The sequence below is a fragment of the Acomys minous genome (genome assembly GCF_964271855.1).
Source record: "Acomys minous genome assembly, chromosome: 11".
Classification (NCBI taxonomy): Eukaryota; Metazoa; Chordata; class Mammalia; order Rodentia; family Muridae; genus Acomys; species Acomys minous.
The window spans coordinates 109,521,490-109,592,825 of record NC_140492.1 but is presented as its reverse complement, the minus strand read 5'-3'; the positions used below and the strand labels follow the sequence as shown (position 1 = coordinate 109,592,825).

The 71,336-nt window shown below is 40.8% G+C and overlaps 1 protein-coding gene and 2 long non-coding RNA genes across 5 annotated transcripts in view; 2 read left to right on the top strand and 1 right to left on the bottom strand.

Moving 5' to 3' along the window:
* LOC311609411 overlaps window positions 1-4,033 on the bottom strand; it is a 22,600-nt gene extending 18,567 nt beyond the window's left edge. The window contains exons 1-2 of the long non-coding RNA XR_014783379.1: window positions 4,015-4,033; window positions 3,078-3,229 (exon numbers count right to left, since the gene is read on the bottom strand). This is a non-coding gene — a long non-coding RNA (uncharacterized lncRNA). The remainder of the gene's footprint in view (window positions 1-3,077; window positions 3,230-4,014) is intronic.
* A 9,655-nt stretch (window positions 4,034-13,688) lies between these two features.
* On the top strand, window positions 13,689-68,095 carry GPBP1 (GC-rich promoter binding protein 1). Of its 3 annotated transcripts, XM_084802499.1 has the most exons (14): window positions 13,690-13,998; window positions 15,326-16,271; window positions 31,114-31,259; window positions 34,087-34,206; window positions 39,710-39,833; window positions 39,965-40,188; window positions 45,193-45,259; window positions 46,259-46,318; window positions 56,555-56,739; window positions 57,948-58,088; window positions 59,486-59,653; window positions 60,677-60,864; window positions 64,174-64,276; window positions 67,601-68,095. In XM_084802499.1, the coding sequence occupies exons 4-14, from the start codon at window positions 34,144-34,146 to the stop codon at window positions 67,757-67,759; spliced, it is 1,482 nt and encodes a 493-aa protein (XP_084658625.1). In that variant the 5' UTR covers window positions 13,690-13,998; window positions 15,326-16,271; window positions 31,114-31,259; window positions 34,087-34,143; the 3' UTR covers window positions 67,760-68,095. The 3 variants fall into 3 exon arrangements, with proteins under 3 accessions (XP_084658626.1, XP_084658625.1, XP_084658624.1); XM_084802498.1 differs by lacking the exon at window positions 31,114-31,259 and having other exon boundaries at window positions 13,691-13,998; XM_084802500.1 differs by lacking the exons at window positions 31,114-31,259; window positions 46,259-46,318 and having other exon boundaries at window positions 13,689-13,998.
* LOC311609413 lies at window positions 50,520-52,336 on the top strand. The gene is made up of 2 exons (XR_014783381.1): window positions 50,520-51,140; window positions 51,185-52,336. It is a non-coding gene; the product is annotated as an uncharacterized lncRNA (long non-coding RNA).
* Window positions 68,096-71,336: the final 3,241 nt, after the last annotated feature.

The window sequence follows — 71,336 nt, the reverse complement described above, 5'->3', positions numbered from 1 at the left end:
GGCATGCGCCACCACGCCCGGCCCCTGAGAAAGACTTTAAAATGAGCCAATGAGTAGAATTCTTTTGATGTTTCTCTATGATAGACACATACAAAGGGCGAAAAAATATATTAAAAATGAAAATGCTGAACATCAGGGAAATTAGCGCGCGTGCGCGCGCGCACACACACACACACACACACACACACACACACACATCTGTATTCCCTGCACTTAGGATGCAGAGGCAGTAGAATCACTGTGAGTTCCAGGCCCGACTGTACTATATAATGAGAAACTGTCTTAAAAATTAAGATAGAAAGCCGGGCGTGGTGGCGCACGCCTTTAATCCCAGCACTTGGGAGGCAGAGGCAGGCGGATCGCTGTGAGTTCGAGGCCAGCCTGGTCTACAAAGTGAGTCCAGGACAGCCAAGGCTACACAGAGAAACCCTGTCTCGAAAAACAAACAAACAAAAAAAAATTAATTAAGATAGATAGCTGGGCTCGGTGGCACACACCTTTAATCCCAGCACTCAGGAGACAGAGGCAGGAGGATCTCTGTGAGTTCAAGGTCAGCCTGGTCTGCAAAGTGAGTCTTGGACAGCCACTGCTATACAGAGAAACCTTGTGTTCAAAACCCAAAATAAAATAAAATAAATAAATAAAATAAAGAAAGATAGGAAGAAACAGAAAAGAAAGACAGATAATTTCACTCTGGCTAAATAGATATTATTAAAAATAAGACCCCTAGGGATGCGATGGCCTAGTGTTTTAAGAGCACTTAGGCTTTTGCAAAGGATGGGAGTTTCTGTTCCTAGCACCCACATCAGGCAACAACTCCCAGGGCACCTGCAGAAGCACATCTTACACATGTACACAACACACACACACACACACACACACACACACACACAGGATTCTAGGTGGAAGCCAAGAAAACTCATTTCAAATGCAGAAGCTTAAAATGAAAGCTTCATTTTCTGAGCTGGGGGAAGGGGCCAGCTCAGGATCTGAACCGCGTCCTTGAGGGGACATTGCATTGCATATTTAAAGGTTGAAAACCACAATAAGCTCATACAGGGGGTGGATGGTAGAACCGGGTGCTCAGCTCTGGCTCAAGTTAATTTGCTAATGAGAAGTTCTAGCTAACCTTGAAAGTGTGCCTGGCATTTGGGGACAGCTGGGCTTATGGTTGGGAAATTCTCACTTATTAATAAGGCCATAGGGTGTGTTGAGCATCAACATAGCTCTCAAGTGCTAGGATTAAAGGTGTGTGCCACCACACCCGGCTAGAGATTCTTCAGCAAAGAGCTGAGATGATGTGGCTGATGGGCCTGAAATAAAAATATCTACAGTTAAAAAATATATATTTATATTTTTGCTACCCAAAATGAACAGGCCTCAACAACAACAACAACACACACACACAATGCATTTTCTTGCTTCCTTTTTTTTTTTTTGTCTGTTTGTTTGAGACAAAGTCTCTCTGTGTTAGCCTTGGCTGTCCTGGACTCGCTTTGTACACCAGGTTGGCCTCGAACTCACAGTGATCCGCCTGCCTCTGCCTCCCTGAGTGTGATCCTATCAGTTTGGGGGCTAAGGCTTGAGGTTTATGAGTCCAAGGTTAGCCTGGGTTACAGAGTGAGAGCCTGTCTCAAAAGACAGAAACGTCTAGAAGGCCACAGGGGTGAAGGGACACCCAGACTCTGTGGCTCCATTTCCACAGTAAGTGCCCTAGAGGAGCAAACTGCAGCATACCAAAGCAGTTGAGTAACAGCCTGCGTGGATGAGGGGAAAGGAAAAGAGGAAGCCAGAAGGCTCCAGGCCCTCGGATTAGATCTTGGAGTAAGAGGGAAACCAGGCCTATTCTACTGGAACGTGAAGAAGCCGAACACAAAGTTGCCTGCAAGGGGAAAAGACCTGCGGGGCATCCAGACGTGTTTTCCGGAGTCTCTGTGAAATGAGCACAAAGGGGCGGATGTTTCTGCATGCCGATAAGATTACAGGATAGTGGACAATTCCCTGAAACCAAGGGAGAACAGGGAGAGAGCCCTTGTTTTGTGCTTATGGAGGCACTTTGCATAAGATGCTGGATACAGACCCAAGGACAGTGATTTCCCAGCTCTCTTATGTGATGGTCCTGCTGACATCCTGTGTACCAGACTCGGGACTGTGGAAGCCTCCCTCTCTGTGCACGGCGGCAATGGGTCCTGTCCCTCACGGTTAACATGGAGGCTTCTCCTCAGGCAGTTCCACACCTGCTTCACGCCTCCGGAGCCTCCAGCCTCCAACAACAGTGTGCATCCTGTTATGGTCACCCAGCATCGGTAAAACCAATATAACCCCCTGAGGTCTTCACTGAAGAACTCAGTGTGTGTGTGTGTGTGTGTGTGTGTGTGTGTGTGTGTGTGTGTAAGTGGTTTTGGCTGCATGCATGTATGCGCACTACATATGTCCTTGGCGGTCAGTAGAGGATGTCAGGTCACCTGAAACTGGTGTTAGGGGTGGTTGGACTCATTTTGTAGACCAGGCTGGCCTCAAACTCACAGCAATCCACCTGCCTCTGCCTCCCGAGTGCTGGGATTAAAGGCGTGCGCCTCCACGCCCAGCTTTTTACAAAAGGATTCTAATGGTTCCATCATAAAGAAAGGATGGCAGCTGGTGAGAGGGCTCAGTGCTGCACAGAGAAACGCTGTCTCAAAAAACAGCAACCAAAACAAACAAAAACCAAATTGCAGAGTATTATAATATATCTCAATTTTTATTAAAATATACATGGTTATGTGATGTATATGCTTGAGAAAAATCTAGAAGGATCACAACAAACTTAGACATATTTAATTCTAAAGTATATACTAAAACCTTACTTTCCTACATATATCTCTTGCATTGTTGTAGAGGAATTTTAATTCAGAACATGGCTGCTCTGGCAAGAGATCACATACAAAGACCTTCTAGGTTTGTGTGATCTGGCTGGAATGCAGACCTGCCTTTAATCCAGGAGACAGAGGCAAGCATATCTCTGAGTTCAAGGCCAGCTTGAGACAGAGCAAGTTTCAGGTAGAGAAGAGCTTAGGTCCAGTCATGGTGGTATTCACCTTTAATCCCAGCACTCTGAGACAGAAACTTGAAGAGCTCTGAGTTCAAGTCAGGCCTGTTCTGTCAGTTCGGTGAGTCACTGAGTTGAGAGGCAGTGTGTTGGAGCTCAGCTTGTGGCAGTTCTGATGCGGTTTGAATTCAGATGCAGTTTCTGTCAGGAGAGTTTTACAGAGACAGGTTGAAGAGAGAACAAACTAGACACAGGTGAAGACAGAACGAGCCAGAGAATGAGAAGGAGCCGGAAGATTAGAACAGATTGCTAGAGTTAATCTGAGGTCAAGCAGAGCAATTCTGTCAGAAGCTGAGAGAAGCCAGTTTGAACCAGCCAGCCAGGGTTCAGAAAGAACTAGAAAGAGTGAGTTTATTCTGCAATAAGTCTCAGAGGCTGAAAACATTCTAGGCCTGGATTAAATTGTACAGAGGGTAGAAGCTTCCAGGAGTAGGCCTAGGTTAGCAGGAGGCAGTTAGCCTCTGAGGGGACAGTTGCATCTGATGAACAAAAGTTGCTTTTACACAGTTTAAATTTTTGTTGCTTTGGGCCAGACTCTCATGTAGCCTGGGCTGCCCTGGAAGTTTCCTGCCTCTCCAGTGCTGGGATTATAGACATCCCTACAAGACCCACCAGATTCCTGTGCACTTTGAACAAAAGCCAGTCAGTGGGACACAAAATGGCTCAGCGTGTAAAGGGACTTAACTTAATCCAGTTCCCAAGACTCATGTGGAAGGAGGGCACACACATTATGACACGCACACACAAAATGCTTTTTTTTTTTTTTTGAGACAGGGTCTCCCTGTATTATCTTGGCCTTCAACTCCCAGTGACCTGCCTGATTAAAGACGTGTGCCACCACCCCTGGCCTAAAATGTCATGTTTTAAATCAGGGGGAAAAAAAAAGCCAGGGCTGGAGAGACAGCTCGATGGTTAAGAGCACTTACTGTTCTTCCAGAGGACCCCAGTTCTGATCCTAGCAACCCAAGTCTGGTGGCTCCCAATCCCCTGAAACCAGCTCCACGGATTGGATGCTTTTCATATAGGCTTTTGAGGGCGCCTGCGTACACGTGCTGTGGTGGGATGCCTTGAGTGGATGTAGCAGTTGTCAATAAAGCGCGGTTTAGCCAATCAGCTGGGCAGAAGGACAAGACGTGGAAGGCGGAGCTTCCGAGAGGGGGTGGAAAGCAGACAGTTGAGAGAGAGAAGCCGATAGAGGATCAGCTTGGCTAGTGATTGGGACATGTGTAGGTTTGAGGCCATAGGATTAGAGTAGTTTAGTTTAGTTTACTAGTAGATTTAGAGTAGTTTAGATTCTGCCCAGCGTAGTGCTTGCAGCTTTAAAATACAATACTCTCTGTGATGGTTATTTGCACCCTAGGCCATACTGCTAAGTTAATTGCAACAATGTGCACACTCACACATGTAAAAATAAAAACAAGAAAAGAAAAAAGAAAGGGGGATTGGGGATTTAGCTCAGCGGTAGAGCACTTGCCTAGCAAGGGAAAAGCCCTGGGTCGGTCCTCAGGTCTGAAAAAAAAAAAAAAAAGGAAGAAAAGAAAAAAAGCCAGTTAGTGTGACCATAACTCCTGTGGTCACTGTTTGAACTGACCCATGACTATGCTAATTCTAAAACACAGAGGCTGAACGCTGGGCACCAAAGGAGATATTTTTAGTTTTTCTTGTATGGTTTCTGTGATCTACTTTTGCTGTTGCTTTTTTGAGACAAAGTTTCTCTGTGTTACAGCCCTGGCTGTCCTGGACTCGCGTTGTAGACCAGATTGGCCTCAAACTCTCAGAGATCCGCCTGCCTCTGCCTCCTGGGTGCTGGGATTAAAGGCGTTGTTGTTGTTGTTTTGAAACAAGGTCTCTCTGTGTAGTAACCTTGGCTGGCCTTGAACCCACAGAAATCTGCCTGCCTCTGCCTTGGGAGTGGAGTGCTGGGATTAAAGGCTTCTGCTGCTGCCTGGCACCACCACCCTGTTGCATAACAATTATTTAGCCAAGTTTTATAGATAGAAACTTTCAGAAATGAAAATATTAAGATCCATGTAAATCTTATTTTTTCCTTAATTTTTATGTGTTTTGTCTGCATGTATGTCTGTGTGCAGTGTGTATGTGTCTGTGTATGCAGTGCCTGTGGAGGCCAGAAAAAAACCTGATTCCCAGGCCAGGCGTGGTGGTGCATGCCTTCAATTCCAGCACTCAGGAGGCAGAGGCAGGTGTATCACCTGTGAGTTCAAGGCCAGCCTGGTCTACAAAGTGAGTCCAGGACAGCCAGGGCTACACAGAGAGACCCTGTCTTGGGAAAGGTGGGGGGGGGGGGAGAAAGAAACCTGATCCCCTATAACCAGAGTTCCAGAGTTGTGAGCAGCCAGGTGGGTGCTGGGAATTGAGACTGGGTCCTCTAGACAGTCAGTCAGTGTTCTTAACCCCTGGGCCATCTCATTAGCGTCCTCACAATGATAGTTAAAAAAAAAATGTAGTCCAAGAAGAGCCCCACAAACCACTCAGATTCCGATCTCAGTCAGATATGGGTGGTTTATTGAGTGAACACACACGCCAAGACAAAGCTGATCGCACTGAGGGCCACAGAAAGGATTCTGGAGCCTAACTGTGACATAGACCTATTTCCCAGAGTCAGCCTATAAAGGCAAAGACAACTGGCTCATACTGGGGGGCGGATGGTGGAACAGGGTGGTCAGCTCTGACTCAGGTTATTTTGCTAACAAGCAGTTCTGATTGACCTTTAGTTTGATTGGCTCTAAGTGAGATAAGTGAGGCAGTGCTTAGGGTACATCCAGAATGTAGCCAACTGTGTAGATAGCAACGTATGAATTATGACTCCACTGAATCACAGATAACAAGGGAGCAACCAGAGCGTAGCTTAATATAAGGTCAGCTCGATCCCCTGGAAGGGAGCGTGTCAGCTCTGAATGACTGCTTCTGGGAAGCAGAGTTGAAAAGTTCGAACATTTTGAACGTAATTTTACCTTATAAACAAAATGGGAGCTGAATACAGAAATGGCTAAACCTATGCTGAAACCTCAAAACCACAACACCTTGTTTTTTTTTAAACAAATAATAAAGATTTTTAATTTATGTTTTCTTTTTCCTGACAAATTTATTTGTTCACTTTACATCCCAACCATACCCTGCACCCTCCTCTTCTCCTGCTCCACCCACCTTCTCTCCCCCATCTCCGTCTTCTCTTACACATCAGAAAAGGGGTGGTGCCCCCACCAACCACCCCTGCACATCCTCTCTCCCTGAGGCAAGGCAGCCCTGTCAGGGGGAAGTGATTGAAAAGTAGGCAGCATAAGCTGGGCGTGGTGTCACACGCCTGTAATCCCAGCCCTCGGGAGGCAGAGGCAGGTGGATCGCTGTGAGTTTGAGGCCAGCCTGGTCTACAAAGTGACTCTAGGACAGCCAAGGCTAACACAGAAAGACCTTGTCTCAAAAAAAAAAAAAAAAAAGAAAGAAAAGTAGGCAGCATAGTCCATGTCAGAGACAGCCCCCTCTCCCCTGTCCACTAGGGGACCTGCATGAAAACTAAGCTGCCTATTGGCTCCTGTTCCCTCCAGATCCTTCTATCCTCCCCCTCCCTTCCACAAGACTCCCAGAGCTTTACCTAGTCACCTTACTTTTGAAATTGTTTTCTTAAAAAACATATCTTGGGCTTGGGATATAAATTAGTACTAGAGTATTTGCCTAGCATGCACCAATCCCCACTGCTGCTAAACAAATAACGAGTGATAATATTAATCATTCATTCTTCCTAGACTATGGCCTACTCCAGGCCAGCTTGTGCTAGGTGCTGGGAACACTGCAGTGGACAAGGCATGAGGTCTTCCCTGTGGGGTCCTTTGAGGGAAGGGACACATCTGTGAAAGGAGCCTGGAAGGAAGAGGGCTGTGAGTACACCAAGTTAGACATTCCAGCTTAGGTTGAATTATCTGTGGAGAGGCAGAGGCTCAACAGTGAAAAGGTGGGGAGGTTTCTTTGCATTATACCTTGGCAGTGACATCAGAGACTGGTCTGATAATGGTAGAAGGGGGAGAGGGTCTGTAGGTACCAGGCTCTTCCATCACCTGACTGGTAAATACTGAGAGAGCGCCAAGCCTCAGTAAGTAGTAAAACTCAACTTATTACACAGAGGTGGGTGTTGGTGGTGTTGGTGTTGGTGTTGATAGTGATGGTGGGTGTTGTTGTTGTTGGTGATGGTGGTGGTGGTTATGATGGGGGTGATGGTGTTGGTGTTGGAGGTGTTAGTGTTGGTGTTGGTGGTGTTGGTGGTGTTGGTGTTGGAGGTGTTGGTGATGGTGTTGGTGGTGTTGGAGGTGGTGGTGGAGGTGATGGTGGTGGTGGTGTTGGAGGTGGTGTTGGAGGTGATGGTGGTGTTGGTGTTGGAGGTGGTGGTGGAGGTGCTGGTGGGGGTTATGATGGGGGTGATGGTGTTGGAGGTGGAGGTATTGGTGTTGAGGGTGGTGGATGGTTTCATGGTTATAATCCTGGCACTCAGTGGGTGGAGGCAAGGAGAGCACAAGTTTAGGGTCAGCCTGGATTGCAAAGGAAGATCATGCCTTGAAAAATTTCACTTTAAGCCGGGCGTGGTGGCGCACGCCTTTAGTCCCAGCACTTGGGAGGCAGAGTCGGAGGGGGGGGGCGGGGGGGGCGGGGCGGATCGCTGTGAGTTTGAGGCCAGCCTGGTCTACAAAGTGACTTCACTTTAATTGGGCATGGTGGTGCACGCCTTTAATCCCAGCACTTGGGAGGCAGAGGCAGGCAGATCTTGAGTTCAAGGCCAACCTGGTCTACAGAGCGAATCCAGGACAGCCAGGGATGTTACACAGAGAAACTCTGTCTTGAAAAACCAAAAAAAGAAAAAGAAAAAAAGGACAACAAACCAAAAATGGGGTGGGGGTGCGGGGCTAGGAGAGCAAGAGATTAAAAAAAAACAGCAAAAAAAGAACAGCACCCCACAGACTATCAGGAGAGGTTACAAAGGAGGACAGATAAAATGTGCATATAGTGGTGCACTGTCAGAGGACAGACTGCAGCTTCAACTGGGACTTTGAAGACAGTTAAGGATTTGAGAAGTAAAGCAGGCAAAGAAAGGAAACAATTCTTGGGTAGACCGTTCAAGTATAAAATAAACGCGGAATACAGATAGTGTGCGTTTAGCCCACAGACTGAAGGCAGTGGTGTGCATTTCAGCTGTTACCAGCGCCAGGCAGGAAGAGGGAACAATCTATTGGGGCTTGTGATCTGGTCATTGAAGAGGTTGGGCAAAGCAGCACAGCTCATCATAGTGGCTGGGAAGCAAAGTAGGGCATGGGGAAGGGCTAGGGCAAAATACAGCACGCAAGTCCCCACCTCCCAAGGATGGCGTTCGTCACGTTAACGAAAGCATCACTGGTTAATCTGTTCATTAGGTCAGAGCCCTCTTGATCTCTCTAATTGCCCTTAGAGACACCCCAGAGGTGTGCTTCATTAATCTTGTAGGCGGTCTTCAGCTCAATCAAGTTGGCAATTAACTTTAATCTTCACAGTAGGAATCCGAGCGTTCAACAAACATTCCGGAGGAACCCATAGTGTGGCTGTGGCTGACACTGTACTGGTTGCTGTGGATAAAGCTGAGAGAGGTAATCCTACTGCCTTGAAGGATCTTTTGAGTCCAGTGGTAAAGACAGGTAAAAATTCAGCAGTTAGGAGTGCGAGAGCTATGGCCTAGAGGTTAAGATCCCCTACGGCTTTTGCAGGGAGCCCCATTCCCAGAGCCCACTTTATTATTTATTATTTTTATTCGACCCTATTTATTTGTGGCTTTACAATGAGAACATAGAAGAGGAACATCAGATTTCAAGGAAGTTAAAAAATAGTTTTTTACAAAGTGAGTCCGGGACAGCCAAGGCTACCCAGAGAAACCCTGTTTTAAAAAAAGTTAAAAAAAAAAAACCCAAAAAAACAACAACAAAAAAAGGTCTTTCAGCCTGGCGTGGTAGCACATGATTCTTTAATCCCAGCACTCAGGGAGGCATAAGCAGGTGGACCTTTGTGAGTTCGAGGCCAGCGTGGTCTATAGAGCAAGTCCAGGACAGCCAAGACTACACAGAAACTCTGTCTCAAAACAAATGTTTTCCATATATTTTAGTTGTTGCACACACAAAAAAGTTTAATTTTTTGTTTCTGGAGACAGGGTTTTTTCTGTGTACCCTTAGCTGCCTTGGACTCGGTTTGCAGACTAGGCTGGCCTTGAACTCACAGAGATCCGCTTGCCTCTGTCTGCTGAGTGCTGGGATTACAGACCTGGGCCACCTCGCCTGGCCTCACCTGGTGTCTTTGAGCCTTCTTGTTCTTTCTCGATTGTTTCCTCTCCACACGTGCTTGACCTCTTTGCTGGGTTCATTCAGAGAGCATATGTCTTTTTCTTATCGGTTCTTTAACCCCTAATGAAATTGTCTCCTTTGAATAAACTTTGACGTTCAAAATTCTGCCTTTTAAATCTGTAGCTGGAGCCGGGCATGGTGGTGCACGCCTATAATCCCAGCACTTGGGAGGCAGAGGCAGGTGGATCACTGTGAGTTCGAGGCCAGCCTGGTCTACAAAGTGGGTCCAAGACAGCCAAGGCTACACAGAGAAACCCTGTCTCAAAAAACTGGAGGTAAAAAACAAACTCATTTCTGTGGCTGTAGAGTGTCAGTTCCCAGGGTTTTGCATGTGCTAGGCAAGGGCCCATGTATTTTTATTTATTTATTATTTATCTATTTTAAACCAGTTCTCAGCTGGTGGAATTTTCAGTTTCTCAGTTTTCACTCTTACCTTAAGTAGGAAAGAAAGAAAAAAAACCAAACCAAACCCTTAGCATATACAGAATTGTGTATTTGGCCTGATACAAGCTTGGGCTATATTAGTTGATATATGTGGCTATGAAGTTACTGAAAGAGCTAAATTTTCTTGTAAGCAAAAGAAAGAGATTCTCGTAGAGAGCTTTGCTGCAGAGGTCCTGGCTCGTTTCCCTCAGAAGGCATAACGTCATGTTCACGTACAACCTGTTATATGATGTGCCCTGTGGAGAATTCATTAAACAAATAAAGCAACGGGAAGTCTGGTGTAACTGGGAACAGGTCCCTGTGTTTGACTTGGTTTTTCTGTGATTGGACAGGGAACTCTTACCAGGTGTAAAGAATAATGTAAAGATCCTCTATTAGTCTGACATCTAGAAGCACTTTGTTTTTTTGTTTTTCTCAGATATTTGCAACTTTCCCAACATCTCTTGGCTTTTTGAAAAAGGCTGTTAATGGGCTGGAACTCCGGATCCTCCTACTTCCACCCCACAGTGCTGGCATTACTGGTGTGCGCCATCAAACCTGGGACTCTACAATTGTTCTCTTGTGGTTCTGTCAGCGGTGCCCGGACCAGGCGACAAGCTGGGGCCATACTGCAACAGACAGCAGCGCCAGAAGCTGCCCTGCAGAGACTGCCTTTCAAGCAATGCCGGACCTTAGACCTCACTGCCCATAGAATCTCAGGGCATGCCAACTCGAAGCATACTTACATCTCCTCCTCCTCCCCTCCTTCTTCTGGTTTGTTTATTATGTATACAGTGCTCTGCTTGCATGTACACCTGCACATCAGAAGAGGACACCAGATTTCTTTATAGATGGGTGTGAGCCACCATGTGGTTGCTAGTAACTGAACTCAAGACTTTTTTTTTTTTTTGAGACAGTCCTGGGCTCACTTTGTAGACCAGTCTGGCCTTGAACTCACAGGGATCCGCCTGCCTTTGCCTCCTGAGTGCTGGGATTAAAGGCGTGTGCCACCTCGCCCAGCTGCAGCCAGTGCTCTTAACCTCTGAGCCATTTATCTAGCCCCAGGAGCTTTTTTTTGGGGGGGGGGGATTGTTTTTGAGACAAGGTTTTCTCTGTGTAACCTTGGCTGTCCTGGACTTGATTTGTAAGCAAGGTTGGCCTCACTAACAGAGATCTGCCTGCCTCTGCTTCCCAAGTGCTGGGATTAAGGGTGTGAGCCACCACCACCCTGGGTGTGGGCTTTTTAAAGTGGTCACATTTTATTCTTTACTCACAGTGACATGCCTGCCTCTGCCTCTCAAATTCTTGGATTAAAGGTGTATGCCACCACGCCTAGCCTTCCTCTTCTTTTTTTTTTTGTTTTTTGAGACAGGGTCTCTCTGTGTTAGCCTTGGCTGTCTTTGACTCCATCTGTAGACTAGGCTTGCCTCGAACTCACAGTGATCCACCTGCCTCTGCCTCCCAAGTGCTGGGATTAAAGGTGTGTGCCACCACACCCAGTCATGTATGTATACTTTGATTGTATGTGCACACTATATGCATGTCTGGTGAGTCCAGAAGAGGGTGTCAGATACCCTGGAACTGGAGTTAGTTATAAGCCACCATGTGTTTGCTGAGAAATGAACCTGGGTTCCCTGGAAGAGCAGCCAGTGCTCTGAACAACTGAGCCCTTAGACTGGACCGGGCCTTTTGCTACACCAGTGAGAAGAGCACTTAGGCTTTCTCCCAGTGTGTGTTCTCTCTCGAGCATGGACCCATTACCCACTAACTATTCCTGAAAAACCCACTTGGATTTTGTACTGGCCTAAGGACTTGATTGCAAACAATAGGAAAAGATCTGGAATCATTAAGCCACAATATCTGAAAAACTCAGCTCAGCAAGGAGAGGTGAAGTCCCTGGGTCCCCAGCCAAAGTCACACCAGCCTGGCTGGGAACCTAGGTCTACATATTGAGTTCTAGGCCAGCCAGGGCTACATAGTGAGTTCTCAGCCTCAAAAGCAAACAACAGGAGTAGGAATGCAGGAAGAAAGAGAAGGGCTACCTTCTAGATTTCCCTTCTGTGGCACCTCAGTTACCAATGTTGGTTGTTCGGTTGTGGGTGCATGCCTTTAGTCACAGTACAGGAAGGCGAGTCCCTGACAGTTCCAGAACAGCCTTGCCTACAGAGCAAGTTCCAGGACAGGGGGATCTCCACAGAGAAACCATCTTTGAAAAAAGGAATGAGAGAGTGAGTTGGTAGCCTGGCAGTGGTGGCGCTCGCCTTTAATCCCAGCACTTGGGGGGCAGAAGCAGGAGGGTTTCTGAGTTGTAGGCCAACCAGGTCTACAGAGTGAGTTCCAGGCCAGCCAGGGCTACCGAGAGAAACCCTGTCTCGAAAAACCACTTACTAATGTGAAGCCTTTATTTTTCTCCATAGCTTGGAGCTACTTCTTATTTGAAAGTTAACAAATCGAACTAGACCAAAACAAAGACAGAAAACCAGAAAAACCAAAGGACTTAATTCTTTTGCTCTATGACACTCTGATCAAAGCCATATACTTACACAGGCAAAATAATTGCTAGTGGGATTATCATTGTGTAAACACGGGGCAGCTGGTGAATCTGAAGGCACAAGAGTTTAAGATAGAATAAAACACATTAGGAAGAACAAAACGACACCCCCCAAAAAACTTCCAACGGAAACCAGATAGTAAGTTTAGAATCCTCTGCATTTGTACCCAGAAGGCATTTATTAAATGCCCAAGGTGGCAGGCAATATCCAAGATGAATAAAGACTGAGGTACACATTAAGATGGGTTTCGTTTACTTTGCAGTGGTCTTTCGGCGAACTTTTAGGAGCCTTGCAGTAAACTACAGACCCTATAATGCATATAGGAGACTTATTTCCTGGGATATGATGCTCCTGTAGTTCGGGCGAAGGTAGAGGCAAATATTTACTTTCTCTAAGACGTTGCCCTCTCGTTTATTCCAAACTACTTTTCTTCCTCTTGGAATGCCAACTTTGCCTTTTCCAAAGTGAATCTTGGGTTACGTTTAGGGAAACCCGAGTACCACAAGACGTTTGTTTGTTTTTAACAACAACCGTTTGTGCTATTCGGATTCCCAGGACCACTATGCTCATTAATCACCTCCTTTGGTTATCAGAAACATGAATTACTAGTGCGATGCTATCTGGCAGCCCTCCGCACTCCGGAGGAACCCGGTTTTCGGCGCGTTAACGTCCCGCACGCTCCGCGCAGCGCCCAATCAATCGCTCAGGTACCAGCAGCGCCGGCTCCGCCCACGGAGCGCAGAGCGAGCGCCCGCGCCGAGCGGCTAGCGAGTCGCCCAGCTTCGGGCCGAGCCGAGTGTCGCCCGCCGCGCGCCGTCCGGGGCTCCGCGACCCTGCACGAGCGCCGCGCGCCCAGCGAGCCCGCCCGCCCGCTCGCTCGCGTGTTCCCCACCCCACCGTCCCGAGCTCGGGGAGGGCCCGCGGCTGGAGAGAGACGCTCCTCCAGGGAACGGCCGGGAATTCCCCCTTCCACCGAACGTTCGGGATTGTTCCCAGCCCTCACGTCAGCAGCAGGGGGTAATCCCCGGCTCCAGCTGCTCCTGACGTCACCGCGCCGAGCCTCCGCCTCCCCGCTACGCCCTGCGCGGCCCAGCCTCCGGGTCCTCCTCAAAGCCCCGCCCACCCTTGCTGGTCACTCCCCTTCCCCCTCCCGTAGGCGTCTGACGTAGGGGGCGGAGCTTCTCCGACCGGGGCGTGAGCGGTTGCTTGGGCCAGAAGGTTCTGTGGTGGAGGCCCTCCTCCTGCTGCCCCGCCCAGCGGGTTCGTTTGCACGGCTCCTTCCACACCCTTTCTTCCTCCTCTTTTTAAACTCCCCCCTCCGTCGCCCCGCCTTCCTCCGCTTCACTTCTCAACCTCTCCGGTTCCTTCCCCGCCTCGCCAACCTTCCACGATCTCGCGAGACTTGGCCCAGAACATTGCGGATCGGGTCGGCGCCATTTTGGGACCGAGACTGGTTGTGGGGGAGGGAAAAGCGGCAAAAGGGGATTATTCAAAGTACCGAAAACCTCCTCCCGGGATCGAGCGCAGCGGCACCCCCAGGCCAGGGGCACCTCTGGTGGGGCAGAAGGTAACGCAGTCCCCTGGGTCCCGTACCGGAGTCCCGGGGACGAGGGTGTGTGTGTGTGTGTGTGTGTCGGGGGGGGGTTGCCCGTGGCGGCGTTGGGGCTGGAGGGGCCGGGAGCGGCGTTGGTGGCGGCGCGAGGCGTGAGGCTGCGGGCGGGCGGCCGGGGCTGGGGGGGGGGGAGCGGCGTGAGGCTCAGGGCGCCCGCCCTCGGCGTTGACTCAGCCCGGCGGAGCGGAGGCGGCGGCGGCGGCTGTTGGGGAAGAGGTGGGCGGCGGGGCCCTCGGCGGCCGGCGGGTGTGTGTGTGTCGGGGAGGGGGGGGATGCTCGGCGGAGGCTGGGAACGGCCGGGGCGCCCGCGGCGGCGAGCTGCCTCGGGCCCCGGCACGCGCTTTCCCCGGGGCCGGGGGAGTCGCGGCCGAGCGGCGGCCTCCCTCCGTGTGCCCGCCTGGCGGCGCTTCGCCCTCCCCGCCGCGCCCGGGCTCCGTGGCAGTTGCCGGGGTAGTTTGCTCGCTCGGGCGAGCGCTACTCCCTGCGCTTGGAAGTCGTGTGGGCTCCGTGTCCGACGGGACTTGTTTTTTTGTTTTTTGTTTTTTTCTTTTTCCCGGGGACAACACCGTCTGTAACGTGGTAACGAGTGGGGCCCCGCACCGCCCACACCTTGAGTTTTGCCCGAAACCTGTTTGCTTAATTCAAGGAAATGGGGATTTACACCTTGATCCCGCCGCTGCTGCCGCTCTCTGAGGCTGGGAAGTCGCCCTTGAGGCGAATCTTAGCTACTCGGCTCGCTGCGCTCCCCTCCCACCTTGCTAGCCAGCCTCAGTGGGTAAAAGCCAGCTCCCCCGTTCTCTCCGACACTGCAGTTTGGAAGGAGCGTCATTCTGCTTTTCGCCTCTCCCTCTCCCGAGTTACGGTTACTAATGTTCCGGGGCCGCACCACCTGTCCGTTTGTTTTCCTTTTCGCACATGGGATAGAATTAGGGAAGTATGAATAGTAAGGTTGTGGGCCAATTTAGTAGTTCTAATATTTGCTCAGAAAGTTTTAAATTTTCCACATAACAACCTCCAGCATTCTACCTGTACCCAGTTCCCAGTTCCAGTCCGGGCTTGTCTTCAGTGACTCCGCCACTCACTGTTTCTTGCCCCTCTACCTTGAAGTCCTTTTCATTCAGTAGGTTTTTATCAAGTGCTAGCAATGGGCTCTTTCCCAGCTCTCTTTTTAGGGTTATATAGAAATCAATTTCTGCTAGAGGTTATTTTTTTTTCAGTGTGGGGGTTGATTTTTTTGAAAGTAAATACTGTGATTGAAATTTTTTTTCTATAACTTTTACAGGTGATTGAATTATGCTGATATGAAGATCATCATCTAGGTTTTGTTTAAAAGGCCCCGGATATTTCAAGTGGCCATTTTGGAATTACAGTTTTGTTTTTGTTTTGGGCAGTTTTGCCCAAGAAGTTTATTAGAATTGACAAGAATCATCTCTGAAGTGAATTGATAGTAGCAAACAAATACAAGGAGCTACTAACAGACCCAGTCATTTCTTCAGTATTTTGGTTCAAACGGATTATATAAGTCTTTTCATCTGGTATTATTTTTGTCTCTTCCCCCTCTTCTCTTGGTATTCTTCAGCCAAAACTGTAAGATATGTTTGATTTGTGTACTGAGTAGTTTTCAGCAGTTTCAAATTACCGTTTAAATATTGCTGAAGTTTCGTGGCGGTTCTTTTTTCCTTAATTAAAAGTTTTAGTAATTTTTGACTTCAGCTCTTTTCATATTACAATGGGACAGCTTTTCTAAATGAAGACATTGAAAGAATACAGAAGTTTTTTCTTTTTATCTTTTATTTACTTGGGAATGTAAGATGTTCCAGTTTCATACCAGCATGGTAGTTTTGAGATAGCTATTTGTGTGTCTATATACACTGATGTTTAGAAGTAATCTTCAGATGTGAAATTTTCTTTTTTTTTCTGCTTTTTGGCACATAAATTGGATATTTCATCTGAAGTGGATAAGTACAACAGTGACAAATACATGGAATAGTAAAGAAGACCTTGCACTCGAATCCAAAGAACTTGGCTAATTCTGGATCTGGCCATATGAAAACTTCAAAACAAATATGGGTAGCTGACTTCAAATAACTCTATGTCAAATAGTCACAGGTTAAGTATCTTCAAAGAACTTGGATATTTCAGAGGATACAAAATAAAAAAACAAACTGGAAAACATAAAGCTTATAGAGGAAAAACCAACACCTTCCTGCGCAGTCCTCTTGGAATTTGTAAGTACTCTTACCGTGAGCAAATTAGATACTCATTTGTAACCTGTAATAAGAGTCAAATTGATCTTGTGTTACTCTTGGAAACCTTTCAGTTTCTTGGAAAAATTTGCTTCTGATTCAGTTTCTGGATAGTCTGAAAATGGCCATTAGGTATATAGTAAACTGAAAAGAAATGATAAGATTTTAAGGCTTACAATGTTTCAAACTTATTAGAGCCTTAAGTTAAAAGGTTTTATATTTTTAAAGTTGAAAAACTTAAAGGTATCTGGTCAGTAATCACTTTAGACTAGGTATCTGGTCAGTAATCACTTTAGACTTTATGAATAACAGAAGAGTAGAAACAGGGAAAACCCCACCCATGTTTGGTTGGGTTTATGCTTTAAATGCCTTGAGTTTTGATTGCTAACATCTCACTGTGCTGTGAGTTTAGACTGCATTACTAAACATACAGTGTAGAGCTCTCTTACGAAGTAATGCAAGTTTGGCTTTTAAGTCTGATCTTTTGAAATAACTTGTTTTTAGGCATAGTTATTTTAAAACTTTACTAACATTGTATTTGAAAGTTTATTGAAGCAGTTTGTACTTCACATTCTTCAGCTAAATAAAAATTACTGGAAAAAAGCAGGACCTGAGCAAGTTTTAAAGATGAGTAGTTTAAAAAGCTAGCATGATGATTTTACACACACACCCCTAACACCCCCCCCCAATAATGTGCAGGCTTAATTCAAAGAGTTTTGTTTTTGTTTGTTTGTTTGTTTGTTTTTTTGAGACAGGGTCTCTCTGTGTAGCCTTGGCCCTGGACCCGCTCTGTAGACCAGGCTGGCCTTGAACTCAACAGCGATCCGCCTGCCTCTGCCTCTCAAGTGCTGGGATTAAAGGCATGCGCCACCACGCCCAGCTCAGAAAGTTTTTTTTTTAAAGTTGTGAATATTAGTTGCTCTAGTTGAATTCTTTTTAACAAGCGTATGACTTTTTAGTGATAACTGTATTTTAAAGATTTTAATTATTTACTGCATGTGCGGGGAGGAGGAGGTGGTGGTTAGAGGGGTATCAGATCACCTGGAGCTGGAGTTACAGGCAGTTGTGAACTGCCTGATGTGGGTGCTGGGAATTGAACTCCAGTCATTTGCAAGAACAGTATGTGTGTGCTCTTAAGCACTGACCCGTCTCCAACCCTGAATGTTTTTTTTATTTGCTATTAGTTACTACATTTAATTTTTCTATGAGTTGGGGCATTCCAGTGTGTTTAAACAAAAATCACTAAAGTGCATTTTCACGCAATTATTAACTAGATTGATATAGCTTACTTTAGCTTATTTTATCTATTACCTTTTCTGAGGTATAAAATTGTAATTTTTCAACACTTTTTCTAAGATTTGCTAACTTTACTACACAACTCCCTACCTTTCTAACCTGTTGAATTTTGTTCCTTTAAATCTAAAGAAGTCATCTAAATGAAAGTTGGCATTTTGATATTCATGTTTTAACATTTATTTTCTGCTCTGAAGTTGAAATTAGAATTCAGATCCTTATGTTCTAACAGACTGTATTACATGTGTTTTCTGTGTTAAAAGATCTTTAGTAGTTCTTAAAAATTAAACAAAAAAAAAATGAGGCAGTTATGTATTGAAAGTAGCCTGGAATGTGGAGTCCTCCTGACTTGAATTGCAGTGCTGAAATTCAAACACCTGTATGCTGCCAAACCAGGCCTTGTGTACAGTATTTTGTTTGGTTTTCTGTCTTAATTTATGTAAAAGCTGATGGGACCATTCATACATCACTTAGAGAGCCTGTATTCCATGCACTCTTTTTTTGGGGGGGCGGGGTGTGGGGTGTTTCAGGACAGGCTCTGTATAGCCTTGGCTGTCCTGGACTCCCTTTGTAGACTATGCTGGCCTTGAGCTGACATAGATCTGCCTGCCTGCGGAGTGCTGGGATTACAGGTGTGTGCCACTATGCCCAGATCCATGCATTCTTATTAATTGGCTTTTCAAATTACTTATATAAAAGTATGTTTATCTAATGAAATTAAGACATTTACTAGGTCTGGAGTGGTGGTGTGAGCCTTTCTTTCCAGCATTCAGGAAACAGGCAGATCTGGTCTACATAGTTTCAGACCAGTCAAGCTAAAAACAAAAGTTGCAGGTGGAGAAGCCAAAACAAAAACAAACAAACCAAACAAACAAAAAAAGAAGAAGAAAAAGAAAACTACCCAGCAGAAATCGAACTGAAGGGCCAAAGAGATGGCTTAGAGGTTAAGAGCACTGGCTGTTCTTCTAAAGATCGTGAGTTCAATTCCCAGCAACCACATGGTAGCTCACAGCCAACTACAATTAGGTCTTGTGCCCTCGTCTGATGTGCAGGCACACATGTAGGCAGAATTGTATAAATAATAAATAAATCTTAAACTGAACTGAGGTCACCTTTCTTTTTTTTTTTTTCCCTTTCTTTTTTCTTTTTGAGACAGGGTTTCCCTGTATCCTTGGCTGTCCTGGACTCACTTTGTAGACCAGGCTGGCCTAGAACTCACAGAGATTCTCCTGCCTCTGCCTACCGAGTGCTGGGATTAAAGGCGTGCGCTACCACGCCCTGGCAAGATCACCTGACCTTTATTCATAGAAAACAACCACATAACATTTGTTTTCTTGTGATCCTTGTGATCTTGACATTTTTGGTATGGTATCAGGGTAAATTACTACAGAAATTAGCTTTGAACACTTGACTCCTTGAGTAGTGAACTTGTTTACAGCAGTTGTGGTGCTACACCCCTTTAATCACAGCACTTGGCATCACAGTGGCAGGTGGATCTCTGAGTTCCAGCCAGCCGAGACCACACAGAAGCTAGTCTCAAAAGACAAAAGCCCAGAAGTATGTACTTTAAAAAAGATCTGTAAAGTGTGTGTCAGTGCCTGTGGAGGCCGGAAGAGAGTGTCAGAGCCCCTTAGAGTTGGAATTACAGGCAGTTGTAAGCTGCTCCACATGGGTGCTGGAAACCATAACAGGCTCTCTGGAAGAGCAGCCAGTGCTATTAATCCCTAAGTCATTTCTCCAGCCCATGAGTTTTCTGAGACAGGGTTTCATGAAGTCCAGGTTGGCTTCAAAACCACAAATGACCTTAGACTTCTGATCTCTTGCTTCTGCCTCTGCAGAGCTGAAATTACAGGCATGCCCCTCCCCTACCACTACAGGGAAAAATCCTATGGTTTTGTGCAAGCTAAAGTGCTCTACCAGCTGAGCTCCATCTCCACCCCATCTGAATATTTTAGCAGTTTTTCAGTGTTTCCTGGAGATAACTGTACAGTATCACTAGTTACTAATTAGAGCACTTCTAGGACTGCTTCTCTTCTTCACTTTTGTAGATTCTCTTACTCTTGTCCTAATGAGCTTTTTCAATAATTACAATAGCTACTAGTTAATAGATTATGGTGTCATGTGTTTTATTACGTAATTTTACATGACATCCATTCTCTGATGTTTTTATTTTCCAAACAGGGTTTCTCTGTAGCCCTGGCTGTCCTGGAATGCTGTATACCAAGCTGGCCTCAAACTCACAAAGATTAGCCTGCCTCTGCCTCCCAGCCTGCACCACCACTGCCTGGCACGATGTCCATTTTTTGTTTGTTTTTTCTTCTTTTCCAGACAGGTTTTTTTTTTTTCACTTTTGTAGACCAGGCTGGCCTCGAACTCATAGCAATCCTGGCTCTGCCTCCTGAGTGCTGGGATTAAAGGTGTGTGCCACCACTCCCTGCTTTTACTTTACTTGTTAGGACACACAGCTTTGCTTCCCCATTTCAAATTTTCATTTGCTATCCTAGGATGTTTTTTCCCCCCTTGAGACAGGGTTTCTCTGTGTCTTGACTGGCCTGGACTCAGTTTGTAGACCAGGCTGGCCTTGAACTCGGAGCGATCCGCCTGCCTCTGCCTCTTTTTTTTTTTTTAAGCAGCTACTTGCTTTTCATTCAATTCTGTAAAAAGCCTCATAAACCTCCCTAAACATGGGTTATCGGGAACAACTTAGCTGATGTTCTGGCTCATTTTAGGTCTTTAACTAAATAGCTGTCAATATCAGCTGGGGCCATAATCCACTTGGATCTCCTAAAGCAGGTGGTCTAAGATGAAGGAAAGCTGTAATACCTCTTATGCCTGAGATTTAACCTCTTCCTGTCTATTTAAATGTCTACGTTTATTAATTTAAGAGAAGGGATGTAAAAAGGAATCTAACTCATACCTTCATCAAAAGATTTGTATATTTGTAGAGTACATATGGGTAGAAGTCTTTTCACATAAATGGTCAAAATCTTTGTCCTATGAAATAGAATGGGGTGTTACAGAGTTTTTGGGAGAGTATATTCTGTATTTGTATGGACTCAGCAGCCTACTACCCTCCTGTTGTATGACTTGAAAAGTGTTTTTGTTTTTCTTTTTTAGGATGCTGTATTAAGGGGTGAGCCTAGAGATTCACAGTCTATCTAGTCAAGTGCTTTATTGCTGAGCTGTAACCCCAGCTTTGTTTATTGTTTATGTTTTTCACTGGTCTTTCAGTTAGCATAATAAATGAACTAAAAAGAAGGAGTTGTGTTTTTCTATTTTTTCATTAAAAGTTTTTGAAGTGGTCTCTGTTTGTAACGGCCGAGGCTGTCCTAAACTTTGTAGACTACGCTGATCTTGAACTCAGAGATCTGCCTGCCTCCTCCCAAGTGCTGAGACTACAGGCCTATGAAACCATGACTGGCAGATTGTTTGTTTTTGTTTTTAGTTTTTATTTTATTTATTTATCTATTTATTTTTGGTTTTTCAAGACAGAGTTTCCCCTGGCTGTCTTGGACTTGATTTGTAGGCCAGGCTCAAGTGCTGGGATTAAAGGCATGGGCTTGTTTTTAGATTTATTTATTATGTATACAGTGCTTTGCCTGCATATACACCTGCAGGCCAGGAGAGAGGGCATCATCACATTATAGATGGTGGTGAACCACCATGTGGTTGCAGAAAATTGAATCCTGGACCTCTGGAAAAGCAGTCAGTACTCTTTAACTTCTGAGCCATCTGTCCAGCCCCAAATTTTATTTGTTTTTAGTTTTTTGAGAGACGGTTTCTCTATATCCCTGGCTGTCCTGAACTCACTTTAGACCAGGCTGGCCTTGAACTCACAGAGATCCACCTGCCTCTGCCTCCCGAGTGCTGGGATTGAAGACGTGTGCCAACACATCCGGCTCCAAATTTTGTTTTTTGTATGTATGAGTTTTTGCCTGAATATTTTTATGTGCACCATACAGTATTTGTGCCTGATGAAAAGAGGGCATTGTATCCTCTGGAACTGGAGTTAGCTACAGATACTTGTAAACTGCCATGTGGGTGCTAGGAGCTGAGAACCCAGGTCTTGTGGGAAGAACATCCAGTGCTCTTAACCACAAACTCTCTAGCCCCTCCCTCATTAACATTTTTAGGTTTTTCCAGACAGGGTCTCTTGTAGCCTTGGCTGTCCTGGAATTCACTTTGTAGAACAGGCTGACCCCCACTCACCAGATGCAGTTGCCTCAGCCTCCTGAGTGCTGAGATTGAAGGTGTGCAACGCCACCACTCTAATTTAAAAGAAAAAAAAAATCATTTGTGTGTGTGCTTGTGTATGTGCATGCTAGAGGCCAGAGGCACCAGGTCCCATGGAGCTGGAGTTATAGGCAGTTGTGAGGTGCCTGATGTGGGTGCTGGGAAAACCTGTCCTTTATAGCAAGCAGCAAGGGGTCTTAACCACTGGCTATCTCTCCAGCCCCAGGTTGTCCACTTGCATTTTCCTCCCTCCCCCCACCCCAGGGTTTTTCTGTGTAGCCTTGGTTAGTCTGGACTCTTTTTGTAAACCAGGCTGGTCTCGAACTCACAGAGATCTGCCTACCTCTGCCTCTGAGTGCTGGGGATTAAAGGTGTGTACCACCACACCGGGTATTTAAAATTTTTTTTGGTTTTTCAAGACAAGGTTTTTGCCTGTCCTGGATTCACTTTGTAGACAAGGCTGGCCTTGAACTCACAGGAATCCACCTGCCTTTGGCTCTTGAGTGCTGAGATTACCCAGCTAGTTGTCAGTGTAAACTGTAATTTTTATATGCATTCAAATAATGACTAATAGGATTTGTATATCTTCGGAGAAGTATTTAAATACTTGGCACTGCTGTCCTTCCCTCCCCCTTCTCCTCTTTACCTTTTCCCCTCCTCCTTGCCTAGCCTGGCTTGAAATTTACCATCCTCTTGCCTCAGCCTCCCTAGTGCTAAGATCACAGGCATATTTCACCATACCTGGCATTGTTTATTAAAACTTAGTTGTTGTAGTCAGTCCTATATTTTAGATATTAACCCTGATTATAATGAGTGAATCTTTTGAGATAGGCTCTTACCACCTATCCCATGCTGGCCTTGAACTCTGATTTTTCTTCTTCTTGTCTGAGACTTGTGAATGTTGAGATTACAAGGTGTTCTACCACCATTTTCACCAGCGAATTAATCCTAACAACTAATACTTAAAAAAAAAAAACCAAACAAAACTAATACTTAAAAAAAAAATCAGTGTTTATAGCACGTTCTAGGCTATTCTGAGCCTTTAAAGTTTTAGTCCTTATAGGCACCCTGTATGGATGGGAAGGGTTGAGAAAATGTTGGTACAGGGATTTTAATCATTTTGCTAAGGTTATACAAGTAGTGTTTTTGTTGTTGTTGTTGTTTTGTTTTTTTGAGACAAGGTCTCTCTGTGTTAGCCTTGGACTCGCTTTTTAGACCAGGCTGGCCTTGAACTCACAGCAGTCTGCCTGCCTCTGCCTCCCAAGTGCTGGGATTAAAGGTGTGCGTCACCATGCCCAGCTAGTGTTTATTTTAATTCATATTTCTGTATCAAGGCTTAAAGTTAGTTCTTAAGGTGTTAATGAGAAAAGTAAAATACTCTTCTGTTCAGAAGATATTTATTTTCATCTAGGGAAGCAACTAAATTTTATTTTCCTAGGTAAAGATAATATAGTTGCAAGTTGATAATCCTCATTCAGTAACGTGTACTCTGTAAGAGCAGTAAGTGCTCTTAACCTCTGAGCCATGTCTCCTATCCAAGCATAACTAATTCTTATTGTCATTGTGAACATTAACTAAAGTGAGGTATCTAAAATTAGCCACACAAATTCAGCCCAGGATTAAATAATTTACCTTAGGGGTTAAGTGACAAAACCAGAATTTTCAGTTGGTTTTTGTTTTCTCCCCCCCCCCCCCCCCATAGTATCAGCTGTCCAGGACTACCTGATACTGGTGGGATTTTATTTTATTTTTTATTTTATTTTTTTGGAGACAGGGTTTGCTTTGGCTGGTCTGGACTTGCTTTGTAGACCAGGCTGGCCTGGAGCGCACATCGATCCGCCTGCCTCCTGAGTGTGGGGATTAAAGGCGTGCACCACCATAGCCCCGTGGCATGGCTACAAGAACCGATTTCAACTTGTGATTTGACTGAGACATTTGAAGAGAGGAAAAGGCTGATTTAAAAAAAATTATTTTTATTAATTTATTCAGATCACAACTCAATTGTTATCCCATCACTTATATCCTCCCATTCCTCCCTCCCACCCTCTCTCTTTCACTCTATTCTCCTCCCTTAGGTCTAAGACCAAGGGGGGGACCTCCTCCTCCTTCACTATGTGGTCATAGGCTATCAAGTCTTATGTTGGTAGCCTAAAAAGCCTGATTTTTAAAAATATTTGTATATATCAGAGTTTACTCCCTAACCTAACCTTTCCAAGAGTAAGCCTGACAGTGTGGCTCATACAGGACAGTGACCCAAATGAGAGACAAACCCATCTGACACTTGTTTCAGCTGTTCTGCTCTTACCTTTCCTTTCTGGAATTCCTATTTTGATAAAAGGGCTGAATTAAAAATATTTCTAATAAACTGAAGGAAAAGAAAGTATGTACTGGCCTGGCATGTTGGTGTATGCCTTTAATCCCAGCACTCAGGAGTTTGAGACCAGCCTGCTCTACAAAAGACAGCCAAAGCTACACAGAGCAACCTTGTCTCAAAAGCAAAAACAAACTTCTGACATAAACAGTTATCAATATAACCCCCCCCCCCACTAACTTAAAAGGTACAAAAGAGGAAAAAAAAACCCTGAATTACAGAAAGGTAAATTTATTTAATGAAAAACTAACCAGGCATGGTGACACTGGCCATTAATCCCAGTACTGGGAAGCAGAGGTAGGTGCATCTCTGTGAGTACAAGGCCAGCCTGGTCTACAAAGCAAGTCTAGGACAGCCAGGGCTGTTACACAGAGAAACCCTGTCTTGGGGTCGGGGGAAGAAAAACTAGAATAAAAATTAGCAAATACACACCAACACCTTCCCCAAGCCTCCACCTCTCCCCAAAGCTTGTATTCTTTTGAGTTTGGGGCTGGGGATCAAATTCTGCCAAGTGTAATTTCTGTTTCAATAAATACAGTGTCCCAGTAGTGGCTCTTATCCCTTAATTTTCTGGCCCACTAGAACTCTGTTTAGAGATCTTTTGCTGTGTTCCTCCCCTTTTCCCTCCTTTTCTCCTTCCCGTCTCTCTCCATTTCTCTCCTCCCTTTTTCCTCTTCCCCTGCCTCCTGCCTTCCCTTCTTCCTCCTTTCCTCTCTTCCTCCCTCTCTTGAAGAACAGGGCTCCACGTTGTAACCCATGCTAGCCCTGAGCTTGTATAGCTCAGCTTCCCAAGTTCTAGGTGTTTATCATGCCTAGGTGTATTTCATGTATTTTTGGAGCTGTAGATGGAGCTTAGGGCAAGACAAAAAGGAAAGCAACTAGGGAAGCTTACACTACTGAACTATATCCTAGCCCTTTAAGTCCTTTTGGAAGTCACCTGTTAGACTTTTGTTGTGATTAAAAACCTTAAAAAGGCTGTGTGAGGTGGCACATGCCTATGATCCCAGCATTCAGGGAGGCAGAGGCAGGCAGATCTCTTGAGTTTGAGGCTAGCCTGGTCTACAAAGTCAGTCCAGAATAGCCAAGGCTACACAGAGAAACCCGGTCTCAAAAACAAAAACAACAAACCCCAAAACCAGTAAAACAAACAACCGTCAAACCATTTCAAATAAGGAAAGAGTTATTGTAGTCTGTATCTTCAGTCCATCATGGTGCACAGTGTAGCTCAGAGGGAGCACATAGGAAGCAGAGAGAGGGTACCAGAGAATGCTTGCACTAGTTAACTCCACTGGCTTTTTAAAAAAATCCCCCTCCCTCCTTTAATTCCATTTGGGCACTACCTATATTCAGGGTAGACCCTTCCCTTCTTTGTGGAGGTGCACACTTAGTCACACAGTGTTTATTAATCACTTAGGCTCTTTTCAGTCCAGTTTAGTTGATAGAATTAACCATTGTACTTTGAAGTAGAATACCTCCTTTCATATTAGATCAAAATAATACATACTTTCTTAAACATTTAAAATTACTTTGGTTTTTCGAGACAGGGTTTCTCCGTGTAGCCTTGGCTGTCCTGGACTCACTTTAGAGTAGGCTGGCCTTGAACTCAGATCTGCCTGCCTCTGCCTCCCAAGTTCTGGGATTAAGGGTGTACGCCATCACCGCCTGGCAAAATAATATATATGATAAACAAGGTAAATGAATGGATTTATAATAAAGAAATGTATTTGAATGTAATGTCATCAGTATGATCAGTCTAGAATATAAAGCATCCTGTATACTGTGTGTTTGTGCCTATGTATGTGTTACCATGAAACTGATCCTCTGGTTTCTGCCTTCCCAGTGCTGAGATCAAAGACTACCTGTTCCTATAGCCAGCTCATCTCCTTGTCTTAGAAAAAAACTGATGTCCTTAATTAGTTTCCACTTTCCTCTTTTTAAAAAATATTTTAAAAGTTTTTTGTTTTGTTTTTTTTTGAAACAGCGTTTTTTGATATGTAGACCAGGCTGGCTTTGAACTCACAGAGGTCCGCCTGCTTCTGCCTCCCTGAGTGCTGGGGTTACAGGTGTGTGCTACCATGCCCTGTAAAAACTGATATTTTATGAGATTATAAATTTGCTATAATCTTAGCACTTGGAAGGCCGAGGCAGAAGGGTAAGTTTAGGAGTATTATCTCTAAGGCTGAGAAGTGAGTTTGAGGACAGTATAGATATAGACATAAGACCCAAGTACTCATTTTTCTATTTTTAGATTTTTTGAGACAGGGCTTCTCTGTGTAACAGTCCTGGCTATCCTGGACTCACTTTTGTAGACCAAGCTGGCCTCAAACTCAACAGCAATCCACTTGCCTCTGCCTCCCTAGTGCGCCACCACAACTGGAGCTGAATGTGGCTCAACTCCTGGGTCATGACCCCTTTGACAAACCTATAGCTCTAAAAATATTTACAATTCATAACAGCAAAATTCAAGTTATGAAGTAGTGACAAAAATAATTTTCTGGTTGTGAGATTACCACAACATGAGGAATTTTATTAAAAGGTTGCACCATTAGGAAGGTTGCGAACTACTGCCCAAGAATGTTAACTTGCTTTATTATAACTTTACTGTAAAGCACTGGTCTTTTACGTGTATATAATAACATACATATTATGTAGTTTTGCTTTTTTGAGTGCCATGTCTGGACCTAGAAAAGTCTATCATTATTTCATTCCATCATAAAGTATCTTCAACATTTCCCCATTAGTGAGTGCTCATAATCAATGTTGAGAGTATGTATTCTAACTACTCAGTGCAAAATAAAATGGTGGTGTTTTTTCATACCGTGTTTATTGATTATTTGGGAATTTTATATCATGAACTCCAAGTACACTCACCTCCAGTCCTTCCATGTCAGCCCCTCTATGTTTCTGACTCTTCCCCCTCAAAGAAAAGAAGAAAAAATTCAAGACAGAACAAAAACCAAGTCCAATTTCTCTTTCCCATATACTCACTGGAGCATGGTCACACTCCTGGTGGCCAGCCCCAAAAAGAAAAGGAGTCCTCTGCTACCTGCCCTCCAGCCAGAAGCCATTGGTTGTGGAGAGCTACATTTGAGTGTCCTTATCACAATTATTAAAAATCCTCTTAGATGGCTTTCTGTCTAGGCTGTTACTTTTTGGTGGTGGTGGTGGGTTGGTTAAGGGTTGTCAAGCCTTCTATGTTCCTCTTTCTCAATGGTGAGGCTGCAGTCATCAGTACCATGTCACAAGTAGCTTCCTTGCCCTTTACAGTTATTGGGAGTACCAGATCATGTTGGCAGAAAGGTCTTTAAGGCCATTTCATAAATTGTTGGAAAAGTATGTCCTAATCTTAAGCTAGAGTTCATTTAATAGTTAATTTATTAAATTTGCCAGCAGCCAGGCATGGTGGTGAGTTCTATCCATGGACTTGAGGGGGTGGAGGAGGAGGAAGAGGAAGAGGAAGAGGAAGATGATGGAGGATCAGGAGTTCAGCTGTGTAGAGAGTTGTAGGCTAGTTTGTTCTATGTGAAATCTTCAAAGCAACAAAAAGCCAAAAAGCATCAAGTAAACCTCTCACTTTAAAACAAAACAAACACCCCCTTCTCAACAAAACCTTAAAAGTTAGCAACTCAAATTGTTTCTGTGGTTTTTAAAATTTTTTATTTTTTAAATTTACCTACCTACACACCCACCAGTCCATCCATTTATTGTGTTGGTGGGTGTGAGTGCCACAGCATGTATGTGGCGGTCAAGGAACAACCTAGTTGAATTGCTCTCTCCCATGTGTCCTAGTAAATCAAGTCTGGTTTGACCACTTTAACATTACTATACTAACTCCTTGACTCTCAAATAACACTTCTTAAAAATCAAAGGTGTGGTGGTGTGCGGCGCCCCTACCCCCCCTTCTTTTTTGAGCCAAGAGTTTCTCTTTGTAGTCTTGCATGTCCTGGCCTAGCTTTGTAGACCAGGCTGGCTACTGGCCTCTGCCTCCTGAGTGCTGGGATTACAGGCACATGCCACCATGCTTCCCAGGTGTATATACACACCAAACATTCTAATACAGTACTATAGAAAGATCTCTGTTGATTTGGTACATGATGAGGGATGGTGATAGGAGAAAGCAAGAAGTCATTTCCTGCAATTACACCATTATGTTTAAAAGCAGAAAACTTTTATCTAACATATGGTAACATTGGGTAGTCTTCCCCCCCCCCCCCCCCTTCAAAACAGAGTTTCTCTGTGTAGCCTGGGCTGTCCTGGACTTGCTTTGTAGGCCAGGCTGGCCTTGAACTCACAGAGATCCACCAGCCTCTGCCTTGCGGAGCGTTGAGATTATAGCCCGGGTCTGTTGCTTATTTTCAGTGAAGTAAAAGTCACATACTTAATTAACACTTAAGGTGCAGTTTTATTGACAATTTAGTTGTACGGCCATTATACAGTGGGAATTATATAATGTGTTAATCTTTCTGAAAGAAAATTTTATGTGGTTAGTACTTTCGATTTCATCCTTCTACCAGTTCTTGACCATCTTTTTCTCTTTTTGTTTTGTTTTTATTTTTGGTTTTTCAAGACTGGGTTTCTCTTGTAGTCCAGAGATCTGCCTACCTCTGTCTCCCAAGTGCTGGGGTTACAGGTGTGTGCCACTATGCCCGCCTTTTTCTCTTTTTGCTATAGACTTCTTTCTTTCTTTCTTTCTTTCTTTCTTTCTTTCTTTCTTTCTAAGATTTATTTACTTACAATGTATGTATATGAGTGCTGTATCTGCATGGAGGGCACCAAATTGTATTTTAGATGGTTGCTGGGAATTGAACTTAGGACCTCTGGAAGAGCAGCCAGTGCTTTTACCACTGAGCCATCTCTCCAGCCCCTAGATTAATTTCTTAAGAGATGTAATTGAAGCTGGGCATAGTGCACATGTTTTTAATTCCAGCACTCAGGAAGCAGAAGCAGGTAGATCTCTGAGTTCAAGGCCAGCCTGGTCAACAAAGTGATTCTAGGACAGCCAAAGCTACTCAGAGAAGCCCTGTCTCAAAAAACCCTAACAAACAAAAAGAGAGATGTAACTGGAAGCACGTGATTTTGTGTGTTTTTGCCTTTTTTCTGGTTAACGTGCTTTTGGGGGGGGGGGCTGTTGAGATTTTTCTGTGCAGCTCCAGTTGTAGCTTGAAACACTGTAGATGGGGCTTGCTTTGAAGTCAATGATCTGCCTGTCTCTGCTCCTAAATAAATGCTGGCATTATCAAGGCATTCACCATCCCTCCCAGCAAAGTTAGCTGTTTCATATTCATGGTATATACTAATATTTACTTTTGTTTATGACTAACATTCCACTGTATGCCACATTTCTCTTATTCTTTTGTCTGTTTATGGACATTTGGGGTGATTTTACCTGTTGGTGATTGTGAAGTGCTGCTGCAAATATTGGTCTACAGGTTTCTAAGTATGATTTTCAATTCTTTGAGTGTATGGAATAAACGTATTGTGGATAATAGGGCAATTATGTATTTAACTTTCATGAAGGATTGCCAGATACAGTCTGTAGAGGCTGCATGATTTTATCTTCATAATAGTAACATACAAGGGTTCCAGTTTTTTTTTTTCTTCTTTTTTTTCTTTTTGGTTTTTCCAGACAGGGTTTCTCTGTGTAGCTTTGGTTGTCCTGGACTCTGTAAACTCATAGAGACCAGGCTGCCTTTGCCTCCCCTATTGCTAGGATTAGAGGTGTGCGCCACCACGCCCATCTCTGTTCCAGTTTCTTTCTTTCTTTCTTTCTTTTTAATACAGGATTTCTCTGTGTAGCCTGTCCAGTATTCACTTTGTAGACCAGAATGGCCTCGAACTCACAGAGATCCACCTGCCTCGTATGTTCCAGTTTCTTTCCTTTTTTGGTTTTTTGAGTCAGGGTTTTCTGTGTATCCTTGGCTGTCCTGGACTCACTTTGTAGACCAGGCTGACCTGGAACTCTGCCTCCTGAGTGCTGGGATTACAGGCGTGCGCCACCATGCTTGGCCTGTGTTCCAGTTTTTTAACATCTTCAATACCACTTTTTTTCTTTCCTACTTGTAAGAAGATTGTATGGCTATCCTAGTTGGTGGGTGTAAACTGGTATCTCATGGTAGCTTTCAGCTACATTTCTCTAAAGAACATTTTTTTCATAATGCTTAGGACTTTTTTTCTTTTTAAAATTTGAGTATTGGAGCATTTGTAGCTCTTAGGGGAAATAACTAGAAATATTTAGCTACCTATTTGCTTATCTTGAAGGAGTGTTTTCTTTTTGTTCCTGTTTCTTCCCTCCTTTCTTGCCTTCCTTCCTTTTTTGAGGCAAGGTCTTGGGTAGCCTCTGCTGTCCCTGTGGAGGCTGGCCTCAAACTTGTTGGTCCATCTGCCTTTGCCTCATGGGATTAAAAGCATATGCCCAGCTTTTGTTGCTGAATTTTAAGTTTTTTGTTTTTGTTTTTATTTTTTAAATCTTGATGCTAGATATGGCATGCACTTGGTTTTTGCTTAGCAACAAACTCAGGGCCTTGGTTGTTTACATCAGGTTCACATCACATTAGATAATCTTTATATAGACCCTTTTCATTTCTAATTCTAGTTTATATCCTTTTTCGTTATTCTGGTTTGCAGTTGTATTTTAAGACTATGGCTAAGGGGTAGGATCAAGAAGCTATATCTCCTTGTTTTCTTTTGAAAACTTTATTTTTTGTGTATGTGTGTGTTCATGTGGGGAGTTGGAGGAGGATCTCTTGGAGTGGATTCTAACCTTCCATATATGAATCCTGTAGAGCTGAAGTCATAAGGCTTGGTGACAAGTGCCTTTCCCTTTTGTGCTACACTTCCCTGCCCCCCCTTTTTTGGTAAAGCTTAGCTTGTTTAGTGTTTATACAATGTCTGAATATTGTATTTGGTTGTTTATAATCCCAATATTAGGAAAGCTGAGGCAAGAGGATCAAAAGTGTGAGGCCTGCCTCACCTGTGCTATAAAGTGAAACTATCTCAAGCCAAGTAAAAAACAAGTTAAGAGCCACACGGTGCCTCACAAACCATCTATAATGAGATCTGCCCTCTTCTGGCATGTAAGTGTACATGCAGGCAGAATACTGTATAAATAATAAATAAATATGCCTTTAAAAACAAAAAACAATATAATAAAATCAACTTACTTGCTTGTTACTGAACTAGGCCCATTTTTTTTTGCTCTTTATTATGCTATTTACTAAAATAATGAGTTTTGTGCAAAGGAATATTATTCACAATGTGGCCAGACTTGGAGATTTAAATCTAAAATGTGACTGAGGACAGCTTTTAAGAGTATTTATGGGGCCGGGTGTGGTGGGTATGCCTTTAATCCCAGCACTTGGGAGGTAGAGGCAGGCGGATCTCTGTGAGTTCGAGGCCAGCCTGGTCTACAAAGCGAGTCCAGAACAGCCAAGGCTACACAGAGAAACCCTGTCCTGAAAAACAGAAACAAAAAGAGTATTTATGGGATCAAGGAACTCTGGGAGATTTGAGATACAGAAGAGAGGCGGTTGGAGATTAAGAAAGCAGCGGTTATGTGTGTATATATAGTCATACCTTATACATAGACACGAAGTACAGAAAGTGGAGATTTTTCTCTCTAATGTCAACAAAAATATTAGTCATCAGGCACTGTTGTAGGTCAAAGTGAAAGGTCATTGGCATTGAATGATATATGTTATCTTCAAATTGCTAAAACTTGTTGCTAAAACTGATTAGGTAGTTACTATCCTGCCAGCACGTTAGAGACATTAAGTATAGCAAAGCTAATGAGACTATTGCTTGGTTAGATAACTTCTAATATTGCCTGTAAAACGTGATCAAAAGCAAGTGAAGCTAGAGGTACTAATTTGGTTTTTCTCTTAGTTTCATGACCTTTATAATAGCTTTCATCTGGAGTTCTTGTGTTATGTCCTACATATATTTTTCCTATTTATTTTATTTATTTATCTATTGATTGATTGAGACATGGTTTCTCTGTATAGCCTCGGCTGCCCTGGAACTCGCTCTGTGGACCAGACTGGATTCAAATTCAGATCTACCTGCCTTTGCCTCTTGACTGCTGAGATTAAAGTTGTACACTATCAGTGCTGGCTGCTGTTATAGTTGTCTTGTTATCTGCACATTGGCAGTTAATTATTTTAAAAATCTTTTTGGGGGTGGCTAAGAATATATCATAGAGCTGGAGAGATGCTGTAGTGGTTAAGAGCACTTGGCTGTATTTCCAGAGGTCCTAGGTTCTATTTCCAGCACGTATGTGGTGGCTCACAACCATCTGCAACTCTAGTCCCAAAGTATCTGGCCTTCCTTAGCACCATGTACATGTGCAGTTCCCCCCCCCCCCCCCCCCCCGCTATAGATAGTACCATGTAATTCATATTTTTATATTAGGAGAAATAATTCTGACGGGTCATCAAAATAATTTCATTGAGAAATAATTTATAAACATTTGCCCACGTTTGAAGTGTATGATCTGAATATTTAGGATTACGACGTGTGGTGGTGCACGCCTTTAATTCCAGCACTCGCGAGGCAGAGGCAGGCGGATCATGGTGAGTTCGAGGCCAGCCTGGTCTACAAAGTGAGTACAGGACAGCCAAGGCTAAAACAGAGAGACCCTGTCTCCAAAAACAAAGTAATTTAGAATTGCAGAGTTTTGTAATTAACATTACCTTATTTTCTCAAAAGATTCTTTCTCCCCACCCCCCACGCCCCACCCCCCAAGAGTTTCTCTGTGTAGCCTTGGCTGTCCTGGACTTGCTTTGTAGACCAAGCTGGCCTCGGTCTCAGAGAGATCCACCTGTCTCTGCCTCCCAAGTGCTGGGATTAAAAACGTGCGCCACCACGCCTGGCCCTTTTCTACTGCTTATAGCATGTACTCACGCTGCAGCGATCTTTTTTTTAATAACTAGAACTTAATTATGTTAAAGAACTTTACAGTTTTTAAGCTCTTACGAGTCCCTATTTATTCTTCTAGAAGTTGAGAAACCTTTTTATATAAAATAGAGAACATAGCTGGGCATGGTGGCGCATGCCTTTAATCCCAGCACTTGGGAAGCAGAGACAGGTGCATCTCTGTGTTCGAGACCAGCCAGGTCTACAAAGTGAGTCCATCCAGGACAGCCAAGGCTACACAGAGAAACCCTGTCTTGGGAAAAACCAAAACCAAAACCCCAAAACAGAAAAACAGAAAAATTTAGAGAACATGTCTAGGTGGGCTGGATGTAAGTAGACTTTGTAGATAGAAGAGCTGAAGAAGCAAACAAAAAAGTTTGATAATTTAAAAGTTGCCTTTTAAAGAGGGGACAGGGAGACAGTAAGGGTAGAACTTCATTAGTAGGGTGTTTAGAAAAGGTGTCTGTTACCTCTCTTCCTAGTTTTTTTTGGAGGGGCAACAAGTAACTTTCAGATTGGTGATGTGGAACTTTAGAATGGGAAACTTAATCTTTCTTTCTTTCCTCCTTTTTTCCTTTCTTTTTACTTCCTTCTCCCCCCCCCCCCCTTCCTCAGGCAGGGCTTGTTCCATAGACCAGTCTTGTCCTCAAATTCAGAGATCCACCTGCCTCTGCCTTCAAGTGCTAGGATCAAAGGCATGTGTGCCGCCACCACCAGGCTGGGAAACTTGGGGTCTGCTTCAGGTACTTCTTTAAAACATTGGATTCATACAATTTGGTCATTGTTATTTATTTATTTGTCTTTTGAGATGTCTCTATGTAGCCACAGCTGTTCTGGAACTTGCTATACAGATCAGGCTGCCTTTGAGTGCGGGGCTTAAATGCAGGAGCCATAGTGCTCAGGCTGTTGTAATTTAAAGGAGATACAGCATAAGGATATCATTTTGGCCAGAAACTGCAGGTATAATTTTTTTCCATTCTTATGTGACAGGGACTTGCCATGAGGTGTTGAAGCCTTGTTTCACTGCGTTGGAGAGACTGGACCTAAATGGCGCAGCATGACTTTGCTCCAGCCTGGCTTAATTTTCCTACCCCGCCATCATCCACAAAGGTACTTTTCCCCCCTGCATCTTTCTGTGCCTTTCTATCTGTCTCTAGTTTGCTTACGTTCTACACAAATGTCACCACAGTGTGAAGGTACAGTGGGGAGTGAGTGGCTCAGGGAGGAGTCCTTCTCTAACTTGCTTAAGTCTCAGTATAAGGAGAAAAGTGAACACAGTTTTTGTTTTTGTAGTGTAAAGAGTTTATATATATTTTTATTTCTTTGATGCTAAGTAGTAATGGTACTGTAAAGTTTGCAGAGTACTTTGCCAAATATATAATTTGATCATAATTTTATAAATGTTATGTTTTATATTTATTCCTACTTCTTGTTCCATGAATTTTAATTATTGACCTCTATATTTGACAGAAGGAAAGTGAAATGATTGTATTCCAGGGTAAAGGACTTGGGCACAGTCAGGCCCATGACACTGATAAAGCTTTTTTTAAAAAGGCTTCTGTATTGCATAAAGCTGTCTGCCTCATTTGATATCACAACTCTTTGCTAGGCTTCATTAATTTATTGTTGGGTGCTGTGGTACCCCCCCACCCAAAGCCCTGGAGGATTAAGTAGCTCCTTGGCCTGACACAATTTAATTAGATAAAGGGTGGTTTTTGAGGCCAGTCTTTGAGGTTTGTTCTGACTATAGAAAGAAATCGCTTCTTAGTTGTTTACCCAGTTTTCTCTGTGCTGTCGGGCTTTCTGATTTAGCTTATTGCTTTGTTTTTTGTTTTTGAGACAGGGTCTCTCTGTGTACCCTTGGCTGTCTTGGACTCACTTTGTAGACCAGGCTGGCCTTGAACTCAAAGAGCCACCTGCCTCTACCTCCCCAGTGCTGGAATCACAGGCGTGCACCACCACTCAGGGCTTGATTTTTTTTTTTTTTTTTTGAAGAACCTTTCAGCTTATTTTTCATTATTTTAAAAAAAAAAATCACTAGTCTTAGGTTTGTTTGTAATTAACTGCTTGTTCTCTAATCTTGTCTTGAATAAGTGAATAAACAGTATTATTCTTTAGTATAATGATAGTCCTCAGTTCTTCTTTGGAATGATACACAGATAGATGGATTAAGGTGAGAATGTTAGTAAGTGCACCTGTGTGCCTTTCAAAGCAATGTAGTATTTTAGCCCCATCATGTGGTCAAAATATAAACTACATGCATCTGATTATGCCTGTGCCTTAGAGTAGTTTACTAAGTGTTTTTGCATTTACCTAAATCTAATTAAAACAAGTTTCATTTGCCTTTGTGTACTAGTACACAATTTTGTGGTGGTTCTTTTTTTAAGCAGCTGCTTTAATTTTATTCTGAATTATTCTGCTAATTTTTAAAAACAACTTTATTTTATGTGTACCAGTATTTAGCCTGTATGTATATCTGGGTACCATGTACATGCATGGTGTCTACAGAGGCCAGAAGAGAGGTATCCAATGCCCTGGAACTGGAGTTACAGATGGCTGAGCTACTGTGTGGGTCTGCTGGAAGGTGTATGCGTGGGGGGGGGGTGGTCAGGATAACTTGTGGAATTGTTCTTTCTTACCATGATGGCTGAATAGCCGGGCGTGGTGGCGCATGCCTTTAATCCCAGCACTCGGGAGGCAGAGGCAGGCAGATAGCTGTGAGTTTGAGGCCAGCCTGGTCTACAAAGCGAGTCCAGGACAGGCAAGGCTACACAGAGAAACCCTGTCTCAAAAAAAAAAACCAAAACCAAAACAAACAAACAAAAACCCATGATGGCTGAATGAAGATAAAAAGAGCTGTTGTCTTAATGAAGTTTTTGAGACAGCAAACATCAGTCATACTATATTTTAAAATAAATAAGGCAACTAGGCATTGTGGTGCATACCTTTAATCCTAGCATAGCAGACAAAGGCAGAATAATCTCTTGAGTTTGGGGGCGTCTACATAATTTCAGTACGCGGTGATACTCTGTCGTAAAAGAAAAGAAAATTTGAGGGAGTGGGAGGAAGAAGAGGATAACAGAAGAAACAGTAAGTTGTAGAGTCTAGACAATGAAAATCACTGGCTAAGGTTTGAGTTTGAGTTTTCATGTTGGAGCATAACAGTTCCATAGATTAGCGGGTTCTATTAATTACTCTGTTCTCCCCACCACAAAGACATGGAATATTTTCAGAACTAGCTTTATAATAACCAAAACCCATTAATTGCTTAATGATGTATTTAAGGTTTAGAAACATTAAGATTGAATTAAGATGCATGTTAATGCCAGTAACTTGATTTTATTTTCTGCTTTAAATGCTAGCAATTAAATGCAAAATAGTACACAATAACAGTTTGTTTTTAGAATCTTAGTGAATATGGAAACCAAAAAAGTCATGCTATTACTGGGATCTAGGGATTCCAAGTGATAGAAAAAGAATTTCTCTAAGATAAAGTAGGTAGAATGTAATTTTAATATTTTTGGGTTTTTGGTTGGAGAGATGGCTCAGCAGTTAAGAGCGCTGACTGCTCTTCCAGAGGTCCTGAGTTCAATTCCCAGCATCCACATGGTGGCTCACAACCATCTATAATGTGATCTCATGCCTTCTTCTGGCCTGCAGGGGTATAAGTAGGCAGAGCACTGTACATACAAATAAATAAATGTTTAAAAAAAATATTTTCGGGTTTTTTAGTTTTAGTTTAGTAATATTTCCATATGCGTGCATGTACTCACCAAATTTGGAAAATTATGAATATTTATTTGTAGTTTTTTGTTTGTTTGTTTTGTTTTATTTTGTTTTAGTTATTTATTTATTTTTGGTGAGACATGGTTTCTCTGTGTAGCCTTGGCTGTCATGGAACAGGTTTGTAGACCAGGTTGGCCCAGATCTCTAAATTCACAGAGATCCACCTGCCTCTGCCTCCTTAAGTTCTGGTATTAGGGGTGTGTGTCACCAGGCCCGGCTCATAGTTCTTGTTTTTGCTTTTGTTTTAAATACACTAATAATTAGAAATTATGGCCACATACCTTTCCAGACTAGTTTGTTATCCTAAAGCATTGTTTAGTTTCATGGAGCCTATTAGTAACTAACTTCATGTATTCAAGTAACATTAGTGTTGCCATTAAGTAAAAGAATGGCTTGTGTTGTCTATCTGTCTCCAGATTGGCACTTTGGTCAGATTTCAAACCTTGTCTGTAACCAAAAAATACTGAGGTCTCTATTGTCACTAAAACTGAGTGCTCAGTCCATTCTTTAATGGAAGTAGTAATTTAGAAGTAAAAGAAAGGAACAGAGAGAAAGAAACAGCTTGTCAGCAATTTTCAATTCCTTTTTTAAAAAAAGATTTATTTGTGTTCTGTCTGCATGTATCAAAGGGTATCAGCTTACATTGTAGATGGTTATGAGCTACCATGTGGTTGCTGAGAATTGAACTCAGGACCTGTGGAAGAGCAGGTGGTGCTTTTAACCACTGAGCTATTTCTCCAGCCCAGTTCCCTTCTTATAACCGCATATGCAGTTAATACCTCCACTCTAAACTAATTGGTATTTTAAAGTTGACTTACATGTAGTCTATTTTCATTAATTGTAAAAAGATTTGATTGTGTCATTTGAATATGGCAACTGGCCAATCCATCATGATTTTGTAGGCATGTCTGCTTTGTTTATACTCTTACCAGCCATCTTTAGTCTGTATTACTGAATTTTTTCTTTGTCAGTTTCACTTGATTACAAAAATCCTATTCTGTTTTTGCCGTTTTGTTGCATTTCTCTCTTTTCTCCCTCCTTTATTTTGGTTTCTGTTTTCCGGGAGTCATACCCTATGGCAGCAGGAGCTGGAGACAGGCTGATTGCATTCCACAGGCAGTCAAGGAGCAGAGAGTGACTGGGAAGTAGAGTTCTGCTGTGAAATTTTAAGTGGGTTGTGCTGTGCCTGTTCTTCTCCCCCCCCCCCCCCCAGCCAGACATACAAGCAAGGTTTTCCTCTTTAAGGTTCCATAACTTCCAAACATTGCCACCAGCTGGCAACCAACTGTCCAGACATTCAAACTACAACATTCTACTCCTGAACTCTGCACAGAGCCATCTCATGATGCAAGATGCACGTGTTTCACCTTCTGAAGTTCCCAACACTAGTCACAAATCCAGTGTTTCTTCTGAGACTCAGCGTAATCTTCCTTTAAAATAAGTTTCTTCAGTATATAATAGCACAAAGTAGGCATTTCCATTTTAAAAGAGGATGATTGGGTGGGGGGCAAATACCAAAGATCAGACCAAAGCTAGTCCCAAACCCATAAGGGCAGTCCTGCAGCTCTTGTGTTCAGCATCTGGGACTTAAAACATATCTGGGCTCCAAAGAAGTTAGGTAGCCCTGCTGCTTCCGCTTTCCCTCTTGAGCTTTTCGTATGTCTGAGAATAGCTTTTTGTAGCCTTTGCTTACTTTCTATGTTAGGGTATCCTTATTTGTACTATTGTGTCTCAAAATTAATGCATTTTACATCTTTTAAGGAAGGCTCTTCCTCTTAAGGCCAACTCGATCTACCACGTCTAGGCCCAGTAAGGGTACACACTGAGACCTTGTCTCGAAAGAAAAGAAAGAAAGGAGGAAGGAAGAAAGGAGTGGACCCTACTATACCCAGCTTATACTACCCGCCCCCCCCCCCATGACTATATAAAAGTTAAAAGCTTTGAGCCGGGTGTGGAGGCACACGCCAGTAATCTCAGCACTCTGGAGGCAGAGGCCGGTGGATCTTTGTGAGTTTGAGGCCAGCCTGGTCTACAAAATGAGTCCAGGACAGGCAAGGCTACACAGGGAAACCCTGTTCTCGAAAAACAAAACAAGTCAGAAGTTTTGGAGTTTGATTGTGATATATATAAAATTTACGTATATATTCATTATAAATAGCTTGTACTTTGTAGTTCTAATTTTTGAAATAGGTTTTCTGCATTCTCTCTTGTACTTCATCCTTTATGAAGTGTCTAGGAAACTTTAAAAAAGTTTTACATTTTACAGTTTCTTTCTTCCTCCTCCTTCCTTCATCACCATCTTTCTCCTCCTCCTTCTTCTCCTTCTTCCTCCTTCCTCCCTCTCCTCTCTTTCATTTTTTTTCAAGACAGGGTTTCTCTGTGTACTGCCACTTGTCCTGGAACTTGATCTGTAGACCAGCCTGGCCTTGTATTTACAGAGATCCACCTGTGCCTTTGCTTCCCAAATGCTGGGATTAAAGATCTGGGCCACCACACCCAGCTGACAATTTTTCTTGATGTAGAAGAAAAGAGGACGAAAATGTTTACATCAAGTAGAGTGTAGTACAGAATATTATACTTTGTTACAAGAAAAATGCACCGTATTTTAACTCTCTTTTCTTGGAGTATTGCATTGCTACTATTACTATTGTTGGGAAAATAGATTAGTTCTTGAAATTTTCAGAAAAGTATGCCTTTTTTCTGTAAAACAAAAGAGACCAAGAGTGTGGAAGTAATTATTTTTTACCATTTAAATTCTTAGAAATAAGTTGGTGTGTTACTAGTTTTAAAGTTAAGTTTGGGCTTAATAAATATTTATTTATTGCAGTCATCATTGAATTTTGAGAAGCATTCTGAAAACTTTTCATGGACAGAAAATCGTTATGATGTGAGTCGCCGACGACACAACTCTTCAGATGGCTTTGATTCTGGTATTGGACGTCCTAATGGAGGTAAAATTTTCTAGGAAATGAGAGAATTCATGATAATTTTTATATAATCTTTTTAGGATATTTTGATTGCTATTCAATCTTTAAGTGTAACTGTCTTTGAATTTATATTACTTTACTGTTATCAAATAAAGGTAACTTTGGGAGGAAAGAAAAAAATGGATGGCGTACGCATGGCAGAAATGGTACAGAAAACATAAATCATCGAGGGGGATACCATGGTGGAAATTCCCGTTCTCGTAGCAGTATTTTCCATTCTGGAAAAAGCCAAGGACTACATGAAAACAACATCCCTGACAATGAGACGGGGAGGAAAGAAGACAAAAGAGAACGCAGACAGTTTGAGGCAGAGGACTTTGTAAGTTTCTCATAATTTTAATACACATGATGTTTCTGAAAGTGCCATTTTAGTATTGAGGCACTCCTAGGTTCTTTTTTGTTTTGTTTTTGTTTTTAATTAGTCCAAGTAATTTCTATAGGGCCATCCTAATAGGTGCTTGTCCAGTTGTGGGCGCTTTGTATTGAATAAGGGTTTCATGCTTTACCTAGCCTGAGTTGAATTCAAGCATTAGTCACTGTTGCCTGGTTTTGTGTACTTTATTTTAAACCTCATATATTTTTTTTTTAAAAGCTAAAACCTCATATTTTATAAGGAATCACAAACTTACTACCTTTTAGTTTGTGTATGTGCTTATGTGTGTGTTGGTGTAGGCCACAGTGTGTTTGTGGAGGTCAAGATAACTTTGACTTTTATTTATTGAGACTGGGTCTCGCTATGTAGCCCTGGACGGCCTGGAACTTGTCATGTAGACCAGGCTGCCAGTTCCAGAGACGATTAACTAAGGGGCAAAACTCAACCTGAATGGGAGTAGCATGAGCTCTTGGAGTCTAAATGGAATACAAGGAATTGAAGAAAGCGGATACAGTTTCTTTGTTTTCTATACCCATGATACGAATTTCTCTGTTCCACAATGACCTTCCTACACCAGTGAAATGAGCTTTCTGAAACCATTTGGTAAAATAAAAGTTTCCTCCCTTTGATTTTTTTAGGGCATTTAGTCATGGCCACTAATACAATAAGCCTAACAAAAGGAGCCGGGTGTGATGGCTCATGCCTTAAAACATAGCACTTGTGAGACCTCAGGCAGGCGGATCTATGAGTTCTAGGCCAGCCTTGTCTACAAAGAGAGTCCAGGATGGCCAAGGCTACACAGAGAAGAAAAACTCCGTCTGTTTTGAGACAGGGTCTCACCATATAGCTCTTGCTACCCTAGACTTCACAGTATATTCCAGCCTGGCCTTGAACTCAGAGTCGGCCTCTGTCTTCCAAGTGCTGAGATTAAAGGCATGAGCCACCTGGCACAGCTTCTAGAGGATAACTTTTTGGAGTTGGTTTTCATTCTACAGTGTATGTCCAGGTGGTCGGTTGGACGGCAGATTCTTTTACCTCTTGAGCCATCTATCTCCCTGCCCTTTTAGCCTTCACTGTCCTGGAATTGCTTTGTAAAACAGGCCGGCCTTGAACTTGCAGAGATCTGCCTGCCTCGCCTGAGTGCTAGGGATTACAGGTGTGTGCCACCTTGCCTGTTGAAAATTGTGTTTAAGGTACAGAAAAATGACTTGGTTAAACATTCTTACTTGGGTTTTGTTGTTTTTTGTTGTTTGTTTTGTGTCTTTAGTAGCCTAAGCTGGCCTCACACTTAATGTAGCTCAGGATAGCCTCGAACTGATCTTCTGCCTTCACTTCCCAAGTGCTGGGTTTGTAGGTGTGTACCACTGTCCTTGGCTCTGATTCATTCCTGATAATTTAGAATTCACATGCACTTTTCTTTTCTTTTCTTTTTTTTCTTTTTTTCTTTTTTGGTTTTTCAAGACAGGGTCTCTCTGTGTTAGCCTTGGCTGTCCTGGACTCACTTTGTAGACCAGGCTGGCCTGGAACTCACAGCGATCCGGCCGCCTCTGCCTCCCGAGTGCTGGGATTAAAGGTGTGTGCCACCACGCCCGGGGCTTAATTTTCATTTTACATTACTATTAAGAGTGGCTATATCAGTGTTTTGCTGTTTGTGGCACACAGAATCTACACTTACTAATATGATAGGTGAACTGTTCTCATTGAGTTCTTATTCCTAGCAGGAAGACTCAAAAAATTAAATGAAAAATAAATTGTATTTTGAGTGGAATTTGAAAAGGAAGTGGCTGAGTAGCTTTGTTGGGGGAAATCAAGAGTCTTCTATGTAACATTGGATCTGAGCCTTGACCAGAAGGAACAAGTCTTGGGAGCACTATGAAAGTCAGACCCACAGAAACTAAAACAAGACCTGGGAGGAAGAATGGAGTAGTCTAATGTAAAGGATTTTAGTTTCTAAATGTAATGCTTTGATTGGGACTTTTTATAACTGAAGAAAAGGTATTTGGATATCTTTCGGCTGTTTTTCCAGATAGCTAAGGGGGAAAATGAACAGATAGGACTAAGGCAGGAGAGTGCTTAGGGAAAAGGAAGAGTAAATGATTTGTTTTAGGTATCATCAGCAAGTAACATTGGACATTTATCTTTTTATAAAAAATCCTTTTTAAAGATGTGTGTGTATGTATGTATGTATTTATATGAATGCTCTGTGTGCATATACATATGAAAGTTGTTAGAGGGCATCAGACTCCATTACAGATGGTTGTGAGCCACCATGTGTTTTCTGGGAATTGAACTCAGGACCTCAGGAAGAGCAGCCAGTGCTCTTAATCAGCGAGCCAACTCTCCAGCTCCCCTTACTGTTTGAATGCTCTGTTTTCCCACTTGATAATCAACAGAAAATCAAACTGGGGACAAGTGTCCTCTCCCAGTGCATCAAACAGTGTAATGAGAAAAGTACATAATAAGCACATTGTCAGCTCTTTAATTTTTTTTAGTTTTGGGGATTATAATAAAATTATGTAATTTTCCCCCTTCTTATCCTCCTTTGTAAAACTACCTTGTCTCTTTAAATTTTGTTGGGCTTGCATGAAAAGAGACAGGTGTGGGTCAGGGAGGAAGAGGGGAAGACGGGTGGGAGAGAGGAGAGCAAGAGTTTCTAAACAGGTAAATAGGTCCCATTGAGCCCATACATTGCTACTTGTACCTTTTGTGCAAGACTAAATTAAATGGTCAGGCCTGAAAGCGAACATCAAGCTAATGAAAACTAATGCAGCCCCAGCACGGTGGCAGAAACAGGCTGATCTCTGAGTTTGAGGCCAGTCTGTTCCTCAGAGTGAGTTTCAGGTCAGTCAGGGCGACAGAGTGAGACTCTTGTTTCAGTTCTCCACCAAAAACAAAACACCCTACTGTAATTGCTTAATTGATGCTATCTTATTGTCCTCTTACCTCCTGTCCTAATAATAATGGTAATTGTTAATTGTAACTTTAGACCTGAGACACAGATAGAGTTTATACAAAAGTATATTTATATTAACTATATATATCAACCATATAGTCTACCATAGTATGTTTTTTTCTTTTCTTTTTTTGTTTCCTCAAGCCTCTCTGTGTTAGCCTAGGCTGTCCTGGACTCCCTTTGTAGACCAGGCTGGCCTTTAACTAACAGCGATCCACCTACCTCTGCCTCCCGAGTGCTGGGATTAAACGCGCATGCCACCACCCATGGCTCTAATTTTTAAATTTAAATAATTTGTTCAGATAATGTTATCCCCTCACTTGTATCTTCCTGTCCCCCCCTCTCATTTGCCCTGTCTGTGACAGAAGGGGACATCCCCCCACCATATGGTCACAGCTTATCAGGTCTCATCTAGACAGCATGCTTCCCTTCCTCTGAGTGCCACCAGGCCTCCCCACCAAAGGGAATTGGTCAAACAGGGGGCACCAGAGTTCATGTCAGAGTCAGTCCTCACTCTCCACACAGCTGTGGAGAATGCGCTGTCCATTGGCTGGAGATCTAGTAGGGCGGCTAGGCTTACTGCATGCATTGTCCTTGGTTGGCACAGTAGTTTGTGCAGGCCTCCCTGGGTCCAGATCCATACAATAGTATGTTTAATGCTATAGTATAATTAAAAGGATATATAACTGTTTTCTGAGGAGGAATTACTTATACTGGTATACATACACATTCTTTTTTTTTTTTTAAGAATTATTTATTATGTATACAGCATTCTGCCTGTACAGCAGAAGAGGGCACCAGATCTTGTTATATATGATTGTGAGCCACCATATGGTTGCTGGGAATTGAACTTATGGCCTTTGGACCTAAGAGTCAGTGCTCTTAACCTCTGAGCCATCTCTCCAGCCCCCCTGCATACACATTCTTATGGTGCTTTATAGTAATGTTAGTTCCATGCTAATAAATTGATTTCTGTACATAATTAAAATAAAATGTACTTTTATTCATTTTAAGTATTAAGTATTTTAATGAAGGCAGGCTGTGTTGTCAGGTAAAATGAAAAGTAATCTGGTATAATGTTGTAAGTCTTACGATTCTACAGTGTAAACACCTACCAAGATTAGCTTTAGAGTGCCCATTAATGCCCTTTTTTTAAAAAATAATTTTTAGCATCCCTTGAAATTTTATACTTTGCTTTTGGAAATGTGTGTTTGCTTCTGTTTTCTTTATTGAGACAGGTTTTGTCTTACATGCAAGTTACACAAAAAGTTGACTAGCAAGCATACAGTCTTATTTAGTTCTTTTTGCTATTTCTTTGAGACAGACTCTCATGTATCCCAGGCTGTCCTTAATCTAACGTACTCAGGATGGCACTGTGAATTCTCTTGCCTGATCCTCCCAAGTATGTTAACAGGAGCGGTCCATTGATACAACACCTGATAGAATTGGTGAATAGTATAATTTTCATCTCATATATTGCAGAGAACATTTTACTTCTGACTGGAGTTTTTGCTGTCTTGCTTAGTTTGCCTTGAACTACTTAACTAAAGTCATTGTTCCCTATTCTTCCTAAATAGCAATTACTCTTGGGGCCAGTAGGCACCTTGGCTCTCTGAGATTTTTGTCTTTTGAGCATGTTAAATATTTAACTCAGGGCTTGGCATGTATTAAACCAGCACTCTATAATTATGCTACATTCCCACCCTTGTGTCTTATGCTCTCCACTTTATTCTAAATATTCCTTGGATAGTTAGATGAAGATAAAGATTTCTCTTTGTTTCCAACTAGCAGTGGTTAGCAGAGAAAATTGAAAGCAGCTTATGGAGAATTAGTAGTTACTAGTTTACAAAGAGTTATTATAGCTAATTAGTTATTATAGCTATTTAACTAATCCATCTTCCTCAGTTATAAGATGTGTAACCAAGTGATTGTTTTCAAGGACCCTTGATATGTGAAACACAGACCATGCTACATTTAAACTTTTTATTTTCTTTCAGCCATCTTTAAATCCTGAATATGAGAGAGAACCAAATCAGAATAAATCTTTAGCTGCAGGTGTATGGGGTAAGTAATGTTTTATCTGTCTTTTTAAGGATAGAATATATTGTAGTTGTAGATTTTCTTTTCTTTTTTCTTTTTTTCTTTTTTTTTTTTGTTGAAGAGCACACAATAGGGCACAGCAAAACTCTTTAATAATTTTGCTAAGCTATTGAAGTAATACCTCTAAAAGGGAGGAATTTGGGGTATAAACTTGATTTGAAATACTTAATTTATAAATGCTAGTGACATTAAGTATTATTTGATCTTTTTGAGAATGATTCCAAGTTAGTGCAGTTTTGAGAGTAGCCTAATAGTCTCAAACAACTCAATATATAGTTAAAATTTTATTTTCTTACAATTGAAATTCGGCTAACTGGGAAAATAAGTATTTCTAGTCATTGTAACATGATATTAATCTTTATGTATGAAATTGGTTGTGTTTATCCTGTTTAACTAATTGTATATATTTTCCTTTGAGTAGTTTATATTTGAAATGGTTTGATTTGGTTTTTTTAAAGTTTAGTGAGAGTTTCTGTAAATAACGCCCTTTAAAACTGCTGAGTTTAATTTGATAGTATCTTACAGAAGAAACTGCAATCATAGTACAAATTAGAAAGCTATTAAAAGATTTAAGTGAAGTTTAAAATAATGAAAAATTTATAAGATTTCTGAAAAATAAACTTGGAATTTGATACCAAATTAAAAGTTGGTATCCATTTTAAAACTTGTACACATGTTCATTTGTAATTTTTAAATTGAATACCAATAACCTTCTAAATAAAAAGATTGTGGTTTATGATAGCATGCTAGTCCTAATGATAATGGCATTATTTTAAACTTTGCCACTTCCCTGGTTTTAATTGTATTTATGGGGTGAAACTGGGAATTATTTTGTTTCTTTTGATTTCCCGTTTAATGGCTTTTGTGGGTGGGGGAGGGGGTGGTCAGACATTTTTGTTAGAACCATGTGAATGGCATTGTTTTTTCTGTATTGCAAATTAGTATTTCTACCACTCTCCCCAGGCCTACACGCCCAGACACACACATACCCAACCAAAAAAATCTCCCAAGCTCCTCTCTTAGGTATGTTTCCTTATTATTCAGTTTTTCTGGGAACAGCTGATTGCATAAGAATATAGAATCACCTGAAAAGTGTTAAATAGACTCTAAGTAATTAGGGATAATTTGGATTTTCGTGGAATGCAAATAAATTTTAAAAATCACGAATGTCAGCAATTGTCATATAAACTATAAGATGCTACTGTGGTACTGTCCTTGGTTGACTTAATCTTAGGTATGATTCAGAGACAAAGATAGTTTTGAAAACTAGACTAAAATGTATTAATACAAAGATTTGGTTCTGCTGTTTCAGTTGATTAAGGATTTTGAATACTAGTTGAAAAGATTTTTAAGTGGGAGGTAAACTAAGATATTTGTCTGCATTAAATAAAACAAGGTCAACTGTGGAATGGTTAATTGTTAAATTTTGAGTGCTTCCCATAGGAATACAATGAAACTCTTCATTGTATGCACTTCACTATTACTTTTGCATTTTACCCCTTGGGTTCCCAAGTATGCTTTACCTCATTGCAACATTTAGTATAGCTATGTTCCTGAGGAAGATGAAAGGATTTTAGCAAAGCCTTCAATAGAACTTTTCTAGTGACACTTCCAGGTAAGCAAAAATTTACAAAAATTTAATATGTGTTAAAAGAAAAAATTATGACTTTGTCAATCGCAAGTGGGCCTATTTTTGAAAGAATACTCCAATTTTAAAAATGACTTGAGGGAAATTAATTAAGCCATTTGAAATAAAGCTATTACCTAAGTTTATTTTTACTTAGGATTTAGCTGGCTTTATTGGAATGGAAACACCTTCATCCAAGCTTATATACTGAGGACTTTCATAGTATTTTTACCTGGATCACAGCTATTTGGTACAAAAGGTTAATGACTATTAGGTAATTTTTATATTCTTAATAACAATGCTAAAATAGCAGTTTAAGATACTTGGCAGTGTGTAACTGAATTTAAAAATGAATGTGTTACTTTCTTATTTGAAGGTTGAGGAACAAAGAGAAAGAAAGATGGTGTTTATATATGTGTAAACAATCGAGGACACAGTGGCTACAATAGATTTGGAAATTGTCAGAGGCCCTAGTGATTATGCTATATACTAACAGCATATCACCAGGATTATTTTATTTATTTATTTATTTTTTTGAGAGGATTATTTTGTTTTTATTTTTTCTCTTTTTGTTTTCGAGACAAGGTTTCTCTGTCTTGACTGTCCTGGACTCACTTTATAGACCAGGCTGGCCTCAAACTCAGAGTGATCCGCTTGGCTCTGCCTCCCTAGTGCTGGGATTAAAGGCGTGCCCCACTACACTTGACTTATTCCTTAATTTCTTAAGGAGATATTGAATTAGCCTATTTAGCCTCCTTATTCTGTCTCCTCTGTTCTCCTTTCCCCAAGGTGCAATTTTAGACTGTTCTCTTTGATGACTTTCCTGACCACTGAATACCAATTCACGCCTGGCTGGATTATTTTAGTTTTTATTTGATTTGCATTAGTGTGTTTACTGCGTCTATGTGAGGGTGTCAGATGCCCTAGAACTGAAGTTACAGACAGCTTGATGTACCATGTGAATGCCCAGAATTGAGTCCAGGTCCTCTCGAAGAACAGCCAGCCAGTACTCTTAACTACTGAGCCATCTCTCCAGGATTGCTCTTTTGTTGTTGTTGTTGTTGTTTTTTTTTTTTTCTCTCTCTCCCTGAGATAGGATTTCTCTGTGTAGCCTTGGCTCTCCTGGACTTGAGGATGGCCTCAGACTCCATAGATCCACCTGCCTCTGCCTGAGTGCTGGGATTAAAGGCATGTACCAGTGTGCCCAGTTTACAAGGATTATTCTTAATAGTCAATGCTTAAGATACGAAGTCATGCAAGAACAGTTTGTTAATTAACATCATTTTCTGGTCAGCATTTATATCTATATGTATTTGATAATATGACTTTCTGGCTTTTGCTCATAGCTGATACAATACCTTATAGTATAAAGGCGCATTATTAAAAAAACCTTTTTGTTAGCCAGGCATGGTGGTGCAAGCATTTAATCCTAGCACTCGGGATGCAAAGGCAGGCGGATCGCTGTGAGTTCAAGGCCAGCCTAGTCTACAAAGTGAGTCCAGGACAGCCAAGGATACACAGAGTAACCCTGTTTCGAACATGCCTCCCCCCAAACAAACAAACAAACAAACGAATACCTCCAAAACCCCATTTTGTTTAGCTTTATAAATAAAAGCATATTAATGACCAGTCCCCAACCCCCCCTAAAAAACACCTGTAACATAAAGACATAGAGACATAGAGACTGAGAAATGAAATGCATTAAATGAAGTATAACCAAGGAATTTTTTTGGTTTGTGTTTTGTTTTGTTTTTTGAGAAAATTGATGGATCATTTTGATTGAGTGTTGAAATACATTCCTTTACTGTCTTTACTGTAAAAACAGTGATTATTTTAGCATCATAAGAATAAGGGAATGCAAAAAAAATTTAAAAAAGAAAGAAAAAGGGAATGGGACAGTTTTAAGACAGAGTAGGAGACATTAATGGAGTATGGATAGACAACTTAAGGAAAATCTGTCAGGAACATAACTTGCTTAGTCGAGTGTGGTAGCACTTGTAATTACACTTGTAATCCTAATGCCCAGGAAGCACAGACAGAAAGGAGAGTTAGAAAGGAAAGACATTTCAGCTGTACCCTTATATCCACTTTGTTTCCTCCTTCACCTTTCTCTACCTACCTTGAGTCAGCTTGAATTATGCTGATCTTCCTGCCTATATTTGACAACTTCTGGAAGTACAGGCCTGTGAAACTGCACATGGTTTGTGAAGTGTGTTCAAGCAGTGTGCTGTGCATGGTGATGTACACCTTTAATCCAGCACTTGGAGGCAAAGGCAGGCGGATCACTCACTGAGTTCTAGGCCGGCCTGGTCTACAAAGGGAATCCAGGAAAGCCAAAATAACACAGAGAAACCTGGTCTCGAAAACTAAAAAATTCAATGTCTGCTTTTTTATAGAGATACTCTTTAGCAATTGCTATTCTCTGTTAAAATAAGTTTTCACAATAGGAATTTGATTTAATTGGTTGATGTAGATTCTTTCGAGTCTAGTGGATGGTCATTGTCTTAAGAAGTTTTGAAAAATTTTTTGAAAACAGTTCAGATGCTGCTTTCCTACTTGTTTGTATGTATTTATATATTAAAGTTCACTCATCTGTTACGACAAGGCCACCTAGAGAGATGGCTCAGTGGTTAAGAGCACTGCTTTGCTCTTCCAGAGGTCCTGAGTTTTATTCCCGGCAGCCACATGGTGGCGCACAACAATCTAGAATGTGATCTGATGCCCTCTTCTGCAGATAAAGTACTCATACAAGAAATAAACCGACATGCTTCAGTTCAGTGCTAGCCTTGGCGCAAGGTGGAAATACATTGCAAGTTTTGTGTCTGGGCCATTCAAATAATATTTTTAGTTGGGAACACTAAACATTTTGATATCTTGATTTCCATTTTCTTTAGCAATACAGTTGTTGTGAGACCACTGGCTTTGGAATCAGCTAGATCTAGGCCCCCGCCCCCAGCATTGGATTTTCTACTGGTTATTTAGATATTTAGATATGGGACTGATAACTTAGTCTCTTTATTTTTGAATGAATTCCCTTACTTTTGAGACAAGGATGATCACAAAAACCAAAATTACTGCTTTTGTTTCTTACTCAGAAACTGTTATCATGGCTCAGGTGTTTGGTCGATGTCAGTAGTTGTTTTGTTCACATCCTATAAGCGAAAGGAATTGCAGAGTCATTAAAAGGCAAAAATGAACTTGTAGATAGGAAGTAATAAATGCAGCGATAGAATCAGATTATAGGCAGTGGGTGACTATGAAGACTGTATTGATTTTTTTTTTGTTTTGTTTTTGTTTTTGTTTTTTGAGACAGGGTTTCTCTGTGTAGCCTTGGCTGTCCTGGACTCACTTTGTAGACCAGGCTAGCCTCGAACTCACAGTGATCCACTTGTCTCTGCCTCCCAAGTGCTGGGACTAAAGGCGTGCGCCACCACGCCCGGCTGAAGACTGTACTGAAAGACAGAGACTGGTCTACAATGAACTGATATGTTCAAGGTCTCTAGTCAGATTGTCCTCAACTGCTCAATCTTCCTGTTTCAACCACCTGAGTTTCTTTCTTCCTTCTTTCCTTCCACACCCACCCCCCCCCACCCCCCACCCCCAGATAGAGTTTTTCTTTGTAGTTCAGGCTGTCCTGGATTCACTTTGAAGGCAGGCTGGCCTTGAAATCGCAGAGGTCTGCCTGTCTGCCTCCCTGAGTGTTGGGATTATAGGCGTGCACTACTGTGTCTGGCTATGAGTTCTTTTTCTTACTCGTAGCAATATTCTAATTTGTTTGAAAAATTTAGCCAGGTTTCCCCCTACCAGTCACTTTGTTTTTAAGGAATTAAAAACTAATTCCTGTATTGGTAGGTATAAGGAAGGCATACACGGCAAGGCAGCAATAAAAAGTCAACTTACTATAAGGTGAATTATTTAGGAAAATAGAAGGAAATAATAGAAAAAACCAAACATAATTCACCTTCAGACTTCTTAAATGGAAGTTCATTAAGTTTAATAGCTGTCAAAGTTCTGAGATGATAATTTGAGTCTAAAAACTTAAAGATGTATAAGAATTAAATAATCTAATGAGACAAAAAAAAAAACCCCAATATAAAATGAAAGGTCCACAAATTAAAGTTGATCTATCATTTCTTCCATTATTTACAGATCATTATTGCAATAAGAGCACTGCTCTCTGTGTGAGTGCTTGACATAGGGTCTTACTATGTAGCCCAGGTTAGGTTCATACTTAGTCACAGAGGCCACATTATCCAAGGCAGATTATTTCACTGAACCTGGAGAGAAGCTGGCAGCTATGAAGACTGTGGTTCTCCTGTCTCTGCTCCCTACAATGCTGAGATTACAGGTCACATCAGCTTTTATGTAGGTGTCAGTGTTTGAACTTTGGTCTTTATGGTTGCACATTGAGTGCTCTGACCCACTGAGCCATCTCTCCAGTCCCTAAGAAAACTCCCTTAAAAATGCATTTGCTTATTATTTTACATACAAATGGCAATGGCGTGTGTAGAGGATATATGACAGTTTGTGGAAGTCATGTCTCTCTTTCTAACATTTGGATCCTTAGGTATTGAATTGAGTTTGTCAGATGTTGTGACAAGTGTCCTGCCTTAATTGCTGAGCCATCTTACTGGCCTCAAGAAGAAATTGTTAACTTGACGACTTCTTTATAGTTTATTCAGAATAGCTTTGCAGCATATAATTGGGCCCTTACATATTACGCTTAAAATATTTTCTTTGCCCGCCCCCCTACCTCCCCCCACCCCCGACCCCCCACCCCCGGCAGGGTTTCCTCTATGTGGCTGTCCTGGAACTCACTTGGTAGACCAGGCTGGCCTGGAACTAAGAGAAAGCAGCCTGCCTCGTCCTCCTAAGTGCTGGGATTAAAAACTTGTGCCACCATCACCTGGCCTTTTTCTTTGCTTTAAGTTCTAGGAAAAACATACCTTTTTGAGTTGTTACTGTGTTGAAGATGGCATATGCTTTTTCTGTGTATTTTGTATGTTATTTAAATACCAAAAATTTATAATAATTCTGAGACAAAATTTAATTTATAAGTGGAAGGCCAACTTCTATAAAGTTGTACAGTAAGTAAGGATAGAAGAATTACTTGGAAGTTAGTATTAGTTTGATTAATCATAAACAAAATCCTGTTTCCCCCTGCATCATGATACTTAAAATATTTGCTTCTCGGCAGTCTATCTTTCCAGTGCCTTTGTTATATCTTACTTTTGCTACTTACTCTTCTGAGACTGATTTCTTAGGCTTAACGTTTCTTCTTTATAGGATATTTCATCATTCTTTGTACTCATTGAAGAAACAGCCTGAATGTTTGTTGCTTCAAGGAATCCAAATTTAGGAAAAGTGAAATTTGTAGTCAGAATCAATTTGAGGCTCAAACAAAACAAAACAAATGTGTCTATCTGCTGGATTTACTGTATACTCTTTTTTTTTGAGTTAGAATCTCATGCAGTGCGTTCTGACATGAACCTTGTGATTCTCCCTCAATTTTAAAGCATCTATCTTGTTTGTATTAAAAAAACAAACACATGCATTTATGTGTAAACATTGTACTTCTCTTGTTTAAATCTGTCAAAATCATTTTCTTGCTGTTTAAGCACAGAGAATAGGTTGTAAATTACTTAATTTTGCCTGGAAAGGTTCCATTTTCCTCATACCGTATCTTGACATTCATTTCATTTCATTGCTTATGAAAGTCCACAGGGCAGATTATCAGATCATTCTCAGCTGTTACATTTCTCCATGCACATTATAAACTGAATCTTTTTCCTTCACACCTATCTATCAGTGTGTATTGATCACTTCTTTGATGACAACTCCACTTCTACACAGTTTAAAGATTCTATGAGGAAAGGAGTTGAATTTAGTTGCTTAGTCAACAGTTATATTTAGCTGTGGTATACTAATTGAAATGTTCCCGCTTCAAATGCCTATGATGGTACTTTGATTACTCCCATACACCAGCTTCAGGAAGAGAGAAGAGAGTCTTGGTGGTTCCAGGCTAGGGAGAGTTGAGCAGGCGGGAACCAGCTGGCCAGAGAAACCAACTGTTGGTGAAGAGAGGTTGAGGAACAGAGGAGGAAAACCGTGATGAGCTTGAATTGTGGGGGAAAACTAAAAGGTCTTCTAGTCCAGGAGAACTTAATCTCTCTCCCTGCCCCCCCCCCTTTTCGGCCAACCCCAGTACTTTATTTAAAGCGAAGTTCAATTTTTTCATTACAGATTACATCATGATTTTCTCATCTTTTACAATCAATCGGGCATTTTAAAATCAAGAGTAAGAAAACAATAACAACAAAACTACAAACAGAATAAGGCATATAACAAAACTCAATCAAATTTCCAAGAAATGGTCAGCATGACCTGATTATTATTTCTTAAACAATACTCAGGAAAGTCTAATCATAAATTTCCCTGCCATTTAAGCCATGTGTTTACATGATTGTCATAGCAACATAATGTAAAACTAACAAGGAAAAAACTCAACTCCCTAAACCAACAGGTGTGCTGATCATCTTTATCTAAGCCTAGGCTAACTGCTAAGGGTTCATCTATTGTAAAATATCTATAAAGCATGACCTTCCAAGCCCACCTTCTATTGCTCTCAAAGCAGATTCTAAAGAAAATTTTGATGTATTATAAATACAAGTTTGTTTTTGTGTTTGTGTGTGTTTGTTTTTGCTTATTTGTTTTTTGAGACAGTTTTTCTCTGTGTAGCCTTGGCTGTCCTGGACTGCTTTGTAGACCAGGCTGGCCTCGAACTCACAGTAATCTGCCTGCCTCCGTCTCCTGAGTGCTGGGATTAAGATGTGCCCCACCATGCCTGGCTAAGCATAACTTCACAGTCCTAACTTTGTTTTCAAATAGTTCTCCCTGGCTTCTCATAATAGTCAGAGCCAAAACCTTCTCATTGTCTCAAGCCTTTGGCCAGATGCCTTCCTTCAACATCCTCTGGGGAAAAGGCCTTTCAGTGTGTATTTCATTAGGGCTGTACTCAAAGTGAGAAATAGAAAGGCAGTTTTAGGAGAAAAGGCAGATTTTTTAAGACAAAAATTAAACCTGGATAAAATTTAAGGCAGTGGTGATCAGCCAGAGATCTTTGGAACTTTGTCAAGTAAAACCTCAACAGCTGTTCTGGCTGTCTAAAGGTCATGCTGGGCAATCAGAGGACTTTAGAACTTTGTCTAGCAAAGCTTCTACAAATTGTCCTCATGTCTCTGACACATTAACTTTTATATTTTGTAAACATCAGTTATGCCTAAGATTTCTTGGTGTTATTTAAAATTCTAGGCTAAGATACTGTCTTATATTTAATTTAAACTTCCTCTTCCCCTGGCACTGAATCTTCTAGCCATGGAACTACGAGATTTAGAGACTCTCCTTCTCCTGTTGTGAGATGAGATTTTTTTGGGGGGGGGGGGTTTCAAGACAAGGTCTCTCTGTGTTAGCCTTGGCTGTCCTGGAGTCACTTTGTAGACCAGGCTGGCCTCGAACTCACAGCCATCTGCTTGCCTCTGCCTCCCGAGTGCTAGGATTAAAGGCGTGCACCACCATGCCCGGCGTGAGATAATATCTTACTATCTGGTTTTTTTTGTTTTTGTTTTGTTTTGTTTTTTGATTTTTGGAGACAGGGTTTCTCTGTGTAGCCCTGGCTGTCCTAGACTTGCTTTGTAGAACAGGCTGGCCTCGAAGTGATCCACTTGCCTCTGCCTCCCGACTGCTGGGATTAAAGGTGTGTGCTACCACGCCCTGCATAAGATCTTAAACCAGTTTGGCACAGGCAATCTTCTCTCTCTCTCTCTCTCTCTCTCTCTCTCTCTCTCTCTCTCTCTCTCTCTCTCTCTCTCTCTCTCTCTCTCTCTTTCCCCTTCCCTCCCCTCCCAAGTAAATTTTTTTTGCCTTTATGTGCATTGGTGGTTTGCCTGCAAGTATATCTGTGTGAGAGTGTCAGATCTTGGAGTTACGAAATTGTAAGCTATCCTTTGAGTGATTTGAAATTGTGTCCTCTCCAGCTGATGATACGCCAGTTTCATCTTTTGGACATTTCAAAGTTGTAGATGAACTGAATCCTTCCAGGTTTTCCTAGGAGCCCTTACAGTTTTCTTACGATGTAAGAAATTGGTAGTTGGGGAGCAGAGTATCAGCACAAGTGTCTACTCAGATTATTAGTCCACAAAGTAGGTCATTAATATTGAGCTAATTGGGGGCTGGAGAGATGGCTCAAGGGTTAAAAGCACTGACTACTGGAGGTCCTGAGGTCAATTCCCAGTAACTACATGGTGACTCACAACCATCTATACTGGGATCTGATGCCCTCTTCTGGCCTCAGGTGTACACACAGGCAGAGCTCTGTATACATAATAATAAACACATTAAAAAATAATTTAAATTTAAATTTTTTTCAGGGAGTTTGATCTAAGTTAGTTATTGATGCTCCCACCCCCTCTCACCCCCTTGCCCCCCTGCCCCCACCCAGGATTTATCTGTGTAACATCCAAGGCTACCCTAGACTTGCTTTGTATACCAGGCTGGCCTTGAACTCACAGAGCTCCACCTGCCTCTGCCTCCCAAGTGCTGGGCTTAAACCTGTGCACCACCAAGCCCAGCTCCTAAGTTAGTTATTATATTGTATCTAAGTTAACTATTGCAAATTTTCTAATTGTGAAACTGATAACTTTCAGAATTTTAAAAAAAGATTTATTTATTAAGTTTATAGTGTTTTGCCTGCATGTGCACCTGCACACCAAAAGAAGTCACCAAATCGCATCATAGATGGTTGTGAGCCACCATGTGGTTGCTGGGAATTGAACTGAGGACCTTTGGAAGAGCAGGCAGTGCCCTTAACCTCTGAGCCATTTCTCCAGCCCCCAGAATTTTTAAAAATAAGGGATGGAGATTATACTTAATTGTAATAATCATGAGTATTTGTAATATCTGTTTGATTATACATACAAACTGATTAAATTCCAGGAAAAACATTTCATATTTTCAGCAAGTACACTATCCGTAAAAAAAATCTTCATGTAGCAGTCATTTCCAATACTGGCTTTAGAAAACAGATTGAGTTGGTTGCCCTGACTTCAAATGTGTTGCCTTCTTTTATAATTACATGGAATGTCAATATTTGACTGAATTGGTATTATGATCATACTTTTTATTTTTAACTAACAGTTGATCTAATAGACGTTTAAAAATACTGGGACTATTGGTCCTCACTCACTGATTAATGAAAGTATTAGAACAGGAATTTTTGACTTTAAAGACTATCATAAGGGGGAAAATAGAACTGTCATATTGTAAGCCTCGGGTGATTAGCAGGAATTGGAAGTTTTCTTCTTAATAAGTGAAAAATGTGTAACTTTTAATTCTGGTTTTCCAGTTATATCTTCTAAACTGCAGTCACCTGTATTAGTACTGTCATTGCCCAGTTTTATAATCCATAAGATTATCTTTTAGCTTTATTATTTGGGCTGGAATTGGCTCACTCATTTAGATTATTTCACCCCCAAACCAGCTTAAGATATTTTTAAAATGCAGTTAAGGTTTTGGTGGGATGATTTTATTTAAAATTTGAATTGTATGTAATGCATTTTTGTGCTTTATTTATGCAGAATATCCCCCGAATCCTAAATCTAGAACTCCAAGAATGCTGGTCATTAAGAAAGGTAATACAAAAGACTTACAGCTATCTGGATTCCCAGTAGCAGGAAACCTCCAGTCACAGCCAGTTAAAAATGGAACTGGTCCGAGTGTTTATAAAGGCTTAGTCCCCAAACCTGCTGTTCCACCTACAAAAGTAAGTTCTTGTGTATAAGCCATATTTGTTATAGATGCCCCATTTGTCAATTGGCACACTACAATTACTCTCCACACTTTGGCCAGTTGCTGTTCTTGTAGTAGTTTCTGTCTGCTGTAAAAAGAAGCTTCACACACACACACACACACACACACACACACACACACACACAATTTTTTTAGGAGTGAAATATGTAATTTCTGCTCTACTGGATGCTAGGGTGTATTTGCTTCCCACATGTATTGTACTATTTACTTGGTACCCAGCTTTTAAGTTTTTGAAATGCTAATGAGTTTTATGTAAGACAAAAGAAATCCTTAACTTTATAAAGTTTTGAAAATAACAGTGATTTCGATTTTAAAAAAGATATTTTTGTATTAGTTTAAAACTCACATTATTTATTTGTGTATAGCTGTTTTGTGTTTACATGTGCTACAATGTATAGGTAAAATTTAGAGGACAACTTTCAGGAGTCTTCTACTTATATGGCCCAGGGATTAGACTCAGGTTCTGAGGCAGGTGCCTTTATTCACTGAGCCATCTTGCCAGTTCTCTTTATCATCATCATCATTGTTGTTTCTTTGTGGTTCTGAGGCGGGTCTCCGTTTAGCTCTGGCTGGCCTAGACTCTAGATCAGGCTAGGCTCAAATTGCCTCTGCCTTCACTGTTCTGGGATTAAAGGCATATGCTAGCATACCTGGGTTCCCTTTATTTTTTAAAATCATGTGTATGGGCATATCTGTGTGTGGGTTTGTGCAGGTGTTTGAAGAGGCCAGAGGTATTAGAGGTAATGGTGGAATTATTGGTGATCCTGGGCCACCTGACTTTGATATTGGGAGCTACAGTGGGGTTGTCTGTAAGAACCACTGAGGTATCTCTTCAGCCCCAGATTTAGGCATTTTTATTCCATATTAAACTTCTATTTTATTTGTAGAAAAATAGAACCATGTGTTGTGTTTCACACTTGTAATCCCTGCATTGAGAGGTCTGATACAGGAGGATAGTGAGTTCTAGGCTTGCTTGTGGGCTACATAGAAACTGTCCTTACAACGAAATAACAGTAATAAAACAAAAGGTTCAAGGGTCAAAGAACCATGGAGAGATGGAGAAAGTAGCATAAAAATACTTTTATGAGCTATATATTACTGCTTAGTGCATTCACATTTTCTCTGTTTTTGGTAACTGTTGATTCTTATGTTTTTCTTTAGCCTACACAATGGAAAAGCCAAACTAAAGAAAACAAAGTCGGGACTTCTTTTCCTCATGAATCTACATATGGTGTTGGCAACTTTAATACTTTTAAGTCAACAGCCAAGAATATTAGTCCATCAACAAATTCTGTGAAAGAGGTATGCCACTGAACAGTTCTTGAGAAATGTCATGTATTTAAAAGTAAAATCTGTGTTGCACAGATTCGTCTGAAGCCCATGTTCATAAAGAACCACTCTTCTTTAGCTTCCTGACATAGGCTGTGCTCAGATGCCCAGTTGCTAAATCCTGATAGTTTACCAGTTCATTAAAGATGAGATGCTTTAACTTTTAAAGTGAATTTAGTTCAGAAAGCTCATTTTATTTGCATTGTTATACTTTGAGGAATAGAAATAATTTAAAATTTTAATTTCCTAAGCATTCTAGACAACAGAGAAAATAGTGGCATTCCCATATATACCCTTCATTAGAAAGACTTGTTAAAAAAAAGTATTAAAATAATTGCAGTTTCACTTGTTTTTTGTGGAAGTTTGATGTAGGATTATACCTTGACTATGAATGAGGATTTGTACAATTATGTTTTGGAAGTGATGGACACTAATAGCAGTAACAATGAATTAGAGAGGAGGAAGGTATATTTGAGAATGTCATAGGTAGCTCACGTAGTCTTATATTTTGAAACTCAAACTGGGGTGTTTCTGGACTAATCTAGGACCACAGAGACCATTACATCTATTATTGAACTAAATTGTTTTAGGTCCCATATTGGAACATCAAAACCATATATAGTTTATTTTCTAATCTGTAGAATTTTTGAGTTAAGATAGGACTAGTATTTCTTTCTTGTTTTGTTTTGTTTTTCAAGACAGGGTTTCCTTTGTAACAGAGCCTTGGCTGTCCTGGAGCTCACGGTGTAGACCAGGATGGCCTTGAAATCACAAAGATCCACCTGCCTCTGTCTCTTGAGTGCTGGCATTAAAGGTGTGCCCCACCACACCTGGCTAGGGCCAGTATTTCTAACTGTTCCTTACTATAACGCACACACTAATACCAGCAATTAAGCTGTATAATGATTTATTTTTTTGATTAAAAATTTTGTCACACAGTTCTAATATTCAAATTATTATTCTACTACTGAAACATCAAGAATAAACGAAAGGGCTTCAGTCAATGTCATTTTCCCTTTCCCTCCTTCCTCTCACAGTAATCTCTGAGGAAATCCAATGACATTCTATTGCATAAAAGTTTAAACAATTATATGTAATGTTTATAATTTATGTAAATATTTAAAGCCAATAAAATTCTGATTTTATGTTTAAAGTTCTGAGTGTTATCTGATCTTCATTACTTCTAGACTAAGAAAAGTCCTTTTTAGCTAACTCATTTAATGAGTTACTTTGAACTATACTTTAAAATCAAATTTACCCTATAAATAAATATACAATATACAATAAGAAGCTGTGATAATTGTGAACTTTATTTTGACATTGATTACCTGGTTACATGTTAACTAGTATTTCTGTGAATTTCCCGTTAGTGTAATCGTTCGAATTCTTCTTCACCTGTTGACAAACTTAATCAGCAGCCTCGTTTAACTAAACTGACACGAATGCGCAGTGATAAGAAGAGTGAATTTTTGAAAGCATTGAAAAGGGACAGAGTAGAAGAGGAACATGAGGATGAAAGCCATGCAGGCTCAGAAAAGGTAATTGAAATTGCAGTGGTTCTTGATTTGACGTTAATATTTTTTTATACATGGGTAAATATGTGCAACCATGGCAAACTAATTAAAACTTTATCTTTGGTTTTCTTTCTGCCAAGCCAGTGGCAACAAGTTTTTGTCTTCTGGGTGGATCCCCCCGCCCCCTGCCCTAGGATAGGGTTTCTCTGTGTAGCCCTCGCTGTCCTAGAACTCATTCTGTAGATCAGGCTGTCCTTGAACCAGAGGTAGTTCACCAGCCTCTGCCTCCTAAACACTGGGATTAAGGTTGTGCCTCCATCACCTCCCAGCAACGTGGAAGGTCTTATTGTCCTACCTCTACCTCTGAAAAGCTGAGCAGACACGCACCATCATATCTGGTTTGGGCAAAAGTATTTGTGTTGTGTATAACTATAGTGTTAAAAGATTAGACCAGCTTTGTACATTGTTTCAAATGTACTTGATGACATTTTTGGTGGTTTTATTTAATCATTGAAATTGCAGTTTAAAAAAATTCATCTCCCTTTTCTCATTTTGTATTTTTTTATGTAAAAATATGTGGGTTTTATTGCTTTTGTTTAATCTTTTATTGGAGACAGGGTCTTATGTAGTCCAGGCTGACACGTAACTTACGATCCTTTGCCTTAGCAACTCCTAGTCAGATGCTGAAATTACAGGTGTGCACAACATGCCTGGACACAAATATATTCTTAAAAATATCCTGTTGTTGGGCACTGTGGTACCTGTTGCTAATCCAGTACTCTGTCCACTGAGGCAGGAAGGTTGACACAAGACTTGAGTCCAGCAAGGACTGTACAGCAAGTACCAGGGCTGCATAATTACACTTTTTTCTTTCTTCAGCTCTATCTTCCTGGCTTTACCTATTTTTCTAATAATGCCTTTAAAATTTAATGGTAATATGTAATTTATATTTACGTGTTTTTCATGATAGTCTACACTGGTTCTGTTAGTTGTCAGTAACTGTTCTTTAGAACTCACTTTTTATTTTTTAAACTCCCTAAAAATCAGGATGACGACTCATTTAATTTGCACAACAGCAATAGTACTCACCAAGAAAGAGATATAAACAGAAACTTTGATGAAAATGAAATCCCACAAGAAAACGGCAATGCCTCAATGATTTCTCAGCAGATCATTCGTTCTTCAACCTTTCCACAAACTGATGTTCTTTCCAGTTCACTTGAGGCAGAACACAGGTTAGTAATTATGTTTGTTTGTTTTCTGGCGTTTCATTATCAAGTTTAGGTGATTGATAAGTCTTTTTTTTTTTTTTTATTCTGGGTATTGTTCTCATATGTTCTATACATGTACTGTATGGTTTTACTATACTATCAATTCCTAGTTTGTTTGTTTTTTGTTTTTTTTGACAATGGGTCTTAGCATATAACCAGGCTGGCCTCTCCTGAGTACTATGTTTAAAGGTGCCTGTCACTACACCTAGCTCTAATTTATTTGCTTTTAACATGTTTGTTAAAAATAAGCTTCATTTGCTTTTAAATAGACGATTTTATTGCATTCATAGTGTGTGTCCATTGTGGTTTAATTATTCACTCTGACTTAGGTAAGCAAGATCTGTTTTGTATTGGACTTAATAGAAATCTTTTATGCTGGCTTTAAGCTTATTTCTATTCATGTTAAGAATGTGTCAGTACTTTGTTCTTTTTTATTGCTAGGTTGTTTGGCTGCTTGAATTTATACTTATATTAAGCTTTATTTATGTGTTTTAAGTTTTTGCATGCATTTATGTCTGTGCCACATGTATGCCTGGTGCTTACAGAGGCCAGAAGAGGGCATCAGATACCCTGGAGCTAGAATTACAGATGATTGCCATCTGGGAATTGAGCCCTGGTCTTCAGCAAATTCTCTTAATTGCTAAGCCATCATTTTTATCTTCCATGCCTAACTGTTACAATAATGCATTGTACACACGAGAATTTGTGTATAAGTTTTTTTTTTTAAACATTAAAAAACTACCTTAGGGACACGTACCTTAATAGGGCTTTGGCCAAAGTTAAATGAGGTTGTACATAGAGAAATATAAATACTGAGCGGTGCACGGTGAGGTGTATGAAGTATGTAATAGGGAGAGATTGTTGGGAGACTGACAATGAGCAGCAGTCTAAAAAGCTGTTAATAGAAGAATGTACAGATCCTATATAGCACTGGGTAGGATTTGTAAAAACTAAGCACTTGTAGTTGTATTAATGTGGAATAGTCTCTACATGGGTGCATATTACATTATAGTAACATTGTATTAGGTATGCGAAGGAAAAATAACAAATGTTCGTTTGGATAAATGAAAACATTTGTATGAATATATGTGGTCACACAGATGAATAAATACATGCATAGACAGTTTTTTGGGTTTTCGAGACAGGGTTTCTCTGTGTAGCATTTGGTGTCCTGGACTCAGTTTGTAGACCAGGCCAGCCTCGAATTTACAGCTGTCTGCTGCTGCCTTCTGAGTTCTGGGATTAAAGCTGCGGGACACCATGCCCACCTGGCAGTTTTTTTTTTTTTTTTTAATGAATATGAGTTCTCTCTGCATACACACCTGCATGACAAAAGGGGGCATCAGATCCCAGTATAGATGGTTGTGAGCCACCATGTGGTTGCTGGGAATTGAACTCAGGACCCGTAGAAGAGCAGACAGTAAGGACTCTTACATGTTGAACTATCTCTCCAGCCCTGGCAGGGTTTTTGTTTGGTTTGGTTTGGTTTGTTTTAAAGATATGCACTTGTATGCCATTCATTGACTTTATTTCTGTCTCACAGAGGAGACAAGACACGTGTTGATTATTCAAAATCAGTAAATTGTGTGGTTGGCATTTAATTCTAGGAAGCATAATTCACTGCTGTTTATGATTGTGGGCAAATAAATTATGGTCATTCTTAACCTCTTTTTGTTTGTGAGGGAGTTGGGACTTGGAGATTGAGCCTAGGACCTCGTATTGCTAGGCAAGTTTCCAACCACAAAACCCTGCATTTCAAACCCATACAATACTTCTTTCCTTTAAACTTATAAAGTTATAGCTTTTGAATGTGAGGCATTTATTTATTTATTTATTGTTTTGGGGTTTAAATTTTTAAAAAATGAAAATGTGATGTTTCTCATAACCTCAGATTTCACTTTTTTTGCAGTTAAGTACATATACCCTTATAGTAAATGCATTTATTAATTGTCAGTTAGGAACAATAGTTCCTAAAGATAATTTAGTCTTTCATATATGAAAGTCATGTGCATTTATCAGCTGGAGAGTTAAGAATACTTGTTCCCTTCCCCATTTTCTTATTTGACCCAGTATGTCACAATGTTTTGTCAGATTTTACAAGTAAAAGAAGTAAAAATGTGGCCATAGGGAAAGCAATACTTTGTTTTTGGTTTTTGTTTTGTTTTACCCTAGACAGAGTTTCTCTGTGTAGCTTTGGCTGTCCTGGACTTGCTTTGTAGACCAGGCTGACCTTTAACGCACAGAGATCCGCCTGGCTCTGCTTCCTGAGTGCTGGGATTAAAGGTGTGCACCACCACTGCCTGACTGCTTTATGAGCTTTGGATTAGGTGATACTGAAAGATTAGGGCTAAGTAGAGATGTCACTCTTAAGATTGGGAGACTGAAGACTAAAGTTCTTTTCCTTCTTTACTGTGAAGTAAGCAAATTGTTTTACTTAAATAACCCTAATTCTTCTGTAAAATATGAATAACATGTTAGATACTATTCAGGGCTCTTCTTTGAGACCTTGGGAAAAATGTCTGACATCGATAGCAACTTGATATGTAATAGATGCAAGCTGAAAGTTGTGCAAATAGAAATAACAAATACTTAAGGAGTGTAAGAGGCCGACACTTTAAAGTCACCACTTCATGTGTTACATGCTTATCCAACAAGTCAAAATCGTTAGTTCTCTTTTCTTAGCTTTGTTTTCCTGAAATTGAACTATTTTTAATTTTTTTCAAAGAAGTGTAAAAGTTATTAGTCATTTTTCATCATTTAGTTTGAGGTTGAGAACTTTTGAAAAAATCATTTTTCTGTATTAAACATGTCGCTTTTTAGTGGATTGCACACTAAAAATGGTAATGAAATATACGGAAGACATATCTATTGAAGAACTAATGGTAAAGTACAAGATAGGGCAAGCTTTTGCACTCTTTGTTTCTCGAGTAGAAAACCTAATGAGCAGTCAAGAATATGTTGGAATGTGGTGGTAATTGAAAAAAGGCAATAGTGGGATTATTACTACTTGTACAAGGATTTTCCACTTTTTCTTTTGACTCTCCCTATTGAGGGTTTCCAGCATAGAGAACCTTGACCCTAAAGATTAAGCAGTTAAGCACTTCATTCGTACTGTCTACCAAATAGGGTTTACTTATCAATTACTCATTTTTAAGAAAATAAGTTCAGAAGTCATGGTGCATCTTGGATCATGTTTTCTTGTAGATAGTATAAAGGGAATACTTGCTTTACTCAGGTGAAGCTCCAAATTCAGCGTGCTTTCCTCCTTTTCAGATTATTAAAGGAGATGGGCTGGCAGGAGGACAGTGAAAACGATGAAACGTGTGCTCCCTTAACTGAGGATGAAATGAGAGAATTCCAAGTTATTAGTGAACAGGTAAGGAAACCTGAGGCTTCTAGATTCACTCTATTGCCTTTCCTTAAGTAGAGCAACCAAATTATAGGTAAACATTATGGTGGGGCAGTTTAAGTTTTATTTGTTTAGAACTTTACTATCCACCATACCATAGGCCAGAATTTCCTTTGAGACAAATCTGCAACGACTTACTGTGTGTAGTATCTAGGTGAACAAAATGTTCACCAATTTCTGTTATCCAAACATTTAGTTCGTTTATTGCTTTGATATGGGCGGCAAGTTTTAACTAACTTTGCTTTTGATCCATTAGAAAAAGAATATATAATATTTGAAAACATCTTTAGATGTCCGTACTTTCTTTTCTGAAAGAGTAGTAGGGAATATTTGAAAGAGGATCAAAAAGTTATTTTTCTCAATCCATCATAAATGAAAAAAAATATGACTGCTTTTTCTGTACAGAAATATTATGGCTGGTACTGTGACCTTTAGAAACCCTGCCTAAGTATTTTGAATGGTGTCCTTCACGAAGTTTCCATAATAACATAGTGTGGACTTTATCCTTTTAGTATAAAACATTTAAAGTGAATTTAGTCATTTCCTCATTGTACTTCTAAAGACTGCTTAAAAATATACCACATAAGATTTACTAATTTAACCATTTTCACTCCCACATTCAGCTCTGGTTTAATTGCATTTGTATTGTTCAGCAACCATCACCACCATCCATCTTCACAGTGTGTGTGTGTGTGTGTGTGTGTGTGTGTGTTTGTTCCAGTGCCACTAATTGATAACTTCCTGTCCTCTCATCCCTGGAAACTACTATTCTGCTTTCTGTCTATATGAATGTGATTTTCCATGCCTCATATAAGTGTGATCATGTGCTATGTCTTTTTGTGATGCTCTTATTTCTTCTGGTATCATTACCCCAAGTTTTTTTTATGTAGTAGGTCCTAGGATAAGGCTTAGTCTTACTCCATTAGTGCATGTTTTATATATTGTTTATTCATTTCTCTGTTACCTCTGGCTACTACGAGTAATGCTGCTACAAATGTAGAAGCTCTTGATTTCAGTTTGGGGGGATATCTACAGTAGAATTGTTACTGAAAAGAAGATAGCTTAGCAGGTCAAGGCACTTGCTACTGAACCTGAGAACCTATCTTAGCTCCTCAAAATCTACATGGTGTGGGGCTGGAGAGACTAAAGTCAAGAGCATTGGCTGCTTTTCTAGAGGACCTGGGTTCAATTCCAAGAACCCACTTGGCAGCTCACAACTGTCTCTAACTCCAGTTTTAGGGTATCTGGCACCCTCACACAAACATACATGCAGGCAAAACACCACATGAAAATAAGCGTGTCTTTAAAAAAAAAATGATTAAAGGATAGATAGAACTGCCCATAAGTGCTGTATGCTATATACTTATGTGTTGCATACACATTTGACACACACACACTCTGAATAAATGTTTACCAGAAGCAAAGTTTCAAGGGTTGCAAGATGATTGACTCAGTGGGTAAAGAGGCTTGCCTCTGAGCCATCTGATTTTTTAAAATTTAATTGCTTGTATTTATGAAGATTATGAGGATTTTTTCATTTGTATCTTTCAAGTTTTAGATCTTAGTGTTTAGCTTTTCTGTCTGTAGTAGTGTACAGTAAAAGTCCAATCTCTTATGGATATTAATTTAATTTTTGTGTTAATATGACCCAGTACCAAAGGAAGCAACTCGGATAGAAAGTAGATTGTGGTTCACTGTTTTGAGGATATTACCCTGGTGGCTAGGGATGGTGGCGGTCCCTCGTCAGGAAACAGACGAAGGAGAATGCAGGCACTGAGCTGGCTTCTCCTTTTTCCTTTTTATTCAGTCTAAGACTCTCAGCCCACGGCATGGTGCCAACAACATTTAGGGTGAGTCAAACTTTAGTCAAGCCTCTCTGGAAACACTTCCACAAACAGCCCAGAAGTATGTCCCCTATATAATGTTTAATCTAGTTAGGTTGACAAAGATGTAACAGTCTTTTCTTCAGTACCCTTTATTTAAGTCTGCCCTTTTCCTAATTAATGGCCCACATGCGCCCCCTACCCATACACACCCACACACACACCCACACACATACATATATATGTGCCATCACATTTTTTGGGGGGATGGTTTGGAGACATGGTTTCTCTGTGTAGCGTTGGCTGTACTGGACTCACTTTGTAGACCAGGCTGGCCTCGAACTCACTGAGATTCACCTGCCTCTGCCTTGACTGCTGGGCATATTTTGTTTTCAGTGTAGTTTTTCACAGATGACTCTAAGCTTGTGGCACAATGAGATGTTACTGGCTCATAAATTGTATGAAGTAAGAGTATAATATTAACTGGAGATGAAACATTTTTCAGAGAGGCCAAGCATATTTGTGTCATGGTGGCTGGGAACATTAGAGATTTTATTTTTCAAAGTAAAGGTGGTGACACATTGTATGTTCAGAATGATGGGGAGTGAGCTTCAGTTTTAAATCAAAACAGAAAACATGCTATGAAAAAAAAAAGGGGGAAGGAGAACTTAAAGCTGAAGTCACAAGACACACATGCACACACGGATGCACACGCATATGCACATGCCTGTGTGTGGTGTTTGTAATGTTGCTTATAGCCTTTTGAAAGGTGATATTTTTTTACTCCGGCATCATCATCATCATCATCATCATCATCATCATTGTTTTTATTTATCATTTTGGGTGTTAAGACTTCTTTCTTGTATCTTGATTTGTTTGGTTAAGCGTAAGATGTGTAACTTTGTTTCATTTTACTTAGTCTGCAAAGCTGAATAAAACCAGCTGCCAGCCTTGTTAATTTAGGTCATGGTAATAAAGAGATCAGCTTAATGGTTGCTGATTATGTACCTTAGTAGCACGTGAAAGCATATTTATAATGATGGCAAAAGTTTGAAAAGGTTTAAAAACAGTTTTGAGTCATATCTACCTTTTGTACTTCCAAGATCTCTTTCTACACTTTTTTATAGTTTGGTAGGAAGTAAATATTTTGATTTTGGTTTTGTTTTTTCAAAGAATAGATTTTACTTTCCATTTTGTTTCACTTTGTAATAACACCTTGCTCTGTACATTGAATTTATGATCTTGCCTCTCAATTACTGGGATGAGCAGATGCAGGCCACTATGTGCAGCTAAGGATAGATTAGTTGCTGGTCATTTACCTGCGACTATTGAAATTGCTTATTTGGGGGTCTGTAATTAAATCTGGAATGTTCAGGGGAAGATGCAATGAAAACTTCATTATAATCATGATTATACTTATTACGGTATTCTTGGGGAAAAGTTAATTGGCTTATTTTTGACATTTTAGTTACAGAAGAATGGTCTGAGAAAAAATGGTATTTTGAAAAATGGCCTGATCTGTGACTTCAAGTTTGGACCCTGGAAAAACAGCACTTTCAAACCCACGATTGAGAATGAGGACACGGAGACAAGTAGCAGTGACACGTCAGATGACGACGACGTGTGAAGGATTTCCTAACAGCTTTAGACATTTTAGTGTGATACATCTCTCATGCAGTTTGGGGTGAATTGTAAAAATGAAGAACTATAATTTATGTAGTGAATCTACCCCATTAGAAGATGATTTTTTTGGGGGACTTCAATATGAAGAAAACCAAGAATGTTGTGTTGGGCTGTGTTGAACATTATTTCTTTGTAAATGAATGTTGTAGAAATGAGGACTTTGGTTGATCCAACATTGACTTTCTTCATCACTGCAGCATTTTCTCTGACTAGCAATGTGACGATGTAACAAATGAGATTTTCTCATTTAATAATAAAAAATTGTGTAATGTTTTGCAAAGCTTCTGTCTTAAAATGTTCAGGTCTTAAGGTAAAAGGCAGCTTACAATTTTGCTTGCAGAGTCGTATCTTTTTCGAACAGTGGAAGTCTTCAACTCTACTTTGTGCACCTCCTCACCCCACTTCCCCCTAAAACAAAGCAAAACAGCAGAAAGGAAATGTAGCATGTTGGCTAAAACTGGAACAAAACGCACTAAAAACATTAACTTCTCGAACTCAACTCTTATACTAAGTCATCTTTCAAAACCGATTGCTCTTTAGCCCTTCCTAGTGCAGTAGCTGTGAGAGGAGACTGCAGGTGTTCTTCCAAGTTCCAGCAGGTGCTTGTTAGGAGCTTTCTTCATGTATTGTCAGACCAGAGTTTTCAGAGCTGATTGGAAGAGTTAACGGGGAAACTTATTTTGATAAATTATTACACATGCAGAAAACCTGACCACACTGACTGGATCTGTCCACAACATGGAAAATAAACTGGATTTTCAGAATATTGTTGTTCTTTGTAGTATTCAAGGTATTGGTCTGTACAACATGATTTGTTAATTTCTTAAGTTTACCCTTCGTTAAATATGCAATTCCTTTGAGTTTTAGAAAAAGAAAGCGTAGGTTTTTTAAAAAATCAAATTTACAAAGTTATTGAATGAATGTTGACTGTTTTCATTTGCACATAAAATGTGGAGTCATTTGTTGGTGTGTGAGATCATTAGCTCTGTAGATTTGTTACTGATTTTCAAGCTTTGTTTACTCTCAGTTGCTTGTATTCCTCTATCCCAACCCCACTTATATCAGGACATTCTTATTTAAAATACTTTATTTATGTATATGTTTATATGTCTGCATATGAGGAGGACAGAGGAGTGTCAGAGTCCCTGGAGCAGGAGATACACACAGGCAGTCATGAGCTGCTTGATAGAGGTGCTGGGACTCCACGCCCAGTATATTCTTACTGTCAAGAGAATAGTCTTAGACCAGAAGTCTTGGAAGTTTTTTGTCAGACCATTCTTTTTCTAAGAATTTATTGTTAAAACATGCCCAGCTTTCTTTCACCAGAAGCTAATTTTTTTTCTTGTTTTGGTCCCCACCAAGACTAGGGTAATTTTAAATAGGGATTTTAGGCCAGGCATGGTGGTGCACGCCTTTAAACCTGGAGGAGAGGCAGGTGGATGTCTGAGTTTGAGGCCAGCCTTGTTTTACAAAGTAAGTCCAGGGCAGCCAGGGTGTCTGGAAACACCAGGGGTGGTGGGGTGTGGCGGGTGGCAACAGGGTGGGTCCCCTCTCCCCCCTTTTTTTGAAATTTGCCACAATTTATTCTAAATTGGAAAAGGAGACTATCGGCCACGAAGACTGTATCTCTTACAAAGCTGGCAGTGTACGCGGAAGGTTGAATTGTACTATTTGTATAATAGAATAATGAAAACTTAGTTTGGGCATCATATTCAGGCAGTTCTTCCTTCATTCCTATCTAGATAGCATTTAGCTAAGGCTTATTATCCTTGAATAGGATTCCTGTTTTATAAATATGGTATATTATAGCAGGATAGTTCTACCCAGTAAGTGATGACATGAACGTGGTTATCAAGGGGATGGAGACATGTAATTTAAGACTGGTTAAAGCCAGCATAGTTTAAACTTGGTGCCTAGAGAATGGGCTCCTGTTAAAAGTTTGGATCATATTAAAAGAGACCCTACAAATGCAGATTGGTTAAGTTGTAGATCCCATGCGGAATTATTGACTAGAATTTGCTCTTGGTTGTCAGGGAAGTGCAGTTTGCTTGAAACTCATTTTCCACACCAAGGTAATGAACAAAAATACGCTGCCCTACATTTCTTTGGACTTACTCTTCGTAAGTCCTTTGACTCCTCACATTTTTAAAATTTACAATAATTGTAATTAATGAGCAAAATCCTTATGGTAATGCTATTTAAAATAGCATTTCAAAAATATATCCTATTTGATTTAGAATGATTTTAATTTTCACAAGTATATTAAATTCACTCCAAAACTAATTTTATTTGAAGAGTAAAATACAAATCTTATTTGAAGCAGTTTCTTGGTTATTTGTCTTTTCTAGCTTAGTTTCCTGGCTTCTGACAAAATTATATCTTAAAACTTTTTTACGAAGTTTTGAAGAGATTGTGGAACAATCAAAGGGATTGTAATGTAAGTTTGTTGTTGTTACACATAAGTTTGGCATATCCCTAATTTTCAAATGTTTCTACAATAGTCTAACTGCACTCTAATATTAGCAGAAAGTTAAAACAACCTCTAACAACCTCTAAATTTTTTAAATCACTCTACAGTCTGATACCAGCCCCCTCCTCTCTCACCACCCAGTTCTGCCCTCATGTGTCTCCCCGTGCCCCCATTTTTCAGAGAAGGGGGTGCCCCTAAGGAATACCAACCCACCCTGGAACCTCAATAAATTTTAACATAAAACTCGTTTATAAATCAATCTATATTTGGGTTTGAACTTTTTGCTTTTTCCAGACAGGGTTTCTTTGCTTATCCTTGGCTTTCCTGGACTCGCTTTGTAGATAGGCTGAGTGTGGGGATTAAAGGCCTACACCACCATGCCCAGTGGGTGGGTTTATACTTCTGTGTTTATTTTAATTTTATGTATTTATGGAAATTAAAATTATCAGCAATTGAAAACTGGAAGGGTTCTCTGGGTTTGTAGTAGTAATTGGGAAAGCGATGGGCAGAGTGCTTTTCAAGCAATAGCAAAAAGCTGTAAAGACAGCCAGGTGCACCCTTTTAATGCCAGCATTCAGGAGGATCTCAGAATTCAAGGCCAGCCTAGTCTACGTGGTGAGTTACAGGACAGCCAAGGCTACACAGAGAAACCCTGTCTTGAAAAACCAAAAACAAAAGACCAAAAAGCTGACAAAGGCCCAAGTGGTGCAGTGGCTTCAGTTTGTTCTCTTTTCTGTTTAACAAGTTTCGTATGTGAGACTGAATGCTAAGATTTAACCATAGTGCTGTGGTATGGGATAGTGGTGTGGCAAGCAGAGCTGTTTTAACCTACAACTCATATTTCAGTATTTAGGAGTATATGGCTCAGTACTTAACCTAGGTTTTATAGTTACTAGTGTTTGTTTACTGGGTATAACCTGTATCTGTGGAGTATTTCCAGTACCATTTATTGGAACATCCTACACATAATTGATTTCATTATGACATTTCTTACATGAACATAATGCATTTGGTCATACTCCCCCTTCCATTATCTCCTCCTCCTCCTCCT

What these genes read in the sequence shown, in the direction of transcription:
- GPBP1 (XM_084802499.1), top strand. Translation starts at nt 34,144, where the DNA reads ATGGCGCAGCATGACTTTGCTCCAGCCTGGCTTAATTTTCCTACCCCG. An exon ending in CTGCTGTTCCACCTACAAAA is followed by an intron (nt 56,740 to 57,947) that starts GTAAGTTCTTGT and finishes GTTTTTCTTTAG; the next exon opens with CCTACACAATGGAAAAGCCA. An exon ending in GCCATGCAGGCTCAGAAAAG is followed by an intron (nt 59,654 to 60,676) that starts GTAATTGAAATT and finishes CCTAAAAATCAG; the next exon opens with GATGACGACTCATTTAATTT.